This window comes from Coloeus monedula (genome assembly GCF_965178545.1).
Source record: "Coloeus monedula genome assembly, chromosome: 23".
Classification (NCBI taxonomy): domain Eukaryota; kingdom Metazoa; phylum Chordata; class Aves; order Passeriformes; family Corvidae; genus Coloeus; species Coloeus monedula.
Window position 1 is genome coordinate 4,413,176 of NC_138803.1, and position 67,481 is coordinate 4,480,656.

General features: G+C 52.6%; 5 protein-coding genes across 18 annotated transcripts; 3 read left to right on the forward strand and 2 right to left on the reverse strand.

Annotated features, from left to right (window-relative positions):
- The first annotated feature begins 2,795 nt into the window (after nt 1-2,795).
- On the forward strand, nt 2,796-8,249 carry TSPO2 (translocator protein 2). 2 transcript variants are annotated; one of them, XM_082296319.1, is made up of 4 exons: nt 2,796-2,978; nt 5,072-5,280; nt 5,920-6,058; nt 6,837-8,249. In XM_082296319.1, the coding sequence occupies exons 2-4, from the start codon at nt 5,108-5,110 to the stop codon at nt 7,017-7,019; spliced, it is 495 nt and encodes a 164-aa protein (XP_082152445.1). In that variant the 5' UTR covers nt 2,796-2,978; nt 5,072-5,107; the 3' UTR covers nt 7,020-8,249. The 2 variants fall into 2 exon arrangements, with proteins under 2 accessions (XP_082152445.1, XP_082152446.1); XM_082296320.1 differs by lacking the exon at nt 2,796-2,978 and adding an exon at nt 4,004-4,130.
- A 6,239-nt stretch (nt 8,250-14,488) lies between these two features.
- Nucleotides 14,489-20,469, forward strand: APOBEC2 (apolipoprotein B mRNA editing enzyme catalytic subunit 2). 3 transcript variants are annotated; one of them, XM_082296087.1, is made up of 4 exons: nt 14,498-14,588; nt 14,686-14,843; nt 18,174-18,721; nt 19,107-20,469. In XM_082296087.1, the coding sequence occupies exons 2-3, from the start codon at nt 14,719-14,721 to the stop codon at nt 18,712-18,714; spliced, it is 666 nt and encodes a 221-aa protein (XP_082152213.1). In that variant the 5' UTR covers nt 14,498-14,588; nt 14,686-14,718; the 3' UTR covers nt 18,715-18,721; nt 19,107-20,469. The 3 variants fall into 3 exon arrangements, with proteins under 3 accessions (XP_082152214.1, XP_082152215.1, XP_082152213.1); XM_082296088.1 differs by lacking the exon at nt 19,107-20,469 and adding an exon at nt 18,855-19,099 and having other exon boundaries at nt 14,489-14,843; XM_082296089.1 differs by lacking the exon at nt 19,107-20,469 and adding an exon at nt 18,868-19,099 and having other exon boundaries at nt 14,489-14,843.
- Nucleotides 20,470-20,607: 138 nt separating this feature from the next.
- On the reverse strand, nt 20,608-23,748 carry OARD1 (O-acyl-ADP-ribose deacylase 1). The gene is made up of 6 exons (XM_082296090.1): nt 23,648-23,748; nt 23,275-23,342; nt 22,467-22,611; nt 22,301-22,359; nt 21,506-21,618; nt 20,608-21,222 (listed from the first exon to the last, which is right to left on the reverse strand). The coding sequence occupies exons 1-6, from the start codon at nt 23,721-23,723 to the stop codon at nt 21,120-21,122; spliced, it is 564 nt and encodes a 187-aa protein (XP_082152216.1). The 5' UTR covers nt 23,724-23,748; the 3' UTR covers nt 20,608-21,119.
- A 478-nt stretch (nt 23,749-24,226) lies between these two features.
- On the forward strand, nt 24,227-39,728 carry NFYA (nuclear transcription factor Y subunit alpha). 11 transcript variants are annotated; one of them, XM_082296212.1, is made up of 10 exons: nt 24,227-24,342; nt 26,640-26,727; nt 28,263-28,346; nt 30,516-30,662; nt 31,969-32,100; nt 32,764-32,869; nt 33,291-33,457; nt 34,541-34,714; nt 35,600-35,701; nt 36,461-39,728. In XM_082296212.1, exons 2-10 carry the CDS (start codon nt 26,653-26,655, stop codon nt 36,512-36,514), a joined length of 1,041 nt encoding a protein of 346 aa, XP_082152338.1. In that variant the 5' UTR covers nt 24,227-24,342; nt 26,640-26,652; the 3' UTR covers nt 36,515-39,728. The 11 variants fall into 11 exon arrangements, with proteins under 11 accessions (XP_082152338.1, XP_082152346.1, XP_082152342.1 ...); XM_082296220.1 differs by having other exon boundaries at nt 33,309-33,457; XM_082296216.1 differs by having other exon boundaries at nt 28,263-28,343.
- Nucleotides 39,729-47,222: 7,494 nt separating this feature from the next.
- LOC309581419 (triggering receptor expressed on myeloid cells 2-like) lies at nt 47,223-50,404 on the reverse strand (the record flags this gene model as incomplete). Its single annotated transcript, XM_082296017.1, has 4 exons — nt 50,316-50,404; nt 47,907-48,248; nt 47,550-47,607; nt 47,223-47,436 (listed from the first exon to the last, which is right to left on the reverse strand). The coding sequence occupies exons 1-4, from the start codon at nt 50,353-50,355 to the stop codon at nt 47,223-47,225; spliced, it is 654 nt and encodes a 217-aa protein (XP_082152143.1). The 5' UTR covers nt 50,356-50,404.
- Between the last annotated feature and the right edge of the window lie 17,077 nt (nt 50,405-67,481).

The following is a 67,481-nucleotide window of genomic DNA, read 5'->3' on the forward strand; positions in this document are numbered from 1 at the left end:
TTCTGCCCTCTCCAGCCCCTTTCTTGTCCCTTTCTGTCCCCCTTCCAGCCCCCTCCAGCCAGCTCCATCCCCTTTCCATCCCCTTTCCCTCCCCTTTCCATCCTTTTTCCACCCCCCTTCCATCCCCTTTCCATCTCCCCCTTCCATCCCCCGTTCCATCCCCCTTTCTATCCCCCTTCCATCTGCTTTCCATCCCCCTTTCCATCCCATTTCCCTCCCCTTTCCACCCCTTTTCCATCCCCCTTTCCATCCCCCTTTCCATCCCATTTCCCTCCCCTTTCCATCCCTTTTCCATCCCCCTTCCATCCCCTTTCCATCTCCACCTTTCCATCCCCCTTTCCATCCCATTTCCATTCCCCTTTCCATCCCATTTCCATCCCCCTTCCCATCCCCCTTCCATCTCCCTTTCCATTTCCCTTCCAGCCTCCTCCAGCCCTTTCCAGCCCCCTGTGCACCCCACAGGCAGAGCTTCAGAACTCCTCAGAACTGGGCTTTCATCCCCAAACCAACCCGTTTAAAAAATTCCCTCTAGCAGGGAGAAGGTGGAAATCCAGCTCCCTGCTCATTCCACATCCAGTCTGAGGGGCTGGGGGCTCCAGCCCACCTCAGCCCACATGGAAAAAACCCCAACTGACCAGCTGGAAATTCCTGTATCCCTTCATATGATCCAGGATTTTCATGGCAGCATCACCAAAAAAACCATACAAATGTGGGGTTTTTTAAAATTAAAGATAAAAGTAGGGTGGTGCTTTGGGTTTGGTTTTTTTTCAGTCCAGCACAAGGAAATGTTCTGTGCCACAGTGTCGGGGCTGGCAGGTCCCAGGGATGGCCACGAGGGTCCTGCCTGTCCCCTGCCACGTCCTTGGCGGCAGCCAGGCGAGTCCCCATCCTGGCAGCCGATCCAGGCCGCCTTTATTGCCGATGTAAATCAGGGAAGCTCCGCCGGCTTCCAGGAGCTCTGCAGATTTATGCCAACAGCTGACCCGGCATCTCTATTTTCAAATCTAGGGCAGATTGAAATATGCTGCTTTTCAATAATATATTCAGGTTAACGGGGCCTTTCTATTTGAGCAATTAATCTTGCACGGAGCGAGCACCTCCGAGGACAACGTGCGGGGGTTGCTAAGGAGAGGAAAACAAACAGCGTTGTGTAACCGAGCTCTGCGTGTGCCACACTCTGCAGGGATGCGGCAGAGCCGGGGCTCCCAAATCCGGACTGTCCCGAGCCATGGGATGGACGTGGATCCGCTGCAGAGCGGCCTCAGCTCAGCCTGGGTTGCTGTGAAATGAGGCAAAGCAGAGATATCGAGGTGTAAATCTGTTGGAGCAGGGGAGAGGCAGGGCTGTGCTGGAGGAGCCTTTCCAGAGCATTCCCAGGGTTGTTCCCTGCTCCAGCACGTGCCCAGAGCAGGAGGGAGCCCGAGGGCACCACACTCGTCCCTGGGGGAGTCTGCATGGATTCGTGCCACAGGTAAATGGATCCTGCACTGCTGGTGCCACCAAGGAGTTCCCAAACCCGATCCTGCTCTTTCCCGAGCCGTGGGATGGACGTGGTTCCGCTGCAGAGCGGCCTCAGCTCAGCCTGGGTTACTGACAAATGATCCAACGCAGAGGTATCGAGGTGTAAATCCGTGGGAGCAAGGGGAGAGGCAGGGCTGTGCTGGAGGAGCCTTTCCAGAGCATTCCCAGGGTTGTTCCCTGCTCCAGCACGTGCCCGGAGCAGGAGGGAGCCCGGGGGCACCACACACATCCCCTGGGATGGATTCATCCCGTGTGCATGGATTCGTGCCACAGGTAAATCCAGCACTGCTGGTGCCACCAAAGGCTCTTCCCAAATCCGATCCTGCTCCTTCTGCCTCCCTCTCGCTGTCTCCTGCCAAATTTCAGCTTCATCGCCACCCAGTAAACACTGCAAGAGAGGCTCTTCCCGGCTCCAGGCCAGCCAGGTCCAACATCCTCATGCCCAGGAGGGAATGGGAGCCCACTGGCAGCCACCAGGGGCAAATCTCCTCCCATTTTTCCGTGCACCTCAGGTCTTCATGTGAATAAATCAGGAAGGAATTGTTCCCTGGGCGAGTGGGCAGGCCCTGGCACAGGGTGCCCAGAGCAGCTGTGGTTGCCCCTGGATCCCTGGCAGTGTCCAAGGCCAGGCTGGACGGGGCTTGGAGCAGCCTGGGATAGTGGAAGGTGTTCCTGCCCACGGCAGGGGTGGCACTGGGTGATCCTTAAGGTCCCTTCCCACCCAAACCATTCCGTGACTCCCTGATCCCTTTCTTTGCCCTAAAGTTCAGCAAAGACACAATTTGAAGGCCTGGAACTGCCCCTGTTAATTTTTCCTCTTCCCATTTTCTATTCCCCCATCACCAGCAGCATTCCCAGCATCCCAGATTCACCAGATCCTTGGGATTTGACCCTCAGCTCCTCATTCTTCCAGCACATTAAATTCCAAACCAGCCTGGGCACATTCCTACCAAGTCATCCTGTAACGTGGGACTGGGCTCGTGCCCAGGGGGAGGAAAATCTCCAGCTGAAAATTGTCCAATTTTGTGCTTTTTGCCAGAGCTGCCAGGGACTGGTGGAGGCAGCAGGGGCTGAGCTCTGCAGCACAGCAGGACCTGACTCCGACGGAAACCATTCGGGCTCTTCTGGGAGCTGCATCATTCCATGACACAAATTTCCAGTCGCAAATAGCAACAGGCTCCGGGAGGAGATGCAGGTGGCGGGGCTGTGATTAACGAGCACTGCATCTGTCACTGGAAGTGGGAATGCCACTGGACCAGCCCATGGCAGGGCAGGATTCAGGCCGGCTGAAAACCTGGCTTTTTACAGCATTTTTTTCCCCCTTTCTTTCTCTTCCCACAAAAAAAAATAATTTCCTTGGGAGCCCGGTAAAAGAGGAGATTTTCCTGGATCCTGTTGCAGCAGCAAAATCCCAGCGTGTGAGGAGCCAGCCCCACTCCTACCACCACGAAATCCAGGTAATGACCCAGAACTGCTGGGAATTAGCGTTTCATTCTCCCGGCCCTGGCAGAGAGCTCCCTGATGGAAATTGATTCCTGGCTTTTCCCTCTGCCATTTCACACGCCCGAACAGCTTCGTTTTACCCGCCAGGGAATTCCGGCCACAGGGCCGCACACAGATGGCCCCGGGAAGCACCTGGTTAATTAATGGGGTGTTAATGAGCGCCTAGGGCACGGCAGGGGCGGGACAGGCCAGGAGTGTGACAGGGACACCCCAGGAGTGTGGCAGGGACACCCTTTACATGCAGAAGGGACAGCCCTGAATGTGGAAGGGACAGCCCATGAGTGCGACAGTGACATCCCACAAACGTGGCAGGGACAGCCCATGAATGTGACAGGGACACCCCCTGAGTGTGACAGGGACCCCGAACAGCAGAGCAGCTCCTGTCCCGTGCCCACACCAGGGACACGCTCTGGGATGTGACCCGAGGTGTGGATCTGGGTCCATCCTGGCGGTGCCAGCCCCAAAGCCACCGTGCCCTTGCCGGGTTCCAGCACCCCAAACTCCCGGTGATTGTCCCCAGCGGGAGCTCCCCGGTTTAATCTGATCCAGCCCCACCCCACCGCCCAGTTTGGGGCTATTTGGGTAAAACCCCGCTGCCAACCGCGGCACACGGGGATTGCCGGCGGCGGGGACGGGCCAGTCCTGGATGTCTAAGCCCTTCCCTCAGCCAGGTGGAGCGAGGCACTGACCCAGGTAAGGCTCAGGCAGCTCCAGGGACGGCACTGCGAGGCAAAAGAAAGTTTTTCAACCCTCCTTCACCTCTGCAGCTGCAAAGGAATTGGGGGAAATCCGCTTTTCCCATATTCCGTTCCTGCGGTGTGTGTGGGAAGCAGAACTCGGCGGGGCTGGGTCACATTTAAAGCAGGACTGAGCTGGGATTTGTTTCCGTTTTCAGCCGTTTCCTGGTTCTGTGGCTAATTAAGAGTGCCTTAAATTGTCAGATGAAGGAATTAGTTGGTGCCTGGGGTGTTTGTTCCTCGGTGAGGTGGGAGTCGGCTCCCACCGCATTCCCAAACACGTTGTGGTGTGCTAACAACGAGAACAATTAGCTGAGGGTGCAGCCGGGTGTTAATTGCGAACTGAAATCCCACCCAGAGCCTGTTCAGGTCAGTCCCATCCTCTACTCCCTGTTTTCCTGAGCAGTGCTCCGGGCTCCGGGACATTTCCCTGGCTCAGGGACTGCTCCGTGCTCCTCTTGCATTCCTAAATCCCAAACCTTCCCAGGGGCATTTTGTGCTCGTGCTGACAGCACAGAACTGCGCTCCTGGCGGCCCCTGCGTGGCAGCCCTGACGAATGTTAATTGGGGTTTGATTCCGGGATGGATCCGGAGGGAAGGGGGTTTTGGGGAGGACGGAAGAGTGGCAGGTTCGGAGCTCTGCAGGGGAAGACAGGGGACAAGCACTGAATTCTGGATGTGTCCTGGTGTTACCCGGCGTTGGGTGGGAATGTTTTTATTGTTAAAGCAATTTTCCCTTAGTTTCATCCAAGAGGCAGCCTGTGAGCAAATCCAGAAACTCCCCCTGAGCCTCAGCTCACCCCTTGCACAGGTGGGAGTCCCCTCTGCTGTGGGTTCCTGGAGCACTTCAAGCCGCTGGAAGGATTTTTCTTTCATAGACCTCTTTCAAAAGAGAAATTAAAATAGAAATCCACCGTGAAAAATCATGGGCAAGTCTGAACGGAGTTTGGGTTTTCATCCTGAGGGCAGCAGAGGAGGGGGAGCAGCTCCAGGAGGCACCTCAGAGCCTGCCAGTCTCGGGAGCAGGGATGGGGACAGCCCCTGCAGCCCTGTGTGCTCACAGTCCTCCCACCTCGCAGGAATAGTGCAGGGAGCTGTGAAAGAGTGGGAAAATCAGGGGGGAAAACGTCCCAGACTGGAATAATCCCCATTTCAGAGAGGGGCAGAGGGGACTAAACACATTAAATCCTGTCCATCTGCCTTGGGGGCTGAAGTGGAACACGGGCTGAAGTGCAACACAGAATTAGAGGATGGAAGTAGGGAAAAAAATGTCCTTTAAAAGTGATGCTGGGATTTTGTTTTTAACTTAGAGCAGGAAAAAGGAGACGTTGAGCCCCTGAGGGAGGATGTGGGCTTACACCGTGGGCTTCACCGTCCTGCCCCACGTCGGAGGTTTCCTTGGCTGGTTCCTCAACCGGAAGGAAATCCCAGCGTGGTACGAGAAGCTGAAAAAGCCTTCCTGGTGCCCATCGCGCAGAGTGTTCCCTGTGGCCTGGACCGTGCTGTACACGGGCATGGGGTGAGTGCTGAGACCGCTGCCTCCCGCCCTGCTGCCCCTGGCACAGCCACAGCAGCCCTGCCAGGCTCTGCCCGGGGGTTTGGGGTATCCTGGACCAGCAGGGAATGTCAGGTGTGAGGCTGGTGCTGTGCTGGCGGGGGCACAGCCTGGGGGAGATGCCACAACCAGCCGTGGCACTGGGCAGGGGACAGGAGCCACTCAGGTGTGGGGCAGGGGAGGTTTGGGAGGAGCGAGGGACATGGAATCATAGAACGGAATCATGGAATAGCCCGAGCTGGAAGGGCATCATCCAGTCCAACCCCTGGCCCTGCACAGACACCCCAAAATCCCACCCTGGGCATCCCTGGCATCTCTGTCCAAACGCTCCTGGAGCTCTGGCAGCCTCGGGGCCGTGCCCATTCCCTGGGGAGCCTGGGCAGTGCCCAGCACCCTCTGGGGGAAGAACCTTTCCCTGATACCCAACCTAAACCTCCCCTGAGCTGTTCCCTGGGTCCTGTCCCTGCTCCCAGAGAGCAGCTCAGTGCCTGACGTGGATGCTGCTGTGCAAACACAGCTCTCCTGCAAACCCCCGGCGGGGAAAACGCTCCTCTGGCCCTCCCAAGGGTGGCTGCGGGCACTAACGAGTGTCCCTCCTCACAGCTACGCCTCCTACCTGGTGTGGAACGACCTGGGTGGCTGCAGCAGCAAGGCCATCGTCCCCCTGGGGCTCTACGGGGCTCAGCTGGCGCTGAACTGGGCATGGCCCCCCTTGTTCTTCGGTGCCCGCAACCTGAACATGGTAACTGGGGCTTTTCAGCCGGGTTTGGGGTGCTTTGGAGAGGTGCTGAGGAGAATTATGTGACCGTACAGGGAACTTTAGCCCAGCTCCAGCTGCCCGTGCCCCCGGACAATGGTATCAGCCCCCTCCAGCCTCGGCCCGCTCCGATAGCCAGGTGGGAGATGGGGCCGGGCAGTGCCAGGGCTGCACCCCCCAGTTAAGGGTCCGGGCTGGGAGATAAAGTCCTTTGGGGGGTCACACCCTGAGCGACAACAGCACTGTCGGCATCCCCGGCGGGGAGCAGCTGCCGGGGGCTTATCGGGCACAGCCAGGGCGGGGCTGGGGCACTGCCACACCCGGGCTGGGCCACCAGGCACTGCCTCAGGTGCCAGAGCCTGAAGTGACAGGGGCACAGATGGGGATTCGCGTTTCCACCTGGATGTTGCCACTCTGGGGGTGAAAGGTGGCATTGGAAAGTTGGTTCAGTGGCCACGGCCACCACCACGAGCGGGTTCTGTCGTCAGCAAAGGGGACGCGCGCCGTGAACAGGGTGCTAATCTGCGGGACTCGATAATGAGCAGAGAAGAGCACATTAATTAGTCTCAGCCCCCGCTGTGACACACTCAGATCCCTCTAATTGGAGCCCAGGGACGATGTCCTGGGGTTTGGGATCGCCCCAGCGCGAACACCCCCATCCCTGTCCCACCTCCCCACAACCTGGCCCGGGATATTTTGGCGGTGCCGGGCGGGGCTGTGCCGCTCTCCCGAGCCTGCAATCACCGAGTTCTCTCTGCCGCAGGCCCTGATCGATATCCTGCTCCTGGACGGGCTGGCCATAGGCACCGCGTGCTCCTGGTACCGCATCAACTCGGTGGCAGCGCTGCTGCTGCTGCCCTACCTGGGCTGGCTGGCCATGGCCACCTGCCTCACCATCCGCATCTGGAAGGACAACCCCGAGCAGAAGCCGGGCAAGGGCGACTAAACCGAGGCGTTTGGCATAACGAAACTGTCCTGAGGTGAACCAAGGTGTAAGAATTCGGGGGGTTCATTTTGGGGCTTGCCGCCTCCTCCTCCTCCTCCTCCTCCTCCTCTCAGCTCCACCGTGGCTCTGTGAGAGGTTTGCACCATTCCTTCCTTTAAGGGGTCTGGGCAGCCTGACGGGGTTTTCTCCAGCGGGTTTGGGGGCTACAGCTGCTCCCTGTCCTTAAAGCCACCAGGTCGAATTCCAGCAGCCAAATGATCTGGCATAATTCAGGCTGGGAACCCCGGGCACCTCTCACCACTGCCACCATCCCCCGAGAGCTGAGCTTGGTCACACACGTGGCAAATCCCATCTCCTCTGCTGGGACCAAACCAAAATGCCCTTCACCTCTGCACACCCATTTTTTAAGAACTTGATTTTATTTTTAATCTCTTTATTTTTTAAAAGAAATGACTTGATTTTTTAAAAAGAAATTGCTTGATTTTTTTTTTTAATGACTTGATTTTTTAAAGAAATTACTTGTTTGTTTTTTTTTTTTTTCAATTACTTGATTTTTTTAAAGAAATTACTTGGGGTTTTTTTAATTACTTGATTTTTTAAAGAAATTACTCCATTTTTTAAAATAAATTTCTCGATTTTTCACTCGTTGTGCCGTTGCTTCGTGTTCCTGTATCCCCTGGTTTGTGCTTCAGCTCTTTATCTGCCAGCAGGGATGGGGCTGGTTCTGCTGGTGGATGGAGATTGGGTTTTGCCTCCTGTTTGGGGAGCATCCCACTCCTTCCCCTCCCTGCTCCAGGATAAAGCAGCAGTGAGCAGCATGCAAATGCTTCTCCCAAGAGGAAATTCCTCTCTTCCACCTCAGCGTGCCATTCCTCATCAGAACTGAAAAACTCACACCAGTGCCTTTGAAGAAAACATTTCATTTTGTTCTTTTTCTCAAGTGCAGAGACACGAGAATCTGTAAAATTTGTGAGGCTGCTCCCACTGCCTGGAAGGCTGTAATTAATTATTTAATTGGCAAAAAGCCCCAATAAAGTCTGTCAGGTGCAGTGCAAGTGCCTCATCCCAGAGCATTTCCATTCCGTCATTAATCAGGAAAGGTTAAAATCCAAGGAATTCCAAAGGAATGGGATGGAATCAGACACAAGGGGTGCATGGACTCATCCTTGTCCATCCCTTACCCCGGCCTTTTGTAGAAATCTGAGCTCTGGGGTGTCCAGACAGAATTTATGTTATTTTGAATTGCTAAAAGCACGAAATGTGAAGAGAAGGGGCATGTGGATCATCTTCCTGGCACTGGCTGTAATTGGAGCTGTAATTGGGGGTGGGGGGTACCCCAAAGGGGGTGGGAGGGCTTTGCTGGGGCTGTAACATAAATTGTATTCGCTTTGAATAAAAAGAAGCCATTGGGGTTTTTTGGGAGAATAAAGACATAAATCCCAATTATTCTCACTGTATTGGTTCCAAAAGCTCACAGGATCAAGGGAAGGGGATTGGGAAGGCTCCACAGGTGGATTCATTCCTGGGGCAGGTTGGGAGTGCATGGCCCAGGTGGGTTTGGAACCCAAAAGTGCCCAAGGCCCCTCCTTGGGGACAGCAGGGCCACATTCCCTTGGGGCCATCTCCCTGAGGGGCTCCTCTGTCCTGTCACTCCAGCCCCGAGGTGAGCAGGACAATTCCTGGCTCTGAGCTCCTCCCTGCCTCACATCCAGCTGGATTTTGGGAGATGCTGGATCCAGCTCAGGCAGAGCTGGGGCCTCAGCACCACCGAGAATTGAACCCCAGGAGCTGAGAGCAGCTGGAATTTGTAGTTCCTCATAAAATGGGGTGATTCTGATCCATTCTTTTTCCCCCCTGGCTCGGGCTACCTTTCCCCAGGGCTGCTGCCAGCCCAGGGCTGTGCTCTCCCAAGGAAAAGCTGCAGGAAAAGGCCGTGGAGCAGCTGAGGCTGGGAGCAGGAGCAGCCCCACAAAGCTCTGCCAGCAGCACTGGAGACATCAAAAGCTGCTTTACAAAAAAAAAAAAGAAATAAAAAAGAAATCCTTTAACACTTCAGGGCTTTCTTTTCTGTGTTACCACTGCGCTTATTTACAGCTCCTGTGTCTCCCATGCCCAAGGACAGGTAAATGGGAATTATTTCTCCCTCCAATGAAGGCGGGGTCTGGCTGCACATTGGATTTGGGGGAGTCAAGGCTGATTTAGGCTCAGCCCATCCTGTCCTCAGGGAACAGGGATGAGCAGGGCCATCCAGAGAGGCCAGGAGGGATTAAATGAACCTTTATCTCCTTTTGGAAAGGGGAGAGAATTATTTAAATCACATTTAAATTGGTGGCTCTCGATCTGGCTCATACCTGCAACTCTTTAATAACATTTCCAATTAAATAGATGAATGCATATTTGATCAGCTTTCATAAATTGGGTCTATTTCCTCTTCCCACTTTTTTTTTCTGCAGGCAAAGGAAAATCTGAAATCAAGATTAATAGATTTTTTTCCCATGTTTGCCCTCCCCATTTTCCCAGCTGCTGGGACTGGCTGCCTTGTTCTTGTTTTCCTTCCAGTTTCTCCTCCTCTTCCCAGCCCACCTGTAAGAGCAGCAGGAGCTTTTCTTTGCCTCCTACCTCTTCTTACAGGCAGCAAAAATAGCAAATGATCCTCCCTGTGCTATCCAGAGCAGCTTGAAATCAATCGGGAAAATTAAATTCAGTGAGAAACCCTCCTGTATTAATATTTAAAGCATCATTTGGTGCATTTGCTGTTTAAACAGATACACTGAGCCCCCTTGCATGAAAATAATTTTAATGACATTTCAAAGTCATCTGGAGGGTTTCTTGCCCAGACTGAGCAGCACAGCCCCAAACCAGCCTTGGTTTCACAGAATCCTGGATTGGTTTGGGATGGAAGGCGACTTCAGGATCGTCCCATCCCACCCCCTGTCGTGGCAGGGACACCTCCCACTGTCCCAGGTTGCTCCAAGCCCCGTCCAAGCTCGTGTTTGTCCAGCCCCAACTGCAGACCAGCCCTTGGACAGGGCACAATGTCCCAGCCCAGGGATGTGCCATGGTCCCCGTGACTCCTGAGGGGCTCCCGGTGGCTCCCAAGGGCTGGTGGCACTCGGAGCCGCCTCTCTGGTGGCACCCCTCACTCCAGACTCCAGCCCCTCTCTCCAGGAGGAGGAATTTCCCATTAAACTGAGGGTGCCCCTCGGGCCCAGTGGTCGCTCCCTGGATGCTGCAGCCTCAGGATTTGTGCACAGCCAACCAACTCCTCCTGCCTTTCCTTTCCTTTCCTTTCCTTTCCTTTCCTTTCCTTTCCTTTCCTTTCCTTTCCTTTCCTTTCCTTTCCTTTCCTTTCCTTTCCTTTCCTTTCCTTTCCTTTCCTTTCCTTTCCTTTCCTTTCCTTTCCTTTCCTTTCTCCTTTCCTTTCCTTTCTCCTTTCCTTTCCTTTCTCCTTTCCTTTCTCCTTTCCTTTCTCCTTTCCTTTCCTTTCTCCTTTCCTTTCCTTTCTCCTTTCCTTTCCTTTCTCCTTTCCTTTCTCCTTTCCTTTCCTTTCTCCTTTCCTTTCCCCTTTCCTTTCCTTTCCCCTTTCCTTTCCTTTCTCCTTTCCTTTCTCCTTTCCTTTCTCCTTTCCTTTCTCCTTTCCTTTCTCCTTTCCTTTCTCCTTTCCTTTCTCCTTTCCTTTCCTTTCCTTTCCTTTCCTTTCCTTTCCTTTCCTTTCCTTTCCTTTCCTTTCCTTTCCTTTCCTTTCCTTTCCTTTCCTTTCCTTTCCTTTCCTTTCCTTTCCTTTCCTTTCTCCTTTCCTTTCTCCTTTCCTTTCCCCTTTCCTTTCCTTCCTTCCTCCTTTCCTTTCTCCTTTCCTTTCCTTCCCCTCCCCTTCCCTCACCCCATGATTCCCCAGCTGTCCCAGCACTCTGGCTGCAGCAGGACGGAGCTTTCCCTGAGTTGCCGCAGCCTGGAGCTGTGCTAGAGCACCCAGTGAGGTGCCAGCCAGGGTTTGGCACCTCCGTGCAGGTGACACAGCCACCCTGCCAGGCCCTGCCCCGGCTCTGGGTGCTGCAGGACCGAAATTCCTGTGCTCGGAGCAGCTCCAGCAGGGCTGGAGCTCTCTTTCCCCCAGAGCTGCTCCCAGGAAACGGCAGCAGGAGCTCGCATGCTGCTGGGAGCTGTCATTAACTCCCAGTTGGGCTTGGAATTAATTGGGGAGGCAGCAGCGCCTGCCAAGGCTCCTCATGTGCAGGGGTGTGAGGATTGAGCCAGGGAGGGTTTTGCTGGGAAGATAAGGCAGGTACAGAGGTGAGAGCATCCCTCAGCTGGGGCTCAGCCCAGCTGGAGCAGCTTACACCGGGATTTGGGCACTGCCCAGCTCAGCCTCGTGGGACAGGAGCGTTTCCAGCCCTTCCTTGAAACCTTTGTGGTGCTGAGGCAGGAGGAGAGGGACAGGTGAGAACCCTGAAGGGAGGGAGGAAGGAAGGGAAGCTGTCAGTGTTTATTTATTTATTTGTCCCGTGGTTACAGCTGGAAAAAGCAGGAGGGGGCTGGCTGCCAGACGATGTCTCTAGGGAGATGTTTTGTTAGTGCCACCAGCTGTCCCCTCGGCATGGAGAGCACGGCTGAGCCATGACTCACCCGGCCAGGCTCTTATTTCACTCTCACATCTATCCCGAAATGTTCCTCCAGCCCCAGAATGCCATAAAAGCGGCCTTTTCCTGGCACGGCCTGTGGCAGGCAGGTGTGGGAGATGGGGAAAGGGAACAGCCAGGTTAAATCCGGGAATTCCTGCTGCAAGGAGAGGGACAGCACACGACCTGCAGGGGACACAGGCCCAGGGATAAGCAGAGATCCCTGTTTAGGAGATAAAAGCCATCAGAGTACTCAGAGGTGCCTCTAAAGTCACTGGAGAAGCTGCTCTGGACTTGGATGGATGAAGGATCCTCAGTATCCATAAATCCAGCAAAGCCTGGAAGCTTCTCCCAGCACAGGCTGTCCCTTAGCCCTGTCCTGGGTGTCCCCTGTGGCTGAGCTGTGACCCCCCCGGGCAGGGCTCTGTCTGTGAGGGGCTGAGGGAGCTGGGAAAGGGGCTCCACCTGGAGAAAAGGGGGATCAGGAGGGACCTTGTGGCTCTGCACAGCTCCCTGACAAGGAGGGGGCAGCCGGGGGGATTTGGGATCTTCTCCCAGGGAACAGGGACAGGAGGAGAGGGAACGGCCTCAGGCTGGGCCAGGGAAGGCTCAGGGTGGACAGCAGCAGGAATTTCCTCATGGAAAGGCTTGGAAAGGGCTGCCCAGGGAGGTTTGGAGTGCCCATCCCTGGAGGTGCCACCTGGATGTGGCACTCAGTGCTCAGGGTGGGGATCGAGCACAGGAGGGACTCGATGATCTCGGAGGGATTTTCCAGCCTCGGTGATCCTGGGATTTTATGAACAAATTCAGAGCCAGCTGGAGAAAATATTAAATCAATGGGGACAGGGACAGGTGCAGGGGAACCTCAGTACAAACTCTGGCTGGCAGGTGCATGATTTGGGGTCCCCTGAGCGCTGCTGGGAGGCCCCTCTGTGAGCCCCTGGGGACACGTTTGGGGTCACAAACAGCCACCAGAGCCCTCACCCACCCCCAGCTCCAACACAGCAGCTCCGTGGTGCCCTTTTATATTTTTGGCTGCAGTGGGGGGAGGATCGTGGTTGTTCCAAGCGCTGCCCTAGAAGGAGCTGGGAAGCAGCTGGGAAGGGCTGGAGAGAGGGGGAGCCTCGGTGCCACATTCCCCAGATTAGATTAGAGCTCAGCCCCTGGAGGGGCCAGACTAAAGCTGCAGCAAAGCTGGGACCCCAGCCATGAAGAGCTTCCAAAAATAAAACAGAGTGGGTCAGAGGGACTGGAGAGGGGCTGAGATGCTGCTTGAAAATATCAGGATTAGGAGGAAATGAGCTGTCAGTCATTGGGAGAGGATTCCCACCCCAAAAGCAGCCCCTGAAATGTCAGAGGTGACAGCAATCGGCCAGGAGAGGTGGAACTTGAGCGTTGTCACCATGCAGGAGGCAAAACACCACCCCTGCCCTGCAGGAAAGTATTTTAAGCTTAAAAAGAAATAAAACCCTGCACCGTGGAAGATATATGTTCCATGGATAGGATGTCTTGGAATTAGTCAAATCCTTGGTGGGGCTGTCACCACAGAGCTCCAGGTGCCAGCTCTGTCACCTAAACAACACCAACTAAACAACAACTCCTCAAAGGGGTGCTCTGTCCCCAAAAACTGCATCCATGGTGGCACCGAGGAAAAGCTCCGAAGGATATCCAGCACGGCAAGGCAGGGTGATGGCAAGGGGGCTGGGAAGAACAGCCAGAACTAATTATCTGTGATAATTTATTATTCATTTTCTCTGGTAATAAATGACCTGCCCGATGGCATGGATTTATTTCACTTTGTGATGGTGCAGCCTCCTCACAAGGCTCCAGAGAGCTGAATTGAGCAGGATCACAAAGGCTGAGTTGGCTTCCCCAAAGCAGGTATTCCCACTGATTTGATTTTTATGGAATACCTCTTCTCCTTCTCAAATGAAGAGCAAGTTTTTCCACCGACACTGACTGAATACTCCATCAAACACAGCTGAATATTCCATCTTTACTCCAGGTTTGCTGGTGGTGCGTTCTGAGCTAAGTGCAGAGCCCACAGTTCTGCAGGTTTTGATTTCCAGTGTGCTCTGATTCCAAAATCCTGCACTGCCACACTTTTCCCTTTTCCTTTGCCCCGTGGCATGGCCAGGATTGGTCCCTGGGAGAACCTCACCCAGGTTTTTATTAAGCTTGGCTCAGGTGGGATTGATGCAAACTGTAAATGATTGAAATGGAGAGTGAGAAGCTCGGATAATTTCATACAATCCTGAAGGAAACACAAAAGAGAGGGAAAACCCCTCCAGCCCAGATATGTCCCAGTGAACTGGGAATTTATGGAACACTCAGAATTTATGGGACACTCAGAATTTATGGGGAGGAAAACCACAGAACAATGGGAGAAGCAGCACTGCTGCCCACTGGGAATTCCAGCTGGGCTTTCAAATATTTGGGACAAGGTTCTGGCTTGGATTTACAGCTCCAACGAGGAGATTTCCCCCTCAGAGTCCTGGATAAGCAGGGTGGGAGGAACCACGGGTCTCCTGCTGGGATGCTCCAGGTGATCCACGAAGCCAAACCGGCCAAACCCAGGGATTTTCCACCAAAACGGCCACGACCCCTTCCCCTCCTGCCTGAGCTAGGCCAGGCTGAGCTGGTCCTTCAAGGTCAGCGATGGAATCCACTGGCAGAGGAGGGAGAGGGCTGGGGGAGCAGGGAGGTGCCCCTTGCCAGCCGTCTGTCACCCCAAGGGATAAATACACGCTTGAGCTTCCAGGATTTTCCATCAGGGAAAATTATGGGCTCATCCCGCCCACTGCGAAGTTGTCACTTGGTTTGCAATTAAAAGGGGAGCAAGAGGGACTGCTGAAAGGAGCTGGAGAGAGCAGGGGAAGGAGGTGACACCTGAGAGCCCTGGGTCACCCAACCCCGTCCAGCCCCTGCCGCTGCCGCTTTGTTCCATATTTAGGTCCTGACAACTGTGCCTGGGGCAGGAACTCCCAGCCCTGTTTTCCCTCCTCCCTCGGCTCCCAGAGCTCTCAGAAATTGCTCTTTCTCTCTCCCAGTGGCCACGGCTCGGTCCCAGTGTCCTGGGGAAGATGGCAGAGAAGCAGGAGGAGCCCAGCAATGCCCAGAACGGGGAACCCGACAACGCCGAGGAGGGAGAGGGGAAGAAGAAGAAGGTGAAGAGGGAGGACCTGCCACCCTTTGAGATTGTGACAGGGTAAGAGATCGGGATTTAAATATGGAATTGGGGGTGTTCAGAGAGCTCTGCCTCAGCTTTTATGTGGGGCAACACAAGCAGCATCTTCTGGTGGTGCATTTCTGAAGAGCCTGAAATGGTTTGGATTCATTGTGGGGTTCTGTTCTAAGTTTTGCTGACTTTTAGAGGATGGACTCCCACCAGGCAGGCACAGAAATCCACTTGTTTTATAGGAACAGCTCTGTTTCTGCAGCGCTGGTTCCCTCCCAGCCCTGCTGGTGGGATGGGGACGGAGGTGTTGGCTTTAATGAGAGCTCGGTATTGATTTCTTGCTGTGATCAATGGCTCTTGTCTGAGAGTTTCTCCACCTGTGGATCAGGAAAAACACACCTTGATCAGGAAAATCACCCTATGGCTGCTTGACTTGATGGGCCTGAGGGCCAGATTTTTCAAGAGACCTAAAGGTTCCTATTTTCGAGCTCCACAGCCACAGCTGGAACCTGACTTTACTAAAGGAACCAAAAAGCCCAGCTAGCAGAAAGGCTCCAAAACAAGAGGCAGTTTTGAAGGCAGCAGGCAGCAGGGAGCCTGGCCTTTGGAAAAGCAGGATATCACAGGGAGCTGGTGGAAGCTGAACTCTCAGCCATAACTGACAGCTGCAAGTAGGAAAAGCCCTCAGTGTTTGCTCCCTCCGAGCGTTCCCAAATGCTCCCTGGAGGAGCAGCAGGATGAGTCCTTCTCCCCTCACATTCCCCTTATCAGTCACCAAAGGAGTGTCCCAGCAAATAAACCAAACCCAGGATTTCTTCCAGCTGCTTAAAAGTAAAGCTCAGACCTCCAAAATATCCCCTGGAATCCCTGTGACTGTGCCATGGGCTCTGGCAGGAAGGATTCTGCAGGTGAAATTTGGCTGCTTGTTCTGACCAGGTTGAGTGAGGCAGGACAGCACCTCTGTCACAAAACTGGGTTCCATTCCTGCCCAGGAGTGGAAAAATCTCCATTTTCTTCTCAAAATGTGACTGCTGTGAAAAAAAAAATCCCTTCTTGGGATGGTCTCTGCCACATACGACCATAGAAATAACAGTGATTAGCTGTGGCTTTTAAGGAAAGAACATCCTTCTGCTAGGAATGGAGCTAAGGCATCAACAGTTGTGGATATAAACCACTGGGAAAAGTTCTGAACACTTCAGACATGTCCTAAAATGAATTTTAATGAGGAAATTGGGTTTTCCAGCCTTGGAACATTCAACCTGCAGTTAGAAATGCTGAGGGACTGAGCAGGATGTCCAAACTTCCCTGCTAAACCCAAGGCCCTGCGCTCACCACAGCCGAAACACTTCCTCAGCACCATCCTGCAATTAAATCCTTTGTTGGAATGCCATGGGTATCCCAGGATTTGACAGGATTTTCCATCCTGGAAAGGGCAGAGTGAGGAAGCAAAGCAGAAATCCTAAAGGACCCCAAAAGAGGTCCTAAAACCCCAGGGTTTTTTTTACTTTCATTTTAGGAAGCACACTGAGAGTTCAGGCCAGGCCTTGGCCTGGGATCACCACGTGGATTTTTCCAATGATTTACAAATTCCCAGCCAATCAAGGCAGTTGTGTGAGTGCTGAGGAAACACAGCTGCAGCCAGGGAAGAAGCACTTAAACCCAATTATGTTGCATTTCAGCTTTAGCCCTCGGATTAGGGGCATCTCAGGACTGCCAGCCAAGTTCTCACTCTGCTGCTTATAGCTCCAGGAGGAGTCTGGCTTCCAGGAAACTCTGGGAAGCCAATTACTCTCTTTAAGAATATTATCCCATTTTTTTTTTTTGGCTGAACACAGAGCTGGATGCCTGTAATCCCAATCTGGGGACATTTCCTGACATATTTATTTCCACTTTCTCCAGGTGTAAATGAGGCTCCTTGTAGGAGTAGTTCCTTGGGCCTTGTTACTCTCTCCAATAATCCACATTTTAATTCCCTCATTAGAAGTTTTGCTTCCCTTCTGTCTGACAGTGCCAGGGTCACACTGGGCAGCTGCTCTTTCCTCCAGCCCACCTGGTTTCAGCAACTTCAATCCCAGACTGAGGATTCTGCCTCAAATTTTCCACTTTTTTTGGTCTCAGTGTGATCTAACACTTTGCTACCCAGGGAAAACTTTGATAAATTAGGTTGGAGCATTTAGAAATCGCTGAAAAAAAGCCATTTAATGATGCTTTTCAGAGCAGTTGGAGGAGGAAGGTTTCAATTTTGACCTTTCCTATCCTCAGGTGAGCTGTTCCACCCCAGCCTGGTGTCAGAGCAGGGGTTTATATTGAGAATAATGTGGGAATTCAGTGCCTGTGAACAGCTTTTAAATGATTTCCATACACATTTTCACTCTCCACAACCCCCTGACAGGAGATTGAAGCCAGGTGGGGATCAGCCTCTTCTCCCAGACACCAGGATGAGGGGAAACAGCCTCAAACTGTGCCAGGGGAGGTTCAGGTCGGACATCAGGGGGAATTTCTTCATGGAAAGGGTTGCCAGGCTTTGGAATGAGCTGCCTGAGTGTGGTTGATATTCCTGATTGGAACGTTATTAATTGAACTAATGCAGATTCCGTATTGCTGGGAGCAGAGATGGAGGTGAACATCCCAGCTAAGCTCAGGCACACGCCGAGATAAGCAATAAAATCCATCTGGAAGGGCTGGCTAAATCCAGCTCTCAGTCAATCCATCCTGAGTCAATCCATCCTGGAGCAGGTTGCTGCTGCTTCAGCTGTTCCATCAAAACCCAGAGCCAACCTCCTCACTGCTGTGACCCCTTTGCTGTCAGAGAGTTAAATCAGGGATGAAACTGCTGCCTCTGATATATTTAAAAACCTGATGTTATTGTGAAACAACTCATTGCAGACATGGCTCTGGAATGGGTGTCTCATGTCTGCCCTTCAAAAAATCATTAATTAAAGAATCATTATCCAAAGAGCCACAGGATACAAAGTAGGAAAGCACTGTTCTTGGAAGCACGTGCATTTTTTCCCACTCTTTTCCATCCCACTCCCTTCCCCTGTCTCCAGAGCCATCCTGTGAGATGTTCCATCACAAGGTGATCTCTCCTCACTTATCCGGAGCCACAGAAGGAAAGAGCTGGACAATAAATTAAAAGAGTAGGTGAAGTTTATCAGTAGGGACTCCAGCAGGAAATCCACCTTTTCACAGCAAAGTCGGATTTGATCCTGGGTATTTTACAACCTAAACCTTTGAACACAGAGAAATCAGGGGGGATGCAGTGATTTGTCCATGGTCCCACACCCACAGGGGTGACCCAGCGGTGTGACCCTTGCCTAAATCTGCCTCTGAGCCCCCTCTCTCCTCTCCTCTCCCCAGGGAACGCCTCCCAGCCATCTTCTTCAAATTCCAGTTCAGGAACGTGGAGTACAGCTCGGGCAGGAACAAAACCTTCCTGTGCTACGTGGTGGAGACGCAGGGCAAGGAGTCGGCGACGTGCCGGGGGTACCTGGAGGACGAGCACGCGGCCGCCCACGCCGAGATGGCCTTTTTCAACACCATCCTGCCCACGTGCCAGGCGGGTGCCCGCCACGATGTCACCTGGTACGTGTCCTCCAGCCCCTGCGTCACCTGCGCCGAGAGGATCTGCGAGGCCCTGCGCAAGGACAAGGGGCTGCGCCTCACCATCATGGTGGGCCGGCTCTTCATGTGGGAGGAACCCGAGATGCAGGCGGCTCTCAGGAGCATGAAGGAGGCCGGCTGCAAGCTGAGGATTATGAAGCCTCAAGACTTTGAGTATGTCTGGAAGAACTTTGTGGAGCAGGAGGAAGGGGAGGAGGCCAAGTCCTTCGTGCCCTGGGAGGATATTCAGGAGAATTTTCAGTACTACGAGGAGAAGCTGGCTGAGATCTTGCACTGAGGCTCAGGTGAGCGAGGGTTCCCAGGGGGGCACTCGTTAACTTTCCTCTCTTTAATTTGGGTTCTGATTTCTCTTACTGTCACTTTCCCCTTCCAGGGGTTCCCCCGCTGCAGATTCCCAAGGGATTTATTGCTTTTCAGTTTTCTCCTCCAGGAACAAAGAATGAAAAAGGTTCCAGGGCCACCAGAACACTTCCCTGTTCTCCACACGGATGATATTCAGCACAACAGGGAGAGGAATGGAGAGCAAAGGGGGTTTTACTCACACCCCCAAGTCTAACCCTAAAGAAACACCACTAAAGGAAATCCCGGTTGTTGCAGAATTCCCTTTTCTGTGGGGTCCTGAAGAGTCACCTCAGAGTCTCTAGGACGTGTTTCTTTTTCCCTCCCTAGGATCAGGAAGGATCCATGAAGAGATGTGACAGACCTGGACACCAGGGACAGTCCTGCTTCCCAAAGCTTTGATTCCAGCAGGATGGAGAGCCAGCCTCTGGAAGACAAGGCCCTGTGGGACTCCGAACACACACACACGACACAGAGCTCTGGTGTTTGGGATTTTTTGGGTGTATTTTGTTCCTCCCCCTCCCTGCCCCAACCAAACCTGTGCTGTGGTGAAAGGGATGGCAGTGACCCACAGGCAGGCTGTGGGATCACATTCTGGGAATATTTCATGGCAAAAGACCTTAGAACAAAGCTGCTGGTTAGATAAACGCATTAGAAAGGGGAAAAGAAAAGGATTTAAGGTGAAAAAGAAATTTTCTCCCTCTGTTCTCTTCAGTAATCAGAGCTGTGATTTAATTCAGGGCCAACAGCTCTCTTCCAAATCATGATGGAGCCCAAGAACTTATTATCAAACAATGATGTTTGGGATATAAAAGCAAAGTGAAATAAAATGGGAAGCCACTGCAAAAGCCAAAGCACTGTTTATTCCTTCTTCTCTACTTGCAAGAAGTCCTAAATTGAACCTGACATGTCCAAGTTCAAGGACATCCCGGGACAGCCACACAGGGAATATTTTGTAGCTGGGAAGGGAGAATTAAATGCCAAAACAATTTCCAGAGTCCATACAAGTGTTGGTGACCAGGATCATTGTCCATGTAAAACAAAGCTCAGGGGATGCCACCAGCAAGGAACCACAACTAAAACCCAGACACAACTAAGGGGAACTGAATCCATGAGCAGCCTCAGTGCCTGTTCTGGATCAGCTCATTGCTCCAAATTTCTCTTTGTCCAAGGTTATTTTTCCCAGCTACAGCAATTCCCCACCAAACAGGTTTACAAAACATGGGCAAGGAACAGGGAGAGTAAGAATAGGGAGATCCTAAAGACACAAACAGGATTTGCAGCAGCAAAAAACCCCCCAGAACTGACTAACCCAGTCCCTGCCCAAGGAAATCCAATCAGCAACCCTGTCATGCTACAAAATTCCCAACTCCTATGTCCCATTTTTATATTTATTCAACACACCCGGCACTTTTCTAGGCATTCAGAATGCGAGAAGACCAAAAGATTTGTAATTGTGGGAGGGTGGGAAACCAAACACGAAGGAAATGTCTGTGGTAGTTCCTCAGTTCAGGAACAAACTCTTCCAAATCAGGAGTTTTTCATGGATCTGAGGAACCAGGGGTGTTACTGATCTGCTTTTGTTCTGGGTAACAAACACCAACCTTTGTGTAACAGCTGGACTACAAATGCAGCAAACAAAGAAATGTAAAAATCCCACTTTAAACTCAATCCTGTGAGTTTTTAGAGCACATCAACCTGCTCGGATCCTCACCAAACCGAGCTGTGCAGACTATAAATGATACAGCTGCTGTATAAAACACACCCATCAGGTGTAATTACACCCCTCCCTGCAACCCCAGCCTGTCCCCAGAACAGCCACAGGGACCTGTCCAACAGCAGGGCACTATTTATTGAACACCACAGCATGATCCTGAGTGAGCATGATCTCAGCAAACCCAATTTATGGCCACAAGGGAGAAATTAAAGTGTTAACACCTGTGAGAACAGGCGAGTGACCCGAGTGCCGGGCAGGACATCGCAAACAGAACAAAGCCAGAGGTGCCAGGGCTGCCTGGGGCAGCTCACCAGCACCAACCCGAACAGAAACCCCGAGCGCCCAAGAGGCAGCGGCTCCGTTTCACTGCGTGGAGCCCCAGTGACACCTGGTGGCTGCAGGGACACACCGGGAGCTCCCGAGGGTTTCCACAGCGCCGCCGCCTCCTGCTAATTAACAGCCCAAATGAACTTCTCTGGAGCTTGTTGCTGCTGGAAGCCCCTGTCACTGTCACACAAGTGAGTGACACCCGAATGCAGAACGCGCTCCCCACGCAGGTTCCCCCTTGTCAGTTCACAGGTTCTGCTCCCAAAAGTGGGGGGAATGGAGCTTTTTGACTCTTCTGCTCACAGCGTGTAAACGGTGATCTTGATGTCAGTGTTCTCAAACACTTCCTCAAGGATGGCTGACACCTTTTCCCACTGCAGACCGTCGAGTCCACATCCAATCCTGGAAGACAAAGCACCAAAAGAGCTGTGGGGCCTCGTGCTGCGCCCACCCAGCCCTGGGAGCAGCTGCAGTTTGAGGTGGCCCTGCCTCAGCTCACAGGGAGAACAAGGAAACAACTCTAATGTGCTTTTCTATTATTGAAATGCACTGGGAAATGCAAATTAGATTAGCCCAACTGAACAGAGGAGTTGGATAGAGGTGGATACTTGAGTTCTTATTTCACAGCAGGGGATCATCCTGCAGACATCCTAGAAATCAAACACCCAGTTCCTGAGCCCCTCACCTGGGCATGGAGATGTCGGTGACTCCGTTGTTCAGGCAGTGAGCTTTCATGGCTTCCAAACTCTTCTGCATGCTCTCATAGGTGGGCTTGTGAGAAACCTTCTGCTTTGTGATCTACAGAAAACCAGCAAAGCTCAGCTGTGCCTCTGGCATGACCACTGCAAGCCACTGTCTGTTATAAATACTGCTACAAAACACACATATCCCAAAACTCCACACCCAGGCTTGCCTCTGTGGAAGGACTTGAACAAAGAACTACATTTCACAGCTTATAACACTCTAGTTTAGCAGCCAGCTCTGTCCAAGTAAAGGTGAAATGCAGATGCACAGAACAGCTTGGCAATGTTTGAGGACACATCTCACAGCTCTTGCTGAGAGGAGCATTCCAGAAATCCCTTCCAGTGCCTAAAGGGAGCCAACGAGATGGAGAGAGACTCTTTAAAAGGGCCTGGAGTGACAGGACAAGGGGAACTGCCAGAGGGCAGGGCTAGATGGGATACTGGGAAGGAATTGTTCCCTGGGAGGGTGGGCAGGCCCTGGCACAGGGTGCCCAGAGCAGCTGTGGCCACCCCTGGATCCCTGGAAGTGTCCAAGGCCAGGTTGGACGGGGCTTGGAGCAACCTGGGACAGTGGAAGGTGTCCCTGCCCAGGATGAGCTTTAAAGTCCCTTCCCACCTAAAGCGTTCTGTGATTCCATGATTCCATGAATATGACCAAAACCCCCACAGCTATTAATGCCTGGTATGTGATGCAGTTTAGCTCCAGGGAGCTGTCCCAGTGCCACCCCAGCCCTTACCAGGTAGTAAATGTACCGATCGTCCCTCCGCAGAACCGCCACTTCCCCCGTCTTCTTCTCTAAAGCACAAAAATCAAGGTGTTTTTAAAACAGCCACACTCCACAACCCCAAGCAGCTCCACACCCTCCCTGCTGGAAGCCAGGAGCTCCTTCAGGCGCCACTCACTTTGATCCAGGAGCTCCTGGACGCCTCCAAACTTCTTCTTGAAGAGCACGGCGATGCCGGCGCCCATGCGGCAATCCTCACTGATGCAGTGGGCCAGGGCGTCCGTGCCCGGGCACGAGAACAGGTCTCCCTTCACACACCTGATCTGCAGAGCAGGGGCAACAAAACCTCCTGAGAGAGCATACCTGGGCACACAGGGCTCTGGTGACTGGGAACTGGGCAGCAAGAGGGGGAGAGTTTGAGTTTGCTGTGCAGGGAGCAAGTGTTTGAGCTGACATGGGCTATAAACCCCACATGTGGAATTACAAGCCCCAGAGACAGAACTGCAAACCAAATTCACAAAACTACAAACCAAGCTCACAGAATGACAAACCCAATATAGAGAATTACGAACCCACTACAGAGAATTACAAACCCAATATAGAGAATTACACACCCCATACATAAAATTACAAACCCACTACACCTTCTCAACAAGATCATTTATAAGTATCATGCACCAGCTCAGCAGGTAATCTTACAAAATCAAACTTAAAAGGGTAATTATGGGACAGAGAGTACAGCTGGATCAGTGAAACCCCTCTAGCAGCACCAGTCCTGAGGTGTTCAGGCAGGCAGGCGAGCTCTGTGCTGCTGCACAGCATCTGCCACGCTGACACTACACACAAAAAGCACATGGAATTCAGCACTGGCAGCCACTTTGCTCCCAAAAGCTGCGGGATGCAGCCAGTGCCGTGCTGTCAGGGCTGTAGTAAGGGGAAGGGCTCTTTGTACACACAATATCCCATGTAACCCATTTCCTACGCACTCTCTCCTCCTGATCCTTGGAGAAGTGGGTGGCCATGGTAACGTGGGGTATGGAGAAGGCTCCTGCGGCTGGAAAGATGAGAGAAAAACAATTATTAGGAACCTCAAGCTAGGCAGTAAGAGTGTGTTAGAGGGGGCGAGGGTAAGCCTAATTGATCTGTGACAGCGGGACAAACATAACACCGCTGAAGATGCCGGTGCCCCTGACCCGGTCCCACTGCGCCCACAGCTCCGGCCCGGGAGGAGGCCCCAGCCCTGGGTCACCACACAAGGGGCACCCCCAGGCTGCCGCCCTCGTCCTCATCACCATCATAACCCTCCTCCTCCTCCTCCTCCTCCTCCTCCCACCCCTCAGGGCCCCTCGGCCGCCGCACCCGCGGGGCGCAGAGCGATCAACCGGGCCGGGCCCACGGCCTGCGCCACGCCGAGCCTGCCCAGCACCGCCCACATCGCTCCGGCCGCGCCGCAAGGACGGCCCCGCCTCACGGCCACACGGCCCCGCCTCAGCCGGCACGGCGGGTCCGCCTCAGCGGGACATTGGCGGTGCTGCCTCAGGGGCTCCGCCTGGCGGCGAAATGGCGGATCCGTCTCACGGGGATTTGGCGGATCCTCCTCAGCCCACACGGCGGTATCACCCCACACACCAAGGCGATATGGCCGCACACAACACGGCCGCCCAGCCCCACACAACACGGCAGTATCACCCCACGCACCAAGGCGATATGGCCGCACACAACATGGCGGCCGCGCCGCTCCGTCCGCGCGGGCGGACCCTCTCTATGGTCCCTGTCCAGAACATTCCGGGTCGGTGGGCGGAGCCTGAAGGACGGGGCTGGCGCGGGGCCCCTCCCGCGCGTGCGCGCCACCGCCCCCCGCGCAGGCGCAGCGGCGGCGGGCGGGGCGAGGCGCGCGGTTGGGCGGCCGCGGCCGGGCGGGGCCCCGCCCCTCGCCCCCTTTGTCCGCGGTTGGGCGCCATTTTGCGCGGCGGGCGAGTGCGGGCGCTGATTGGGCTTCGGGGCCCCGCGGCGGAGCCAATCAGCGCGGGGCGCGGACCGGGCAGCGCGGCACGGTGAGCGCGAGCGGCCAATATGGAGCCCCCGCGCGCCGGGATTGGCGGGGCCGCGGCCACTCAGGGGCTGAGGGGGGAACCGGGGCCGGGCCGGGCTCGGCCGCGCTGGGGCCGCGGGGGAACCGGGGGCGCGGGGCCGAGCAGCGCTGCGAGCAGCGAGCCGAGCGGGGTCGGGTGGTCCGGGGCTGGGCCGGGGGCGCGGGGCCGAGCGCCGCAGCGGAGCCCGGCCTCCTCCCCCGGCGGAGCCTGGAGCCCGCAGTGCCCCGCCCTCCCCGGGAGCCTCCCCGCTGGCCCGGGGGCCCAGGCTGCCCGTTCCGGTGCCGCCTCCCCAGATGTGCGGGCACGCGGTGCTCCGGCAGCAGGGCCGGCCCTTGGGGCAGCGAGGGGCTCGAGCGCACCGAGGGACCCCCGGGCCGGGGCTTCCCGCACTGAAACAACAGCCCCGGGTCATCGCTGGGCTCCACAAAGAGCCGGGAGCTAAACTTGTGCTCCACATGTGGTGCTCAGACCGCCCCCTCCGCGCCGCTCGTGTGAAATCCCGGCCTGGCGTGGGCGTGCGGCTCCGCGGTGTCCTTGGAGCGCTGGGATCCCACGGGAGCGTCACAGGCTCTGCCCTGGAAACTTCTGCCCGTTCAGGAGCTCTGCTCCGGGCTGTGACACGGTTAAAATGATGCTTTGGAGCTCTCGGACTGTTCGTGGCACTGGTTTGCTCTTGGTGTGGGTTGGTTGTTGAGGAAACGTCCTGGTGTAGCTTCCATGGACTCGTACATATATTTGTATATATTTCTTGGGGCTGGCAGAACCAGGAGTTTAATGATCTTTAACGCGTCCCTTACAACTCAGGATATTTGTTATATATATTATATATATATATGTATAGTCTATATGAATATCTGCTGCTGAAACTCGGACAGTCCCTCTTTACCAGAGCATTCCCCAGTGAGGAGGAGCTGCCCGTGAGCTCACTGGGGGAGGAGCTGCCGTTCTCTGCCACTGATTGATCCCTGATCTTTAATATTAAACTTGGATACTCTGTGTTTAATGAAAGGGATGAGATAATCCCTTGGAGGGTGAGGATCCAGCACTGGTAGAACCTTGTCCAGAACTTCAGGCAGCTGGTGCAGTGTTGGCATTACAGAACTGGTAATGTTTTAATTAAAGATTTTAGTTTAAGGCAGAAATGGAAGTATCCAGTGCAAAATTGAAGTGAAGCAGACAGCAGCATCTTCAGAAAAAATATTTATCTTCTTTTATTCTGGCTGTGAAAAAGTGTCAGTAAATGGGCAAAGGATGGCGCTCAAACGGCAGCAGTAACCACAGCAACTGGTACAGAGAGAGTCTGTGACTTCATCCTGTCAGCATTCCCTGAAAAATTGAGGGACCCTGAGGTTTCGTTGCTTTAGACTTGGAAAATTCAAGTTCCAGGCTGTGCTTTCTTTCACCAATGTGGCAGGAACTTGTTCAGTCGTGACATAAATCAAACACCTCACTGCAGCAGGAATTTTGCCCTTGTTGGGCCAGTGAGGAGAGAAGCCATGGCAGGGAAGAGGTGTTTTATTTCAGCACAGTGGTGTTGAAGTGTGCAGGGAAAGGGCCAAGGAATGAGAGAGAGGCAGCAAGAGGATGGAGGTGCTGGCAAATCTGTTGGTGGTTCCCAAAATACATGAAGGACATATTTGAGTGTATAAATACTTCTTTAAAGAAGAAATTTGTCCCTGTGAGGGTGGGGAAGCCCTGGCACAGGGTGCTCAGAGAAGCTGTGGCTGCCCCTGGATCCCTGGCAGTGTCCAAAGCCAGGTCAGACGGGGCTTGGAGCAGCCTGGGATAGTGGGAGGTGTCACTGGATGAGCTTTAATGTCCCTTCCCACCCAAACCATTCCATGAGAATAGGAGGAGAGGGAAGAAATACGAGGAGAGCATGGTGTGTAGTGGGGGAAGGAGAGAAGGCTTCACAGCTCTGCTGAATTCTTGAAGAGCTGTTTGGTTTCACACTTAAAGGTTGCATTTCCTGAGGTTTTCCAGCAGTGACACTCCCCTGTGTGGGCACCTGGCTGGAGCCCAGGATGTGCAAACTCAGAACTGGTGGAGTCCCTGAAGTGTGGGACAGAACTGAGATGGTTCTGCTGCTCACTGGGGTTGGATGTGGCACCTCTGTTCATTGCTGAGATGGAGCAGCTCTGGGAGAGATCTGTCCTGGGGGCAGCTCCTGCTTTGCTTGGCTTTGCAACTCCCAGGGGAGAACAGGAATTCCTGAATCTTGGGACAGTGATCACCTGAGTTTTGCCTTGTCTTGCCAGGGGCTGAGGCACCATGGAGCAGTACACAGCCAACAGCAGCAGCTCCACGGAGCAGATCGTGGTGCAGGCCGGGCAGATCCAGCAGCAGGTACGGAATGTGGGAATTTGGGAACACTTTGCACCTCTCAGAGGGGCACAGCAGCACTGAGGGGTTTCCTGATCCTTCCTGGGCACCTGTTCACCTGACTTCTGTCACCTGGGCACTGATGTCACCTGCCTGGAAGTCAGGGTAAATGTGGTTTTTTAAAATATACTTATTAGGAAATGAAATTGCAGGTGTGGAAGTGACCAAATTTCAGCGTAGCAGGGAGTTTGTAAACTGCTAGTGACATGGGGAAAGCAAAATATAAAAATATATAAGAATATATGAACACATCTCTGGAAATGGAGGAGACAGAATATTAACAGAAACCATCAATTGTCCACAAGAACAGTTCCCCCCAAATTAAAATAGGTTTTGTTCAAGCCCACAGATGTTTCCTCCAGCTTTCTCAAATGAACGTTTACTGAGATTCTTTGTTTCAGAACTACAGGTGGAGCAAAGCAAACACACAGAACAGGATTAACCAAGTAGCTTGGGGTGAATTCATCCTTCCCACAAAGAAGTTCTTGTTTCAGTGTGTGAAATATCAGGGCTGAGTTTTAAGAGCTGATTGCTTTTTACTGTTAAGCCTTCCGTATGCAGATTTAGGGATGTATTTTCAGCTGCTGCTGGATTTTTGCTGCATCTTCTGTTCTAGTTCAAGGCAAGAAGGGTTTGGTGGTTTGTCATGCAAAGGGCTGAGCCACTTTTCAGGGAGATCTGCTTTGCTTTGGCCTCAGCAGGGACCAGATCCTTCCACTGGGTTTAGCTGAAGTTGACTTTTTCAGCCAGAACAAGATTGCACTTGAGATTAAAACATTTTATATTAAGGATTACCCGAAATACCTGTTTGCAGCACATAACCAAAGATGTATTTGGTTTATTGACAATTTCTAGGTAAAAAGGAGACAAAACCATCCCTTGGCTTTGGTTTTCAGTACAGGCTCTTAAAGCCTGTGTGTGACATGAAACATTTTTCTAAAATAAGTTGTTTTACCAGGCTGTTGCAGCACTTGGGAGGGAGCTGTCCTTCATCTCCCCATGCTAACACAGTTACAGGGAGTATTTTGGGCCTCTTAGCAAAGAGGCTAAAGATAGAAAAGGCTTTTAGCTCTAACTGCTCCTGCAGCCTCTCCAGACTGTCCCTCAGGGTCACTGGTGGGCAGGCAGCGACACAGGAGCGGCAGAGATGAGCTCAGACTGTGCTGCAGGAAGGGCTTTGTCATGACAAACCAGAGGGACCAAAATTTGGAACCCTTCACAGTGACAAACCTGGGCAGTGAGCAGACTAAAACCCTGAAACTGAGCTTTAAATCCTGCAAAATGATCCCTCCTGTTCCCTGCGAGTTGGGATATTGAAGCCTTCCAGTGCCACATGCAGCTCCGGGGAACTCCATCCTTAGGGTTGCTAGAATTGCCATTCCTCGTGTTCTGGAGCAGTGTGGATGAACCCCAACCCCCCCTGTCCCAGCAGTGTGTTGTGTGGTGTCAGAGCTGTGCATTTCCATGTTTCAAGCTCTCCCTGTTCCTGTTCCCCGCAGCAGGGAGGTGTCACAGCTGTCCAGCTGCAGACTGAGGCCCAGGTGGCATCGGCCTCAGGCCAGCAAGTCCAGACCCTCCAGGTAGTGGTGACCTCTCTGATTGTGTTTCTGAGCACTGCATGACCCTCCCCAGCACCACATATCTAATGCTGTGTTTTTCCCAGGGTTTCCAAGAGGAGCAGGGGGATGTGGAGCAGGAATCTGTGCTGGGTGCTGGCTGTAGGGTTTGCCATGGGATTGGAGCTGTTCCTGAGGTCCCAGGTGCATGCCAGGAATTCTGGAAAGGAATTGTGGTTCAATGCGACTTCAAAGTTAAAAACACCAAAATGAGGAAGTAACTGTCAGGGTAAACCCCAAAGATTTCCTGTAATTCCAAGGAAATGAAGTTTCTGAGCTCCTTCCTGAGGAGGGCTCTGCCTTCACTGCATGAGACAGACAGAGGTGCTGGGGGAGCCTGAGCTTGAGCAGTGGAACCTTCTCACGTGTGACTAAAAGGGCACCTGGGGACAATATTGGCCTCTGTGGCACTGAGAGATCCAATTTCTTATTTACCTGTGAACAACACAGGGAAACCCAGGAGCCATGTGAATCCAGACAGCGAATACATCCCAGTTTGGAAGGAATTACTTGTTTCAGTGTGAGGTATTTCCTGTCTTGCAGCCTCCACTTAACTCAGCCAGGCTTTCCAGGAGCCCTTTTTTAGAGCAATTGACAGACCCTGGGCAACTGTAGCAGTTTTGCACTCAGTATTTTGGTTTTGTTTGGTTTGTAATTCCTCAGAGCAGGATGGTTCCAAGGGGCTGGAGTGGCCCTGCCAGGTGCAAAGTTAACACAGCATTTTTTATGTTGAGAGTTCAAATCTCAAACGCTGCCTGACTTGGATTGCTGGGCTCACTGGGGCCTCTGGTTGTTGTTATGTTGTCCCCACCTTTTTTTTTTTTTTTTTTTTTTCTATTTTGGCTTGCTCTAATTCATTAACAAAAATCCTGGAATGTCTTGTTTTCCTTTCTGCTTCTTGGATATTGTGCTGCTGCCTGTGCTTCTCTGTGCTGACCTGAGCATGCTCCTCCCTGTGTGATCCAGCCCAGGGGCTGAGGGCTTTGGATGGGAGATGGACAGGCTGAGGGACAGAGTGGTGACCCAGAAAGTCAAATTCCACGTGTTAACCACAGTTGGTTGCTCCCTGCAGGATTTGGTTCCTCACCCCATGGGGTGTGAAACCCAGGAACGCAGTGACTTTACCACCTTGTGTTGTACTTGTCCCTAAACAAATCAGATTTTGTGCTTCCCTAGTTCATGAGATCATTTTGCATTTAGGCCGTGGAGGCAGAGCATTTTACAAGATGCATTTGGGCAATTTGGGGACTTGGTAGGTGAGGGAGTTCAAACAGAGAGGTTTTCCCTTTGTTTTTCTTTTCATGGGCCTTTTTCCCAGTGACCAGAGAGATGAAGAACTCTTGGGTCCAAGAGTCTGGAGACTCTCAAACCAAAGTTACCACAGAATCCCAGACTGGTTTGGGTGGGAAGGGAGCTTAAACCTCATGCAGTTCCAACCCCAACACCTTTCACTATCCCAGGTTGCTCCAAGCCCTGTGCAGCTTGGCCTTGAACACTTCCAGGGATGGGACAGCCACAGCTTCTCTGGGAAACCTGTGCCAGGGCCTCACCACCCTCACACATAGATTTTAGATTTTAGATTTAGATGTTATAAATCCACTCTATGCCTTTTTGGGCCCAGAAGTGGCTGCTGCTCATCCACTTTCACTTTTCCTCCCTGAACTCCATTTTGTGTTGCTCCAGTTACAGTTTCCCTCAATAATCATGGAGAGTTTCTCTCAGCACATCTCATGCTCTGTGTCAGATAGAAAATGGAAACGCTGTAGGCATGAAACTGGGGAGAGCTGAAGCCACCTCAGAACCTCCCTGTCAGAACAGAGCTCTCTCAGTAGGAACCCCAGTTAAAAATCAGTAATTGTGAGGTGAATAATGAAGTTTTTTATTCCACTTTGCTCGTGGGCTGTGCATGAAGGTAGTTCTTGTGGCTGGAAAATGCGGTTTTCATGCTTTGTAACAGCTCGACTGCAAGAAAAGCAGATCACTTACTAAATCCATAGCACGTCCTGGAACCCAGAGCTGGTTTGAAGCAGCTCAGTGCCTGTTTCTCAGTTCCTCTGCCCCCACAGGAGCACAGGTGAGCACTGGGGCTGCTCTGGCGGGGTTTTCATTGTTGCCTTGTTGTTCCCTCGTTCGCAGGTGCAGGGGCAGCCGCTGATGGTGCAGGTGAGCGGGGGCCAGCTCATCACCTCCACGGGCCAGCCCATCATGGTGCAGGCCGTGCCTGGGGGCCAGGGCCAGACCATCATGCAGGTCCCGGTGTCCGGCACGCAGGGGCTGCAGCAGGTGAGACACCCCGGGGGCACTGCACAGCCTGGGGACACTCTGGGATGCTCCCACTGCCACACAGGCTCTGCTCAGCACCCTAAAACCAGGCTGAGGTGGTGCTTTGTGGCTCTGGCCTGGTGGGAATGAGTGAAAGTCCTTTATGAACTCAGTTTTTATGTTCTGTGGCCTGGTGCAAACTTTTTGGATTAAAACCACTAAAACACAGCTGGGTTGGTTTGGGGGTTTTCATCATGGAATGGTTTGGGTTGGATGAGATCGAAAAGCTCATCCAGTTGGCACCCCCCTGCCACAGGCAGGATACCTTCCCCTAGACCAGGATTTTTGTTGGTTGGGATATTTTATCTGGCCCTTGCAGTGTAGTAGGGGATCTGGTGCCTGTTCAACCTATGGCTCAGAAAGAGGATTTTAAAAAAAATTATTTAAGGAAGTTTCGTGAAAATAATTTGTGCTTGAGCCTGTCTAATATGTGATAGCTGAAGGGGAATTTAAACATTCCTGTTGCACAGAAGGCAATAGTGAAGGAGGTACAGAAGATGGGTTTTTTGGGAAGTAATTATCTGTTTAAAAGACAGTTGGTAAATTTAAGGAGGTGGTCAAAGAGTTCCTCAAAAGCAAAGGGAAGAACTGTAACCATGGCATAATGAAAGTGTCCTGGTGATTTAGGATGGGATTTAGGAACCCAGCACAGTCCAGGAAGGCAAATGATGTCTTGGTGTTTTGAGAGGTTTATTTAAAATTTCCGTTGTTGAAAACCACTGTATTTTTATGAGGTTCTTCTCAGTCTGGTTGTTGGAGGAAAACCCATAACTGTGTTTTTAAACACAAACTCCAAACCATATTCCAGCTCTTCTTTTTTTAATCTAAGAACATTCCACAGTGGTGGAAAGACTCTGCAAAGCTGAGGACAACTTTATATATCCCAGCACTACTTCTGAGTGCTGGATAATTAACACCCCACAGATGTCTTAAATCTTAGTCCTCCTCTTCTTCCACCTGACTATTGGTTCCCAGTGCCATGTGAATAATTGATTTCTCCTGAGTGATTTATTGTGTAAGCAGTGCAGAGCTGCTGGAGCACAGTGACACAGCACGTTGGTCCCTCTGCCCTGCGTGGCTGGGCTGCTGTGTCACAGGGAGCAATCCATTAAAACTCCTCATTTTCAACTGGAAAAAGAGAAGACTCGCTGCTTTCTTTTTCTGTGCAACAGTAAATCACCCTCAGAGATGACTTGGTCATGCTGAGGCCGAGGAGGGAGAAATCAGAGGCATAGTTAATGTTCCTTTCTGACTCTTTCTTCCACAGATTCAGTTGGTCCAGCCAGGTCAGATTCAGATTCAAGGTGGGCAGGCTGTGCAGGTACAGGGGCAGCAGGGCCAGACCCAGCAGATCATTATACAGCAGCCCCAGACTGCAGTTACTGCTGGCCAGACACAGGTAACTGCACCAGCATGAAAGGCTTTTCTGCAGAGGAACAGGAAGAGAAACTTGGCAAATGACTTAAGATGTGGTTAAGTAAAAAAAAAAAAAAAAGGCCAAAAAAAAAAAAAAAAGAGGAATTATTAATATTGAGGAGAACTTGAGAATGAGTGTCATGTTTTTGTAGTGTTTCATACATGACTCTGGGGCAGAATAATTAGATTGCATGTTTTTCTCCATCGTGTTTCTGTATTTTATTGGTTCGTGGTTGTTTTTGTCTCTTTGTTGAATTTTGAAAACATGAAGCATTGCTAATTCCATACTTGGGCCATCGTGTGCAGTAGTCCAGTCACACCTGGGGTTTCTGCTGATGCTTTTGGTTAGGGCCAAAATTAAATTTCTGAGCAGAATAGTTCCTCCTTTCACATCTTCATAGTGAGACAGGAAACCTAGAATTTGTTTTTTTCGTTATTGAACTGTTAGAAAAAGCATCTTACATGTGCTTCAGGTGTTTGATCTCCAGTTATTTGGTCTGTGCTCCAGCCTATTTCTTACTGCTGCTAATGAGGCAACAGAAATAGACACCTGGAACACCTCAAGCACCATGTGTTCATTCAGGAATTGTAAACACTGGAAAAAAGAAGCAATTTGTAACGTTCTTGTGCTCTTTGTTTTGTTCAGACCCAGCAGCAGATAGCAGTGCAAGGCCAGCAGGTTGCCCAGGCTGCTGAGGGCCAGACCATCGTGTACCAGCCCGTGAATGCTGATGGCACCATCCTGCAGCAAGGTAGGAGGGCTGGGAGGAGCCAGGATACCTCTTTGAGAAGGCTTTTGATTTATTTAGGTGTTTGTGTTCTGCAGCAATTCACTCTGGGGTTCTTCCCCCAGAAACAGAAAGTCTCCTTGTCTCTGGCAAGGGCTGGTAGAATAGAAACCCTTATTTTTGCTTTTCCACCTCAGGAGTGCATGGTTACTCACAGTGAGGTTACAAATGCAAAAACCAGGAGTTCTGATGGAATTTAATCCCTCACTTGAACGCTTTTCCTCCCTCTGTGCATGTTCTGGAAGGATGAATGAGTAAAACACAGAAGTGGGACTAATGCCGTTCCCTTCTTTTTGTGTGCGTGTTTTTGTTTCGTTTGGTTTTTTTTTTCGTTCTTTTCTTTTTTTTCTTTTTTTTTTTCCTTTTGTGTTCTCCTTCCTTAAAGTTACAGTCCCTGTTACAGGCATGATCACCATTCCAGCAGCCAGCCTGGCTGGAGCCCAGATTGTCCAAACTGGAGCCAACACCAACACCACCAGCAGTGGCCAGGGGACGGTCACGGTGACACTGCCGGTGGCTGGGAACGTGGTCAATTCAGGGGGAATGGTCATGGTAGGTGTGAAATTCCCACTGCTGCCTTTGGAGGCTGAGCTTTAGGGTGTCTGTACTCAAATCTAGCAGGGTTTTCACAAGGGTAGGGATAGGACAGTGGGGAGTGGCTTTAAGTTGATGGAAGGCAGGGTTAGGTGGGATATTGGGAAGGAATTTCTCCTTGGAGGATGGGGAGGGGCTGGCACAGAGTGCCCAGAGAAGCTGTGGCTGCCCCTGGATCCCTGGAAGTGTCCAAGGCCAGGTTGGAGCACCTGGGATGGTGGAAAGTGTCTCTGCCCATGGCAGAAGGTTGGAACTGGGTGATCCTTAAGATCCTTCCAACCCAAACCATCCTGTGATTCCCTGATTCTCTGATAAACTCTTGTCTGAGATTCAGGTCACCTTAATATGCTCAGTCTTTTCTGTAAGTTCCATTAGTTTAAAGTTTAAAAATTACAAATTTTCAGCTTCAAAGACCTGGATCCTGCTGTGATCTGTGTGTTCTGTACTTCCTCTCTCCCACAGCAGCTCAGAAATCTAAAAACCGAAATTCAAACTGAGCTGTGAACTGATGAGCAAAGGTTTAAATAGATTGAGTCACTACTGGTTTTCTTGAGGATCCCTTAGGATTTGTTTCCATCACTTACAGAGGTTTTTCTTGCCAATTCCTATTTCTTTGTAGTGTGAGGACTGGAATGTTGTTGGTCCCCACTAGATGTCAGCAGCTCTGTGATGTTGGCTTAGAAATGCTCTGAAACGAAAGAATTGAAGTAAGAGATAACCCAAAAAAAAGGGAAGCACTAGCCATGTCCTGTTTGTTTAATTGTCTAAGAAGCAGCAACACAGTCATGGAATTGTATTGAAATTTTACCTTTATCAGAAAAACCCAGCAGGACTGACAAGGAATTGATTTGTTTAAATTGGCTCTGCAGTTTGAGAACAGCTTTATTGCTCCTCTTCATTTAAGTGGTTGCATTACCTGAGCAAAACCCACTTTCCATTTTAATATTTAGGTTTTTAATGGCATTTTTGTGTTCAGTTTGTGTGCTGAGCTGCAGGGACTAAACCCACCTTCTCTGAACTAAACCTTCCTTCTCCATACAGATGGTGCCTGGAGCTGGCTCAGTCCCAGCCATCCAGAGGATCCCTTTGCCTGGAGCAGAGATGCTGGAAGAGGAGCCCCTCTATGTCAATGCCAAGCAGTACCACCGCATCCTGAAGAGGAGGCAGGCACGGGCAAAGCTGGAAGCAGAGGGAAAAATCCCCAAAGAGAGAAGGGTGAGAATAAAACTCAGGTCTAACACAGGGTTGCTCTGTGAGAAAGGCACAGAATCCCACCTGGGCTGGAAAATGAGGATTAGAATCAGGGTGTTCCTCAGTTTTATGATGCTTTTGTTGTTCATGAGCTACATCAGAGTAAATTTTTAAAGTCCCTTGGGGACAGTTCTTCTTCCTTTGGGTGTTTTTGGGAGTGTCTGGAGCTGTGTGTGAGCCTGCATTGACTGTCAGCACGACAGGTGTCTGTGGGGCAGGGAGGGATGGATGGGGACTGGGAATTGCCCCAGGGAAGCAGTGACTGGAGGGAGTGGGGCAGGGAGAGATGGATGGGGACTGGGAATTGCCCCAGGGAAGCAGTGACTGGAGGGAGTGGGGCAGGGGGATGGATGGGACTGGGAATTGCCCCTGGGAAGCAGTGACTGGAGGGAGTGGGGCAGGGGGATGGATGGGACTGGGAATTGCCCCTGGGAAGCAGTGACTGGAGGGAGTGGGGCAGGGAGAGATGGATGGGGACTGGGAATTGCCCCAGGGAAGCAGTGACTGGAGGGAGTGGGGCAGGGGGATGGATGGGACTGGGAATTGCCCCAGGGAAGCAGTGACTGGAGGGAGTGGGGCAGGGGGATGGATGGGGACTGGGAATTGCCCCAGGGAAGCAGTGACTGGAGGGAGTGGGGCAGGGGGATGGATGGGACTGGGAATTGCCCCAGGGAAGCAGTGACTGGAGGGAGTGGGGCAGGGAGAGATGGATGGGGACTGGGAATTGCCCCAGGGAAGCAGTGACTGGAGGGAGTGGGGCAGGGGGATGGATGGGACTGGGAATTGCCCCAGGGAAGCAGTGACTGGAGGGAGTGGCTGCTCCCTCACCTGCTCCTTCCCTCGCTGCAGAAATACCTGCACGAGTCCCGGCACCGGCACGCCATGGCCAGGAAACGGGGAGAGGGGGGCCGCTTCTTCTCCCCCAAGGAAAAGGACAGCCCTCACATGCAGGTGAGTGGGGTTTGGGGTCAATTTCAGCCCTTCAGGACACACATCAGAGGTGTCTGTGCTGCTTTGGTTGGGTTTTTGGGCTTGGCTGCTGACCCTTGGTCCTCCCTGCCTTTAAATTTATTCCAAGTGTTGGAAAAAAAACCCCTCCTGTTGCTGCTTGTGGAGAGCAAGGGATGTTTGCCCTGAGGAATTAAATGACAATAATGTGGAGAGAAGTGTGTTCACTTTGTGGTTCCTAGGATAAATGCACACAAACATTCTTTGTTAAAACAACCTTTCTGGTTGGGTTGTGGTGTGTTCTTTCAGGACATGAATGAAAGGTAGAGACACCTTATCTTTACATCTGATGGGAATTAAAAGATGGGAATATCTGATTCTTAGCTGCATATTGATTTGCATAAAAAGTGCAAGGCATTTTTCAAAGGAAGAGACACAATGGAGTAGAATGAACGGGTTCTGTTGTTGCTCAGTGCTTTAGAGCAGTTCTGTGCCTTCAGGGAGTATTTCTTAACTTTGAGCTAAAGTCATTCCTAAGTGTCAGACCAGTCCTAGGTCTTCCTAAATACCTGAAACAACACATTCCTGGGAAGTATTAGGATTTTTGTGTCTCAGTCTCTTACACTGGCCTGTAAAACCCAGAAAAATAGGACATTTTTGGAGATCAAGGGAAGGGCAGGAGTGTCTCCTCCCTCCATTGTTGTGTGTGGTTCTCTCTGCTTCATGGAAAAATGTGGAATTTCCAACATTTTGTGTCTGCAGGATCCAACTCAAACCAACGAAGAAGCGATGACACAGATGATCAGGGTCTCCTAACCCCTGCTTCCAGGGAAAAACCCCTGAAGGGAATTCCCGTCCCTCCTGCCAGCCTGTCCTGCCTGCCCAGAGTGTCCAGTGAATCCTGGAGTGGGACAATCTCCATGTCACAGCCTGTCCTTTTCCACAGAGCAAGCACCACGTGTTGAGGAGGTGCTTGAGGTTTCAATTCTACAAACAGAACCTTCCAGACTCCTTGGTGCCCTCTCCTGATCCAGCACAGGGAATTCGGAGTCTGAACACTCATCCCTTTGGTTTTCCTTCATTTTCTCGCCTCAATCCCTGTGGCTGGTGCAGCACAGCCCTGTCCAGGGACAGATTCCAGCTGCTCCAACCAGCACTGAGTGGCTGCACCACAGGCCTGTGTTTGGCCAGCAGAGATTTGTTATTCCATCCACTCTTCACCCCTCTGGACTTCATTTTCCCTGAGCTGGGCCCTGCTGTTGCACTTCCAGCCCTGGCAGAAACTCAAGGGGATTCTTTTCAATTCCACCTTGTAAATGTGTAAAGAAGCTCTTCTCTGGGAAAGGTTCAGCCATCCAATCAATGCTAGAAATAGTCAAGATTATTGCAGGACTTGATGTTTTGTGTCTCTGTTGCCAGTGGGGTGGGACAGGGTGATGTGGGGGGGATTGGATCAGTAAATCAGTTTCTGGGTGGTTTTGTATGTTCATTGCCAGTACTTGTTGCTTTGGAAGAAAGATGGATGTGAGTATAAAAAGGATTGAAACTTTTAAGTGAATCTCTTCCAAAGGATTTTTTTTTTGTTTGTTTTGTTTTTAAATCTTCTTTCTCACCTGCCAGTGAAGTCCATGGTTCCTCCAGGAGATGTGGAATCCTCAGTCCCAGAGTGGGACTTGACCATTGTTGGGATGATGTTTTTGATGCCTAAATCAGTCCTACAGTTCAGAGTGATGGATGACTCAGGACAGCAGCAGCTGGGGCAGCTCAGCCTGAGGTACCTGAAGGACTCTTTAACAAATGAAGGCAGATACCAATGAACCTTTCATGTTTTTTATAAATTATCCTCTTAAAAACAAAACAAAAGTGGCACTTAGTGAACGAGCAGTACTTACATAATAAAAAAAAAGGATTTTTCCATGACCTAGAGCTGGCTTTGGGCTGAGCATCTCCACAGAACAGATCTTTAATTTAGATTCTAAGCCTGCCCTATTCTTATGATTTGAATTTTGGTGATGGGAGCAGTAGTTAAAAGCATTTAACAGGTGATTTCTCACCATTCCATTCCTGTTCCCCTCTCCCACCTTAATGAGTTACCCAGCTGCTCTCTGGTTCATCTGCCTGTTGGAAGTCCCAGATTTTCCAATTTTTGTGTTCTGTAGTTCAAACTGGATCACAGCAGTGAAGTTTGGAGTTGGGAATGTTGCCAGGTGAATGTGAACCTGGCCAGGTGAAGCTGCAGAGGGAGGAGTTTTTGAGGAAAGCAGCCAGGGATGGGTGAGACTGGGTTAAATTCAGTGAATGCCGATTTCAAGTGCAGCCTGAAAATTACATTTCCTCCCTCCCGTGTTTTCCCATTTACTGGAAGCTCCTGACTAAAGACAAGGTGAAGGACAAATCAGCAAGTTGTGGAAGACTGGGAGGATACAAAAGAACAGAGCCTGGAAAATTCTGTTTCCTTTGGATGCAAGAAAAATACTAAACCTGAGAGTGTGAGAAGGAGAAGAGGGAGGAGAAATGTTGGATCCTTGTGAGCAGGCAATCCTGGAGGAAGAGGGAGCTTGTCCCAGGTGTTGTAAGGATGACCTGTGGAGGCAGTGAAAGGACAAGGAGGAACTGCAGAGGGGGTTTGGAATTGGCAGCTGGATCTCTAAGTGCAGCTCAGCTCCTGCTTGGGAGTTGCTGGTTCTGTGTCCGAGCCCTCCCCACAGCTGGAGCTGGGAAGGAAACTCGGCCGTGGGGACACCTGCAGCTGCAGGAGGAGCTGGCCCACTTCCTGGCAGGCAAAGAAATCTTCCTTCTTTCAATTTTTGTCCTGAGTTAAACCAGTAATCTGACACTCTGCTCACAACTCTTAATTAGGGTTTATTTCTAATGATTTCAAGGGTATTTTTAACATCGATGGCATCATCAGGGCCTCTGGTTGCTTCTGCCTTAAATCCTTGCCCACTTCCAGGCCGGTGCTGATTTTCCTCAGTTGGCACCTGAGACCCTCACGCAGCATTTCCTGGGATCTCCCCCATTTTGGGAACGTGCAGCTCTCCTTAAGGAATTTTAGTTGGATTTGCAGCATTACTGTAAATATTTTTTTGGAGCACCTGTACATTTTGTTGGTGGAATATTTGTGTGCTGGAGTAAGAGCCTCTCCATGCTGGTTTTTTGCTCTTTAGTTGATGGTAAATCTCTGTCCTGAGGGACCCCCTCTGACAGCTGGAAGTTTGGGAAGCAAGATTATTCCTCTGACATAGATTTTGTTTTGTTTTTTCTTTAATGAGTAATTACTTTTCTTAAAGAACTTGTAAACTTTTTCTAGCCAGCTAGAACTTGTTGCCCAATATCCCTTCATATTCAGGTTCTCTGATCCGCTGTTGTAGGTTGTGTGTGAAGAAATACAGATTTGTGTTCTACAAAGTCTTATTGTTAATACTTTAAATAGTGATGTGAAAGCCCGAGTGCTCCTGTCATGTTTTTATTTGTTTTGTGTTCTGTGTATCACTGCTGAAAGTTGTGTTTAATTTGGTGAGGTTGGAGCCAGCAGTTAACACCATGGTACCAAAAATGTCTGCTTGCTTTTTCAGGGAAATCTGTTAAATTGGAGACATGCCCAGTCCAAACATCCCTATAGGAATTAAATGAGAATTCTTTGTAGATTGGCTACACTTGAGCAAAAACTCCACTTTGGGAGTGAGTAAAAGAGCGGGTGAGGATGAAAGAAGAGGCTTGGGGAGAAATGTGTTTGATTGACCCAGAGCAGTGAAGCATCAAACCCATCAAAACCCAGATTTGTAGGAGTGTAAAGAACAGGATTTGGGAAAAAATGATCCTCAAGTGATGCTAAGTGGCTTGAAGGCCCTACATGTTAAAAAGAGGGGGAAAATAAACTTTTGTGAATGGGTGTGGGAGGGTCCTGAGCTTAACATAATGTCAGGCAAAGTTTGTACATAGTTCAAAGTTTTTAATTTTTTTTTATATGATGCATTTTTTCAAGTGTATTTTGGTCTTTAATAGATGCAATTGTAAGTACTGTGTACACTCTCCAGCTAATAAAATTTATAAACTGAGCAGCTTTTACTCTGTGTTGGGATCTTGTGATGGGGTGTCGGGAGGGCAAAGGGGGGCTTTGGGGTGGCTGGATAGCCCTGACCCGGGGATGGCCGGACAGCCCCTGCTCCCTGCCCCAGGGATGGCCGGACAGCCCCAGCCCTGCCCTGCCCCAGGGATGGCCGGGCAGCCCAGCCCTGCCCTGCCCCAGGGATGGCCGGGCAGCCCCTGCTCCCTGCCCCAGGGATGGCCAGACAGTCCTGCCCTGCCCTGCCCCAGGGATGGCCGGACAGCCCCTGCTCCCTGCCCCAGGGATGGCCGGACAGCCCAGCCCTGCCCTGCCCCAGGGATGGCCGGGCAGCCCCTGCTCCCTGCCCCAGGGATGGCCGGACAGCCCCTGCTCCCCGCCCCAGGGATGGCCGGACAGCCCCAGCCCTGCCCTGCCCCAGGGATGGCCGGACAGCCCCAGCCCTGCCCCAGGGATGGCCGGACAGCCCCAGCCCTGACCCTCTGTCCTGACCTGGTGTAGCCGTGCACTCCCTGCCCTCAACCAGCATGACCGGACAGCCCTGTCCTGACCTGGTGTGGCCAAACAAAACCCCTGCACCCCCATAGCCCAAAAGAGGCCAAACAGCACCTGCCCTCACCCCCTGCCCTCACCCAGCATGGCTGGACAGCCCCTGCCCTGTTCCAAGGTGGCCGGAGAGCTCCTGCCCTCCCCCTGGGCCCTGTGGGGCCAGCACGGCCATCTTGGCCCCCATCTCCCCTCAGCCCCATCCTGCCATATTGCTGCCTGTGGGTGCTGCTCCTGCAGCCCCAGGCCTGGGCTGTGGGTGCTGAGGGGACTGAGGGACACCGGGGTGTTCCCCCAGAGGTGCTCCTGGTGCGAGGGCTCTCTGGGAGCGGGACCCTCCATCCCGGCCTGCGGTTCTGTCTTAGGGATGAGGCGGCGCCTCAAGATGGCGGCATGTGGGGAAAGGAGAGGGCTCTGCCTCAGGCCTGAGCAGGGCCCTCCAAGAGCTGGGGGAGGAAGAAAGAAAGACAAAAAGAAAGAAAGACAGAAAGATAGGAAGGAAGGAAGGAAGGCTGGCTTTGAGCTGGCCATTATTGCTTCGTGTGGCCCTCAAGTGTGGGGAAAACACGTGCTGGGTGCAGGCTGTGTTGGAAGAGGCTGTGCCACCATTCCTGCCTGGAAGGGGCAGGGAAATGTGAAATGTGCCGGGCAGTGGCTCCATGTCCTGGCAGGGTTGTGGGCACAGTACTCAGGTGCCTTGGATGTAGCGGTTTGGTCCAAAATACTCATTACTGTTTATCTGCTGTGAGATAAGAATTAGGCGAAATGCAAAGCAGGCACCAAACTTGAAAGAATATAAAGTTTATTAACAGACCTAAAAGAGGGAAGGAAAAAAATTATACCACCTTCAGAACTCTCCTCCTCCCCCCACCTTCCTCCCTTCTCCCACTGACAATGTGAAAAAACAACCCTTAAGATGTTCAGTCTGTTTACCACTTCCATAATAACCTTGTTCAGTCCATTTAGAAAGAGAAGTCTCTTCTTGCTCATGCTATGAAAACATTATCACAACGAGACAGCCGCCCACTTCCAAATATTGTTCAGTCCATTTAGGAAGAGGAGTCTCTCTGCCTGCGTGTGAGTCCTTTCCCCCGACTTGCAGCTTTTCCCGCAACTGCTTTCGAGGGTCCACTCTTGAAGTTTCTTGGGGTACAATTTTAAGGTTGAGCTGTTCAGAAACAAAAACAGAGGCCCTTCTCCTTCCCTGGGAGCAAAGGGTCTTCATCATCTTCATCGTTAAGACTATATCTCTGGAAGCATCTCTAGGTACTGAGGTTTTCTCCTTTCCCGTTTGGAGCAAAAGTCCTCATCTGGTTCATCTCTAGGGACTGAGGTTTTCTCCTTTCCCGTTTAGAGCAAAAGTCCTCATCTGGTCCATCTCTCCCTGTCCAAACTTCTCATGAAATTACAGCTGCATCAGCATCTGCCTATCTCGGCGCAGGTGCTTTTGCTTACGAGTTGAACACTCCACCCCCCATATCTTCCTGAAATTACAATGGGATACTCTGATATATCATAGCTTCACAACAGAATTTCAGCTTTAAGCATCTCCTCTCTCTCTTCCCTCAGGTTTTCAGATCTTCACAGCAGTAAAAGGGTTAATCTCACCTCGGCCTTGCAGCTTTGCAGCTGGAATGTTGAATTTTTCTCATCACAGTGGAGAGGGGGGAGAGCCGAGCCGCTCCGGCTGCCCACGGCAAGGCAGTGGGGGGGGGTTCCATGGCTGGAACAGGTCCATCGGCTCCAGGATGGCCATGGCCTGGCCCAGCCTGGCCCAAGCAGGGCCTGGCCGGGCCCGCTGGCCCCCACACAGGCCCTGCAGCCACCTGTGCCAGCGCCGGAAACAAGAGAGAGCTTGGAGGGGGAGTTTGTCTATTCTTAAATGTGGATCACAGAGGTGTTCACAACTTTAAGTGGCTTAGAGATTTGTCCATATTCAAACTGGCCAGCTGATAGGTTCTATCAGTTCCCAGAGGAAACTGTAAGCACCCCTTAGCAAGGACGTCCCTTCCGGGACTATGCTTGCTAACCTATGACATTGGAGATGCTCCATTCCTTGCTGCAGGATTCTGTGCATTCTGTAATTATCCCTAAAGTCGCCTGGAAGCTGCGCCGGAGCCTGGGGAGTGTCCATGGAAGCAGCAATGGGATCTGTACCTGTCCCACTCCATCCTCACGTGCCCCACTGCCCTCCTCTCCAAGATTTAATTCTCTTATATTCCAGGAAGGTGATTCCTCCTCGTCCCCAATTCCCAGGTATCCTGTCATTATCTTTTTTAGCCCAAACACAGCTAAATGAAGACCCTTAGAACGAGCTTATTTCTGTGTTTTGGCACAAAAAGAGTTGTCCTCTTAGGAGGATTGGGTGGGCTTTGAAAGCTTTAAGAGATGCTGAATTTCTGAGTCTCCTGTAATCCCTCTGGCCATGCTGCTCATCCCCAGGATTGGAGCTGCACGCTCCCTGCAATATGAGAAATAGTTAATGGTACGAACTCCACACCAACATTTCGTCATCTCAAAATCCCCCAGAACACAAGGGTGTCAGTCAGGAATTGGTCAATACAGTGATGATCACAAAAAAAAACCCAAACCAAACAAACAAAAAGAAAGAAAGGAAATGACAGTATGTAAAAACAGACAGTGGGAAGCTGGGACAGGAAATGAGAACAATCATGCAAGCCTGTTTAGGAAGTCAGAAATCATTTTCTTTAGCTATTATGATGTAATTTTCTAGCTTTATTTTCAGACAATTTGAAGTAGAATAATCAAATCATCTCAGATATAATGGTAAAAAACCTGGTATCATGTAGTCACATCAGAGCAGTCAACAGAATTTACTTTTCTCTCTCTCCCTCACCTTCAGAATTGCACAAGACTCACAGGCAGAGCAGAGCTTATCTAATCCATGGATGTATTCCCTGCCTTTCCACCTTCCTTCCCTCCCCTGCCACCCCATATCCAGAGTCTTTCTGCAATCTTGATATCCAAAAATTAAACCCATTTTTGTGTCCTGTTCAGCATCCTCGGTCTCCTGCTCACAGAATTAAGAGGAAAATCTCAGATGAATCTGGGGATTTATCCATAATCCCTGAGGGATGTTTGCTCATACCACCACGATAACAGGGTTCTGTAGTTGGATCAACAGGGGTGTAATCTGTAATAAAGTCAAGCTAGATTTATCCTGGAGCACGGGTGTGTGTTAATAAACAACAGGGAAATACAGAGTTATTTCTTTGTAAAACAAATCAATACCTTGGAGTGTAAATTCCACCCCAGGAGCTCAAGCTGATGACAGTTCATACTATAAAGCAGACAAATATTTTCCAAGAAGCCCCTTGTTTATTAAAACACATCAAGTGCATTGCTCGTCTCTCTGAAGCCCAGGAAAAAGCTCATGGCTTCAAAATAAAGCAGATTTTCACCACTTTGCTGGGTTTTATCAGATTGAGCAGTAATTAACGCTTTATTTGTGAGTATTTAAGTGCAGAGGAAGCAGCTCACTTGGCCTGGCTGTGGTGCTGTATCAGCTGCTGCCAGACACAACCAATTTCCTGTATTTGGGTTTACAACTCCCTGCCATTTCAAAACAGAGCAGTTTGGAAAAGCAAATGCAGCACAGCTTCCCTCGGAGTTTGCCCACCAAGCTGCTGTGCTGTTGGAAAAGTGCAGTCATTTTCCAGGGAAATGGTGCATCCAGGTGTGTCCTTCCCCTCACCCCATCACCCACCCTCAGCAGCTGGGTACAAACCGAGTTGGGCGGTTTTTGCTTCAAAAGATCAGCCTTGGCTCATCTACAGCTGCAAATATTTCCTCCTTGACTTGTGAAATGGGGGAAGAGCAGAGGGGATGTGTGGCAAAAGGGAATGTGAGCTCAGAGAAGTTGAGGAAACTCGCTCAAACTGCACTTCCTAAGGTTTAAGGGACTGGGCAGAGTCAGCACACGGAATATTTGGAGTGATCGCAAGTAGCAAAGTTTTCCTTTGATGAAGATGTGATGTTGCTCCTGCAGATTCAAGGCCAATTAATGATCAAAATTGTGTATTTTTGTTATTACCACCAGCAAAAAGAAGCAGAAGGGCTGGGACTTCCTCAAATCAATGAAGTGGTTTTTGTCTGCCTTGCAAGAAGGTGTCAGACAACCAACAGATCCAGGGGGCTTTAGCCTGGGAGCTCGAGGAGGTGCCTCACACCCTCTGGGGGTGGATGGAACTGTTGGATAATCCCCTGGAGTGGTGTAAAGCACCAGGGATTTCTGACTGGGGTCTGCCAAAGTCCATCCCTTTTCCTGCCATAAGGGACAGAAACCCTTTTGAGTATAAAACTGGACCTTTCGCTGCTCATTTTAAACCTGACTCCCACTCCCAGCTCATCCCTGCCTCCCTGGACAAGGGTTGCTGTGAACATCCCGGGTTTCTGGGATCACAAGGGCTTCATCTGCCCTTTTCTTTCTGATGGAGGTGGTGAGGACGAGGAGGAGAACAGCAGCACCCGGATCAGTGGTGGACAGGCAGGAACTCGGCACCACGAGGGCACAGAGACTGCAGGGGAAACCAGGATCTCTCCAGTCCTATTTACAGGAGATGAGGTTAATTTGGGAGGGGACTTGGTGTGTTTTACACTGGATTATGTTTCCAGGATAAAAATTCCAGCACACCAGCCCCGCTGTTTCTGTAACAAGGGTGGTTCTGTGAGGTCAGCACTGATCCACAGCTGGGGGGATCCATGCCAGCAGCGTTTTCCTTGGTACTTGGCGAGCCTGGGGAAGGCTCAGGAGCTTGGATTCCCTTCCTGCAGTGCCACAAGGGTTCAAGGACATCCCTCACTGGGATGCAGTGATCCCTCTCAGGGTCTGTCTTTGATCTTCCCCCTGGAAAACAACAACAACAACAACAGCAACAAAGAGCAGGTGATGTTCCCACATCGATCCATCCCTGGGGACTTTTTCTACAACTAAAAAATCTGACTTTTCCTCCTGCAAAGATTCAGATTGCTCAGAGCCTGTTCCATCTGCTGGTGTAAATAGAAAGTGTCATTTATCAGTGAAGCCAAGTCAGCCACCCCCCCTCCACCAGTTGGCTCCAATTTATTTATCCCATTAGCATGTATCAAAAATCTTAAAAAAAAGAAATTCAGGAATTATCTGTGTCTCAGGAAATTTCCAGGCTCCGATGAGAGCTCTTTAGCACTGACCTGTAATCTTTCTTGTCAAGTAGTAAGAAATTGCTGACTTTTAGAAGATCATTAATCCTTTGATTAACTCACCCCAAACTTCCAGCTTGATGCTGTTCCTTAGTTTGTTTCTCCCCTGGAAATGGCTCCTGAGATGATCTTCTCCCAAGTCATTAAGCTGGAGCTTTCTCAGCTGCACTCTAATCATATTCCATGAGAACTCATTCATCATTCCAGTCCCTCCTGCTTTAATGAGGCTTTGATCAGAGTTACCTTGAATTTGGGACAGCATTTTGCACCAAACACAGGGGTGGAGTCTCCTGTTGGCTCTCACAGGATGGGAGCGCTGAGGGATGGGGAGTTCCCTTTTTTTTTTTTGCAACAGCCCCAAAAGTGCTGAAGAACCTTGAGCTGTGATTCATCGATGGGGAGAAAGGAAACAACAACCCCCATGAAGTGTCCAGGTCAGCCAGCACAGGGACAGAGCCAATGTCAGCACAGAGGGAACGGGAGCAAGGGAAGGACAGAACCAGCCCCAGAAATATTTCTGTCCCAACCCCATTTGGTTTTGATTAATACAATCCTACCAAACTACATTCATTATTTTTGATGGTAATCAGTAAAATATTGGTTATTTCCTTTTTGTTTCCTTGGAAATATATTATTTCAGATGGCAAATTCCTCTCTGTGGATGCAGTCATACAGCAGGTCACCTGTCTGTACCAGCAGAGAGCAACAAACACATTTTCTTCCCCAAAAGTTGCTGATTTCAGACTGAGAACCTCACCGTGGTGGGAGGGAGAAGCCTCAGAAGGACAAAGGTTGCCAGATGAGATTCCTCATTTCTAATTTCCATGAAGTTCAATTTCTGGACAAAACACAGAACTACTCTAAAAGGGAGAACCCAAACCCTTGTTTAATTAAAATAAGTAAATTTCAGCCATTGCTCCTCTGGGCAATGAGAGGTTGGGCTCTGAGCTGCCGCTCCTGCATGGAGCTGGCTCTGGATGTTCCAGCCTGTCCCGCTGGCTCTGAGTGTTCCTGGATGTTCTAAACACACCAGGGTGTTCCAAGCATCACCCCTGCTCTGGGACATCACTGTGACCCGGTGTCCTGCAGCTCCTTACCAGGAATCCACACCAAGCCAGGGAATCAGCCGGATTTTATTCAGCTTTGCAGGGAAAAGAAATGGGAGTGCCCGTGGGTTTGGAGCCCGGGAGAGCTGAGTGCAGCTTCACTGTGGGGAGGGATGAACAACCATCACATGGGAGAGGAAATACCAGGAGAACGACAGAGAGAGACAGCTCCTGTGTTCACAAAGTCCCTTCAGAGAGGAGGACGCCGGCTCAGAGCTGCAAGGAGACCACATCCCTTCCTGATAAATCCTGCAGATCCTTACCCCTCTCCTCAGGGATTTTCTCCAAGCATCCCCACTGTCCAAAGCAGCTTTTGGGAGCTGCTCTTCCTCACCTTGGAAAGACAGAATCTGTCAGCTGGCTCTGCCCTGAGGTGACAGGGAGTTGATGGGTGTCAGTTCCAACCGTGATGGGATGGTCCTGGCAATGATATTTGGAATAACTGCCTGGGGATGTGGTGCCAGGGGGAAGAGGTGATGAAGAAGATGGTGACATTCCCTCTCCAGAGTGACAGGCTCTTCCAGACCTGTGTTTAGGAGCGATCCTTTTCTTACAGCAGGTGGCAAACGCTTGATTTTCCTTTTCCATGGATTCCCTTTGGCTTGGCTCACGCAGAGCTCTCCCAGGAGAGGCCGATTCCACCGTGTCTGAGGTCAGCAGGGAACGGGAGCACCTGCTGCTCTCCCAGGCCTGGGTTCTGCCCTCTTTCCCTGTTCTTCCTGCTGTGGCCAATGACACAGAGCAGCACAGCCACCACGAACTTGGCCACCAGGAATCCAGCGAGGATGTAGAAAACAGTGAAATCCACTTTGGGATGGGACCTGTGGGGAACCAGAAATGCAACCATGAGGGGATGGTTCCACCTCTACAGAAACACTTGTACTGCTGCCTTAGTCCTAGGAAGACAAGAGATCCCAAGGAATTTCAGGCTCACCTGGAGATGCTCTGCACAGCTCTGGGCTCCTCTGGCACGTGGGTCACCAGGCTGGCTGCTGATGGAAACACAACAGTTTAGTCTGCAGATGTTTCTGGGTGATGTTCAGCTGGGCAGGTAGCCCAGGTGAGACGGGGCACTGGGAACAATGTGGGCACCAATGAGGTGTAAGTCAGGAATAAAAAGAGGAAGTGAAACACAGAACCTCCTTAGAGTGAGACAAAAGTAGATATTGCCTCAAGCGGGCCTTTGGCAGCTGCGGACACCCATGAAATTCCAAAAAGGAACCCGTGAAATTCCAATACCAACCCATGAAATTCCAGTAGAGACTCTCCAACTCCGAGCCCCAGGACGTACCTGCCAGCACTTCCACCTGCACCTTCCTCAGGCTCCTGGTGTCCCCCAGGAAATCCGTTTTGCACTGGTACAGCCCCGCGTCCTCCTTCCGCAGGCGCCTCATGGTGACGGTCAGGAGCCCAGCACGGGCGTTGTCCCTGATGGAGGTGGTGCCTCTCCTGTTCCTGGGGAAGGGCAGCCACAGGGTCGGGGCGCTCACCACGTGCTGGCACCGGCTCTCGTCCAGCTGCCGGCACCAGCTCTTCTCCCGCCACCACTGCCGGGGGTCGTAGGAGCAGTTGACAGAAATGGTGTCGCCCTCCATGGCGGCCACCACGGTGACGTTCTCTGCAGCACAGGATGCTATGAGGGACAGAGGGACAGAGGGACAGAGGAGTGAGCCAAGGCTCTCCCAGGTCTGTCCCTCACTGTAGGAGTGCTGAATGTCATTTTCATCTTCTAGTGATGGCAGCTGTCACCCATAGGGCTGTCACCTGTAGGGCTGTCACTCGTAGGGTGTCACCTGTAGGGCTGTCACTCGTAGGGTGTCACCTGTAGGACTGTTACTTATGGGGCTGTCACCCGTAGGGCTGTCACCTCTAGGGCTGTCACCTCTAGGGCTGTCACTCGTAGGGTGTCACCTGTAGGACTGTTACTTATGGGGCTGTCACCCACAGGGCTGTCACCTGTAGGACTGTCACTCATAGGGTGTCACCTGTAGGGCTGTTACTCATGGGGCTCTCACCCATAGGGCTGTCACCTGCAGGGCTGTCACTCATAGGGTGTCACCTGTAGGGCTGTCACTCATAGGGTGTCACCTGTAGGGCTGTCACTCATGGGGCTCTCACCCATAGGGGCTGTCACCTGTAGGGTTGTCACCTCTAGGGCTGTCCCTCATAGGATGTCACCTGTAGGACTGTCGCCCATGAGGCTGTCACCCATAGGGGTGTCACTGTAGGACTGTCACCTATAGAGCTGTCACCCATAGGGGCTGTCGCCTGTAGGGTGTCACCTGTCTGCTTCCCCCATGACCAACCCAGTGTGCTCAGATCTTGGCTCAGATATTTGGAATTTGTCGCAGTGACACCTCCAAACCCATCCTGCTCACTGGTTCCTTCTGAATCCCACCCCTGGTTTGCAAATCCAGTTTAACAATTTTTCCACCCTACTTTTAATATCTTACTAATTTTAACCATGTTGATAACTGGGTTTTGTCTGCTTTTTTTTTTTATTGTCTTGATTCCTCATTTCTAATTTCCATTCCTCTTTGTGACAGGCAGAGGCAGAGGGGACAGTCTGAGCTATTAATACTTCCAGAGAGAAGTGCAGTGTGGTATTTGTGGAAATCTCTATTTCTAGTGAAGAAAAGTCACAGGCAAATGCTTCTGTGAAACCATAAGTAATGATAAAACAGAAGTAAATTTAAAAATAGGTTCTTGTAAGGACTTTGTGCTGGCTGAGCCTTTTGATAACACTTCTTACAATAATTTCAACAATTGTAAGTGAATTGTAAACTAGAAAATCTGAAGTTCTTTCAGTTTGACTGGAAGACCTAAAATGGATCTGTGCTCTTCAAGTATCCAATACCTACAGAGCTTTATCCTGATGTTTCTCCACTCGGTTGTTCCAGTCAGGGTTTACCTCATGGAATATCCAATCCAGTCCTGTTCAATCCCTCCAAAACTCTTTAACTGCTTCTCCTGTTTTCCCTTCCTTCCTCCAGCTCTGGTCCTTCAGCCCCAGAATTCCCAGAGCACTGCAAAACATTTCTCAAACAGAATCATTGAAAGATTCCCCGATGTCCCTCTGGAAAATGTTGTGTCATCCTCTTTTGAACCAATTCTGCTGGCAGATCATAAACTTTTGGTGTTCCTCCTCCCTTCCTGGGTGCTACTCGGAAAAGTACTGTGAATTTTTCCCAAACTCATTCCAATTTTTGGGACAGGTTCCTGTGCTCCCACAGCCTGAGTCTGTTGCCTTTCCCTGCAACAGGATCTGGGATTCTCAAAGTGCTGCAGAGAGCCCCAGCTGGGCTCTGTACCTTGGTTCCCATGTCAGATGGACATTCCTTTCCAGGCTGGAAATACCCAGGAGCTTGGGATTGCAGAGCTGTGCCCTTCGCTGGGTTTCATGTCCCTCCCCTTGAGCCCTGCCTGTGGTCATTTGCTTCTATGTAAATCCCCTTTGCAAATGCAAGCACCCAGGATTTTGCAATTCCACCTTGCATGCAGGACTTCTCTCATCAGTGCTTCCTGTTCTGACCCAAAACGATCCCTGTGAGGAAACCTGGGAGCACTGGGATCACCACTGGCCTTTTGGTAAAGAAAGGGAGAAGGGAAAACTCTGAGGATGGAGCCTTCACATAGAGGCCAAACTTTGCCCCAATCCTTCACCCTTTACCTGAACCCCAAAGCCACGTACGGTTCTTACCTGACAGGAAAACCAAGGTGAGGTGCAGGAGCTTCTCCATGGAGCTGAGCAGAGAAGGGGCAGGAGAGGAGCCTGGAGCAGAGCGACACTGGCTCTGCCTATGGGCAGCTCCTCTCCCCCTCCCCGCTCTGCCGGAAGGAAGGAGCACAGGGAACTTGGCATCTTTTTCATCCTGCACATTGAGCAATTCTCCAGGGATGGGCATTGCCCTCGTGAGCTGAAAATTCAGGCATCAGCATTGCCCAGTCCCAACCACAGCTCAGCTTAGACAGCCTGGGAGGGAGCAGCACGTGGTGGCCTGAAGCCACAGGCCTGGGTGTCTGCTCCCATTGGAGCAGGATTTCATGGAATCACAGAATGGTTTAGGTTGGAGGGACCTTAAAGATCATCCAGTCCCACCCCCTGCCATGGGCAGGGACACCTCTCACTATCCCAGATTGCTCCAAGCCCCATCCAACCTGGCCTTGGACACTTCCAGGGATGGGGCAGCCACAGCTTCTCTGGGCACCCTGTGCCAGGGCCTCCCCACCCTCACAGGGAAGAATTTCTTCCCAATATCCCAGTGGCAGTGGGAAGCCATTCCCCTTGTCCTGGCACTCCAAGTGTGATGGTGATAAACCACAATAAATGATTTACAGGAGCTGTGCATGGGGGCAGTTTCTGGAAAGCCAAAAGGGAAAGGGAGGCTCTCATGGTAGCTCTGGCAGCATCCCAAGGGTGAAGGAGGGCAAAGACATCATCTCCTGGGTTTTCAGGAGGAAGAAGAGCCTGTGCATGGATCCTTGTCTGGAATCCAACAGACAGCAGGGCAGGGGCACTGGGAGAAGCTGTGGGTGCTTTGAACAAGCCCAGCACCCACCTTTGTTCCATAGCTGGCACAAAGGACACAGGATCTGTGCTGGGGACACTGATTCTGAGCCAGCCAACGCCACAGCGCTGGAGGGGCTCAGGAATGCAGTCATGGAACCCCCAGAGCATCAGCAAACTGGGAGGCTGGGGGTGGGCTGCTGGTTTTTCATTTTTGAAGGGGTTTATTTACTTCCTTGCAAGTACAAATAGACCCTGGCTTCGAAACTGGTGTGGTGCTAAACCTGCAGGCCTGGCCCTTCCTAAATGTGCCTTTTCTCGAGTTAGTGGTTAAGAAAATGGTCCCTCACAGTGACCAGAAATTCTCTGTGAGGTGACTGATTGCAGTTTTTGTTCCTTCTTGTTCCAGTGAGCACATATCTGGATTCTCTTTGAGAATCTCGCAGAAAATGCCTCTCTTCCACTCCACTGTTTTTTGCTATTACTCTTCCACAGCTTGACCCAGTGCAGCTGCACGAAGAGCAAATCATTAGGGGAACGTTGGGCTGAATGAACCATTTCCAGAACCATTTTCTTTTTCTTTCTGTCAGGTTAACTCTGAAAATCTCAAAGAATTTCCATCAGCCTCCCTGCTGCAGCCCTGGCAAGAGAAGCCTGTTGGATGTGACTGGCCTGGGAATGAGGGCTGGTTCAGGCCACGTCGGTCTGTCACCTCCAGCAGGGCTTGGGGCAAGGAAATCAGGAGCCAGAGCTGCTGGTGAAATGGAACTGAGCCCCACAAACTCACTTCATGTTGCTCCCCACATGACTGGTAAATAAAATGCGTCATTTGGAGCGTTTCCAGCAGAGACAGGGAAGTGCAGGAGCTGGCTCTGCTCATTCTTAGGATCCGGCACTCGCATCCCCAACCCGTTCCATGAAAAAGGAACCCAGCCACAGCAAAGTTTGAGTTCGATGCCTGCAGCACTGGAATGAGTTTGCTTGGCTGCAGCAGCTGGATCCCTGGGATTGGGGCAGGATTTGTACCAGGACACAGCTGGAATACCCCACCCAGCCATGTCCAGACTGCTCCTTTCCACAAGGCCAGGCCTCCACAGCTGCCTCTCCAAGACTCTGCACTTTAATGGAACTGGAAAAGCAGATGTACAAGAGATCCTGGGAATTCCCCCACAGCTCTGTCTGACCCCAGACAATCTGCCACAAAAGTGGCAAAACCTCTGCTCGGCCCTAACAGGAGGGAGGGCTGAAAATGCACAGGCAAACCCCACACAGGGCAGCAAAACTCAGCTCGTCCCCCCGTGTCCATCCACACACCTCCTACTCCTCATTCCCACTCCGTATTCCAGTTCCTTTCTCCCATTTCTGGGTTGTTGGGGCATTCTGTACTTCATTCCCTGCCGTTCCTTGGGGCCTGGTTGAAGGCGATGATGGCGTATTCCACATTTTGGGGGTTCCTGTGGGCCTGACTTGGTTCCACATTGCTGTAAATCGGATCCTCAGGGCTGGGGTAGGACTGAATGTCCATGTTGATGTATGCTGGCCCTTTGCTGTCATCCTGAGAACTTTCCCTCCTTCCAGTGCTGCCAAGCTAGGAAAAGAAAGGGAAAACACTCATGAGTCAGTGCCAGGCCACAGCTGCTGCCAGGAGAATGAGATTTTTCCACAAAGAGAAGAAAAGCTGTGTCAAAATTTACCTTTGGTCATGACAGAGGTGAAAGAGCAGAGAACTCTGTTCTTCACCACCTCTCCTGGATACAGGTGACAACCTCGTGCTCTGACCCTGCTTGCTACTCCTCGACTCCTTTCTCAGGGGTTACTAGAATTTGCTCCACTGGGTTTGTTCCTACTGGAGGTTCCTTGCATTAATTACCCCCCTCTCTCTCCAGCTAGGAATGTTCCTTTCTCTGCTGATGTTAAATACCATTTCTCTCCTGTTTATAACCAAACTGAGCTCCTCACCAGGAGGGTCGGACAGCTCCTCCCAGACTGTTGGTCAGGGATTTGGCACTGTGTGGGAAATGTTTCATTTTCCTTACCTGTGCTGTGCCCTCTGCTCCGTCACTGGTGTCCTCTGCTTCTCTGATACCTTCAGAACGAGACAAAATCAGTGGGTTTAGATGCAGAGAAATCCATGAAAAGCTCTGCCTGAGGAGGTTTGGGAAGGCCGTGGGATTGCCTGGTGATGGGAGCAGTGCCTCTGCCCTGAGCCTGGGAACACTTTACTCTCACTTTCCTCCTCCTCTAAGGTGTTTGCACCCCTGTGCAGGGTCTGGAGAAACCTGGGTTTGATTTATTGTGAGGGGAGGCAGCGGGGAGCCTTGAGACCTCCCAGCCTGACCTTCTCAGGGCACTGGGAATGAGCTCAGCTGGAGCACAGTGATGGCAGGGAAGGCCCTGCCTTGGGACAATCCCAGCTCCACGTACCTGTTCTCCCCAGGAGCTTGGAGTACCTGACACACAGAATTATGGAGGCGATGAGGGCCAGGATGAGCAGGATGAGCAGCACCACGGACAGGATGAGGAAGGCGTTCCCATCACAGCTGGAGGAGAGGAAGGGAGTTACCAGTGTGGGATGGTTTCAGAGCCCATCACCAAACAGGGACCAAAAGATGGACTGGGACAGGTTTTATGTGCTCAGTTCAAGAACTTGGAAGGAGGGTCTAGTTCTCCTGCAGGATCCTCCATCTATGAGGATGGGCAAGTCCCTGCTGATCCAGAAGGGAACCTCCCCTGGTTCATGGTTCTTGATTTTCCCACCTGGCTGTGCCTTCTGAGCTTCTCCTAGACTTTTCTCCTGGCTGTCTCCAGAAACAAGCCACTGTTCAAAGCTCCGAGCACAATTCCAGGCTCTCTGGAGCAGGGATGATTCTTGGGTTCTGGGTGCTGCTGTAGCATTGATGTCAGCAGATGTCCAAAGGGGAAAAAATCCTTCACATTTAACAGGTAGATGGATTAAAGAGCAGCCAAGGACTGTCCCATTGTTAAATACTCAGACAGGAGTGAGCAAAGTCGAGGCTCAGGGCAGACTCTGGGGGTTTGGTTCATGTGAAGTGCAGAGCCCAAAGGGAGAAGGATAAAGAAGTAGAGAAGCACCTACAGAAGGCTGTGACATGATTTTACCAATCTGCCTCTTCCTTTGGAATTAGGGTTAGGGCAGGAGCTGGAGGAGGAGAGGCCACCTTTGGTGAGGATCCTGTCCTATCCAGTTCCTCTGCAGGCAGGAGTGCCCAGGGCCTGCCTGCCCAGGTGTACAACGTGAAGAATTTGTGTGTGCTCAGGCTCAGAGACTCTTTCTAGGCCTTACCTGGGTTCTGGGCTGTCGCCCAAAAGAGTTTCTTGACCTTTGTTTTCAGGTTCTGCAAATCCTCCTGGAGGCAACGCTGCAATCACAGACATGAGGAGAGCAATGGTCACTGTGGGGCTGCTCTGCATTCAGCAGAAACCCTCAGGCCACTGCTGTTCCTGTGCCCAGGGCCCTGATCCCGTGAGTTTATCCAGAGCATCCCAATGTCCCCTCCCATTGCCTGCACTGCCTGCTCCTTCAGTCCTGTGAGAGCCAGGCTGCAGCCTGGGGCTGCTCTGCCATGACCAGGGGCCTCAGCGCCAGCCCTTACTGTTGAAACATCATCTGAATGAGAAACCAGAAGTCATAGATTATAAAATCTGAGTCTAAAGTTGTTCCCTTGACAACCCAATGGGAAGGCCTTTGAAAGCCAAAGGATGAGTCACTCTGAAGGGGCTATAAAGTCACTATAAAGAACTGATATCAGACACTGAGGGACAGAAACCCCTCTCAGGACAGCTGAAGCTGCTCCCAGGTTAAGGAGGAGCAGCACAGCACCGATGTGGATCTGCTCCCATCCCTGCTGCTATTCCACAGGGTCGTGGCCATGAGAAGGTCCAAAGCTGTAGGGTGTGGGCAGGCAAACATAGGCAAGGTGGGAGGTGGGGTAAGCTGGGCAGTGCAGAGGGAGAGAGCAGGGAAAGGAGTCTGGAATCTCTGACTGTGTCCTGACAGATCCATACCCACCCTTGGAAACGCTGAGCGTGACCTCCTCCATGCGGGACAGACTGGAGCTCTCCTGGAGCGCGCACCAGTACACGCCCGAGTCCTGCACCTGCAGCTGCTCCATGGTGATGGTGACAATGCCCTGCTGGGTGTCATCCTGGATCCTGACACTGCCTTCCCGAGCCGTGCTCTGTCCCCCTGGGGGCTCTGAGTTGGTGGTGACCAGCACCTTACACATTTCCTCCTCTTCCTTTTTGCACCAGGCTTTGTTGACAGCCCTGTAGTCTACGATCTTGTAGTGACACCGGACAGTGACGTTGCCTGACTCCTCAGCTGTGAAATTCTGGGTCCCTGGAAAACACCCGGCATGTGTGCTGAGACCCCAAAGTGGGATCTGACAGCGGCACCTCCTCCCCAGCACCGGAATACCCCAGAACTGCATCCACCTCCACACACGTGGAGCAGAAAGGGACTGGACCCAGAGTCCCTATGCAGAGGTTTGGGGGTCCTGTCCCCCTCCTCTGGTTCCCCCAGGGTGGGACACTCAGCCCATAGGGTCTGGGAGGGTTGGTGGCTGTGGGGCCAAGGCAAGAGCAATGCCAGGCATGGGGGAGGGTCCCAGCAGTGCCCAGTGGGAACCAGTGCTGGAGCCACTGGTCTGGCCCTGTGGGAAGCAGTTGGGATGAGCAGCCACATTTGTGGGACTCACAGGAACCTCCTCTGAGTCTCTGCTGGGAGCAGACAGAGCACAAAGGGCCTGGCCTGAGCTTTGGCTTGAAGGTGCCAGGGATCAGCTGGCACCGTGTGTGCTGGAGGCATGGGCAGGGGGAGAGAGAGGTGTCATCTGGGCTGAGAGCTGCCACATCCACACCGGGCTGCCAGGACGGGCTCACTCTTGGGCAGTGAGAGTGCAGTAGGAACCCACCCTTGCACACAGAGCACAGCAGGTACTCACTCTTAAACACAGAGAGCACGACCTCTCTTATCCAGAGGTGACCAGGGCCCAGTGCACACCAGTACACACCAGTGTCCCAGGTCTGCAGCTTCCTCTTGGTGACGGTGAGAGTGCCTTCCTGAATGCTGTACTCGATCTGTGCTCTGTCTTGTGGGAATTTCCTTCCACTCTGTCTTGAACTTCTTTGTACCAGGATGGTGCAGTCTGTCTGCTCTCTGCGGCACCAAGCCACATCATACCCGATCGGGCACTGCACTGACAGGGTGTCCAACTCCCACTTGAGCAGCTCTGTGAAACACCAAAGGTGGTCACTGCCTGGTCACTTCTGGGCACACAGGCACCTGGGACAGACCATGCCCTCGGGCAGCTCCCTCAGGAGAGCCTCTTGTCAGGGCAGGGGTGAGGTGGGGCAGGACACGAGGGAGCCAGGAGGCAGCAGGACCAGCCAGGTCTCCCAGTGTGGGAGGGAAAGCAGGGAGCGAGGCTGGGAATGGGGCTGGGGGGATCAGGGGAAGCTGCTCAGCTGTGGGGGAGAGGGGGGAAGAGCGGGGAAGGAATGATGTTGCTTCCTGACAACACTTGGCTTTGGGTGGGACTACAGGTACTCACCCTTGAAAACATTCAGTGAGATTTTCTTTAGTACATGTCCGGAATAGTAAGTACAGGAATATGTGCCTGAGTCCTCTGACTGGAGGTCAGTCATGGTGACGGACACAGTCCTACTAGTGCTGTCATCCTTCATTTTAACTCTCCTGTCCTTGGATTCTTGCCTGTATCCGTATATCCACGCTAATTCTTGACATCTTCTGTTTATCTCAAGGCACCAGTATTTTGTGCCCAAATCTTCAGTCTGTGCTTTATAAGGACACTCGACATTCAGAGTGCCCCCTTCCCGACGTCTCTCAGCTTCAGGGGTTTGGCCCTGGAGAGCTGGAAGGATCAGATGTGTGAGAGCTGATCACAGAATCGCAGTCACAGAATCACAGAACCACAGAATCCACGAGGTTGGAAAAGACTTTTGAGATCAACCTATGCCTTAACACCACCCTGTCACCCGGACCTTGGCACCAAGTGCCACACCCAGTCTTGTCTTTAACACCTCCAGGGACAGTGACTCCACCACCTCCCTGGGCAGCCCCTTCCAATGCCCAATCGCTGTTTCTGTGAAGATGCAGGGCTGCCCACAGCCTCCCGAGGGAAACTCTGCCTCTCACCTTCTCCAAAACCCCAAATCCCTTCCCCGTGCTGAATTCATCTGCTTGGAGATGGGACGGGCAGTGTTGAGATTTGAGCTGGGGCCACAGCTGTGGTTTAAAGCCCACAGACAAGCACAGGCTGCTCCAGGGGCTGGGCCATGAGTGGTGCAGTGTCTGGAGCTGTCCCAGCAAACCAGCCCCTTGGCACTGCTCCTCCCTGCAGGCAAATGGGGACCACCCCCTGCCCACACAGCGCCCTGGGGGCTGGGGCTCAGTTTGGGACGGTGGGAAGGGGCAGAGGGAAGGAGCTGGGGCAGGATGTGCAGCCCGCAGCTCCCCCGTGCCACATCCCCAGCGATGCCAGCGGCTCCTGGCTGTGAGGCTGTGCTGGGTGCAGCTTCATTCCCCAGCCCACCACATTCTGGGAGCTTTGTGCTCTCTGCAGGGCTGGTGAGGTGCAGGTGGTGCCCTGGGCACTGTCCTGACCCAGGACTGTTACCAGAGGAGCCGAGCGGGGCCAGCGTGGTGGGAAAGCTCGGTGCTCCCAGGGCGGATCATCCCGGCAGCCTGCAGCAGCCAGGGGTGTGTGGTGGGAATTGGGGCTGCCTTTCCCTCCCACCCCTGCAGCAGTTGCCCAGATCAGAGCCCCGGTGGTGTTGGAGGAGCTCCCCGGGCAGCAGGAAGTGGGCAAGGGTGTCCCCGTGCCCAGGGACACACCGAGCCCTTCTCTTACCTGGGAAGCAGAGTGGCAGCAGCAACAGGGCTCTCAGCTCCATGGCCATCCTCAGGCCCAGGGAAGGGACATCGCTGGGGGCTGCCCAGTGTGTCCTGTGCCAGTGTGGGTGCCCTGTGACCCCTCCTGCCCAGCAGTGACACAGCTGGGGGAAGTGCCGAGCTCTTGCCCCAGGCAGAAACACTTCCCCGTGTTTTGTTACAACATTAATATGAAGATAATCTCAGGGTGCTTTTGGGGAAGTGGCTGAGCCCAGAGCACAACAGCCTGTCCTGGTGCCAAACGCTGTTGCTGCTCTTGCCTGGCTGGTGGCATTTGTTTTTTCACCCTCCTGGCCCCCTCAGCCTGTGGTGAGGGCAACCCACCTGCTTCATCTTCCTTCCTGTCTGGTAGGAGAGAAATGTTCCAGGTTTTGGTGTCACATAAACTTCCCTGTAGCTGATTCTGCACCCAAGTACTTTGCAGGCCTGGGCTCAACCAGGGCTGACAGAGGGAATGGGGAATGGCTTCTGTTGCTTTTTCCCTCCTTTCCCTTGGCCTTGCTGAGGAACTCTGCCTCCTGGAAATCCACACGAAGCCAGCGCTCCTCAAAGTGATCAAAGCCACCGGTGGAATCCTCCAGGTCACCCCTGGAGGTGCCATGTGGGCATCCCCCCGCCAAAATCCCCTTGGGTGACAGCTGTCCCAGCTCTGCGGGGACTCCCTCATGACCTTCCACACCTGGCTCTGTCCCAAACAGCTGCTTTGGGAAGCAGGAGCAGTGTCAGGCCTTATCTGCCTCGAGGCCAAGCTTCCCTGGCCTTTCTCTCTCTGGGTGTTGTGAGGATGCTGGAGAAGGCCTGTTCTTCACTCTGCTCCCAGACACCCTGTGCTTCCCACACTGGGAGTCCTGTCCCTCATCAGCAAGACTTGGCTGAGCCCCTTCTGCCTCCCCGTGTCCTTCCCTGCCCTTGAAGGCAGCCAGAGCAGAGCAGGGAGCTCCTGTGCCAGCACAGCGTCCCCTGGGCTGGTACCTGCCCCGCTCCAGCAGAGCGGCACACACAGACTCCACTGACACCCTGGCTGCAAATAATTTCCAATTATATGAATAAGCAGCTTATTAACAATACATTCTGGCTAATCATTTTGTGCTAGATATCTCCGCATTGTCTTGTCCCCAAATCCCTCTCTCATCAGGCTCTTGATGCGCAGTAACGAGAAGGGGGAACACGCTCGGGCTCCGGCAAACAAATCCCAGGAGCCTGCAATTAGTTCAGTTTCTGCAACTGGTTGCCTCCAAACTGAGCCAAGAGCTGTTCCTCAGCCCTTCCCAAGGTGTTTGCTGCATCCATGGGAGGTCCTGTCCGAGGGGAGAGGCTCTGTGGGGCAGGACAGGCGGTGAGGAGATGCCTGTCCAGGGCCTGGCACCTTGGAGCAGCAGGAACGTAATGAAGTTGGTCCTTTGGCTGCGTCTCTGACAGAGGATCAATATGATTTTAATTATAGAATCACAGGAAAGAAGATGAATGTTATCTCAGGAGGTCACTTAATCCAGCCCGGTGACACAGCAGGATCAGGTCTGCCCATGTAATTTCTAAAGATCTCTTTAAGCAGTCGAGGTTGCAGCGTTCTCCTGTTCCAGCGCTGTCTGAGCACTCCTCCCAGCTCTGCCTCTCCCTGCTCTTTGATGCCTTGCTCCACTTTAATTCCCCTGTACCCACTGCGACCTCGGAGATCAGATCATTCCCCTTCTGATGCATGCAGGGACCTCCACTCCTCCCCTCGGTCCTTCCACTCCACACAGCTGCATCCCAAATATGTTAATTTTCCCTCCTCGGCTGTGTTCCTGAAAGCTTGGATCTTCCTCTCTCTTATCAATTCACCTCCTCCCTGACTGTCTCCTTGGATTCCCCAAAGTTCCTTTGGCGCTTAACGATGGAGCCATCCCCTTCCTGCTGCCTTCCAAGGAAAGCCTGGAGCTGCAGATTGCAGTTGACTGACTCTGGTTGCTGTCGCATCCGCAGAAGCCTCTCTGGGTCAGAAAACATCGGGGGTTTGGGGGGGGTTCGGGGAGCCCCGGGTGGGGGTGGCGGGGGGGGCTGCAGTGGCGGAGCGAAGCCGCCAGGGGGCGGGGGAGGCTCAGGAATGAACCCGGTGACACCCGCGAGTCCCCCCCGGGCCCTGGGACGGGACCGCAGCGGGGACCCAGAGCCACCCCTGGCATGGCAGGGACACCTCCCACAGCCCGGGCACCCAGAGCCACCCCTGGCATGGCAGGGACACCTCCCACAGCCCGGGCACCCAGAGCCACCCCTGGCATGGCAGGGACACCTCCCACAGCCCGGGCACCCAGAGCCACCCCTGGCATGGCAGGGACACCTCCCACAGCCCGGGAACCCAGAGCCACCCCTGGCATGGCAGGGACACCTCCCACAGCCCGGGCACCCAGTGCCACCCCTGCCGTGGCAGGGACACCTCCCACAGCCCGTTCCGTGTGACACTCGCGACATTCCCGAGTTCCACCTGGAACCAGCGGCGCCGCTCAGGGACCGTCGCTGTCCCCTGCGCGCTGCAGGCGGGTCCCCAAACGCGGCACTTTGCCCTCCCGAGCCCAGCTTATCCACGCTGCAAAGTCTGGAGAGGAGGTGGGTGGATATTCCTGTGAGACACCAGAGCAGCTGTGGCTGCCCCTGGATCCCTGGAAGTGTCCAAGGCCAGGCTGGACGGGGCTTGGAGCAACCTGTGATGGTGGAAGGTGTCCCTGCCCGTGGCACGGGGTGGGAATGGATGGGATTTAAGGTCCCTTCCAACACAAACCATTCCACAATTCAATGCTATTCTTGCCTCACCTGCAGTGGGCTTTAAAAGAATGTTTCTTCCCAAAACTCTGAGCGGGCTGCACACTCAACACCCGACTGCTCCGCTGGTGGAGCCCACCAGGCCCTCCCTGGGCCATAACCACGAGCTGCATCCTCAGCACATGCACACAGAGCAGCCCCTCACCCTCACCCAGGCTCTGCAGGGACGTGAGGCTGTGGGGAATGGATCCTAAACAATCCTGAGAAAGGGGGACACTGGGATGAGGAACAAGGTGGGGACTCTCAGAATAACGAGGTAAAAGATGGCTCAGGAAAGAGCAGGAGCAGTGAGGGGGAGGGAAGCAGGGCTGGGGGGGCAGGCAGGGCCGGGACCCCACGTGGGTGTGGAGGGGCTGCCGGACACGCCGGACCCTCGCTCGGAGAGCCGGACACGGGCTGTGGGCTCGGCTCTGGAGGAGAAGAGGCCCCACAGCAGCAGCTTAGCGAGGGGCCTGGTGTTTGGTCTGTTCCACATCAATGGGGCGTCCAGCTGTGGCTGAGGATGAAAGCAAGCGAGAGAGAGAGGATTAAAGGCTCCCAGGGTCTCCTCTAACCCGCCTAAGACTCGCCAAGAGGGCAGTGTGCGGCTTCAGGAAGGCTTCTTCATATGGAAAATATTATGGGAGGGAGAGAAAGAGGAGGGGGAAGGGAGCAGGGAGAGAGGGAGACTCTGTCCAGAGACTGCTGGGGGAGGACTGACCACTGAAAGGCTTTTGGAGGCTGGGCCTGAGCCCCAGGAGAAAGCGCTGAGCGCTGCCGGTGGGGCACAGGTGAGATGAGTTTGGGAGGTCTGGAGATGGGAGAGACACGGCAGCAGAAAAAGAAAGGGATGAGAGCAGAGGGAAAGTGGAGAATGGGAGCGAGGAGGCTGGCAAAGGGAGGAGAGAGGGGAGACATGGCAGGGGAGGCGGCGGTGAAAGGCGGGCGGAGGGCCGGGAGGGGAGCGGGAGGTGGTGACAGGCGGCTCTCTGCTCCCTGCTGGGGCCGCCAGGTGGGAGCCCCCGCCCGCCTCCCTGCTCCCAGGAATGCCGGCGATGGGAGCAGATCTGCAGCGAGTTTCCAGGGAAAGGCTTCCTGTCAGCAGGGCCTGCGGTGTGCAGCCCTCCTGCCTCTGGGGCGGGATAATCCCGGGAGTTAACACCCAGCCCTGCTTATGGCCGGGATGAGGGACCTTTCCTGCCTCCTGTTCTGGCTGCCACCGTTTCCCTGCTCCAATTCCCGGGATTTTCTGCTTCCCTCACGTGTGGCATTCCCGGTCTCGTATGAGCCCTTCCTCCCCCCGCCGCCTCCCACCGCTGAGATCTCCCTGGCATCCACAGGCTCCCACTCCACTTCCACCCTTGATTTATCCTGAATGACCTTCCTCGCCCTCATTTCCAGAGCACACCGGGCACTGGGGGAGGGCAGGTTTGTCCTTCTCTCGCTGCCCTGCTCGTGGTCACACCGGGCTGGGTGTCCAGCACCCGGATCTGCAGCACTTCCCTGCACCCAGGGTCAGGGATGTGGGAGATTTGGGCTGAAAAACACGGCTTTTCCAGTTCCAACCCCATGCCAGGGACACTTTCCACCATCCCAGGTGGCTCCAGCCTGGCCTTGGGCACTTCCAGGGATCCAGGGGCAGCCACAGCTTCTCTGGGCACCCTGTGCCAGGGCCTGCCCACCCTCACGGGGAGGAATTTCCAACCTGGCCTGGGTTGCCGTGTTCTTGGCCATCACTGCAGCAGCTGAGGACATTCCAGATGGTCCAGAAATTCAAACTGCAGAGCTGGGAGATGTGCCCTGACTCCCTAGTATGGACACACCTGCCAGGTGTGGGAATTCCTATGACCACAAATGTCCTGGTGCCTTGTGACACCTCATGGAATGAGTGGATTTTGACAGGAGAGAGATGACTTCTCCCTCCTCCCTCATCACCGAGTATCTGCTCCAGGGTCTGAGGAATTTCAGACAAAAGTCTCAAGGTCTGAAGTGTCAGAGGAGCAGCCACCCCAAAGGTGCTGCTGGGTTTGGGGACAGCAGCTCAGCTCTGATCCCGTTGGGGCACTCGGCTGGACCCCACCCCGGCTCCCCCGACATCCCAAAGCTGAGTCTCTTCCACACTTTTCCTAAATATTTGGCAAAGCGTTTTGCCCCCTTCCCTCGCCCAGCAGGGCACAAATCCCTTTGCCCCCAGTCTGGAACTCTGCCTTCCTGTCCCTCCCTTCCCGGCCTTCCTGGGAAGCCAGCATGGATGCGGTGCTGCCGGCTTGCCTGTCTGAGCTGCTTAGTTAAGAATAATAAACAAATTCCTAAATGGAAGGATATTCTTTAAACCTGCCTTGTGCTGCCTGCCAGGGAATGCAGAGCCCACCTCCTGTCCCCCTGCAGCCGCGGCTCCAGGCTCTCCTGAAACCTGAGCTGCTTCGCTGTGGAGCTGCACCGTGGCCTCTGCGTGCACCTTCCCCCCTGACCCCGTCTGGATTCTCCTGTCCTTTTCCTGACACGCTCCCAGCGAGCTCCCGGCTCGCACAGACCCCACCGAGGGGCTGGCGGTGCCACCGCCACGGCGGCGCTCGGAGCTCGCCGTGCCCACCCCACAGCTGGGCACACGGGGGGGTTACACAGGGAATCGTGGAATGGTTTGGGTTGGAGGGACCTTAAAGATCACCCAGTGCCACCCCTGCCATGGCAGGGACACCTTCCACCATGCCAGGGTGCTCCAAGCCCCGTCCAGCTGGGCCTTGGACACTGCCAGGGATCCAGGGGCAGCCACAGCTGCTCTGAGAATTCTGTCCCAGCCCCTCCCCACCCTTACAGGGAACAATTCTTTCCCAATATCCCATCTGACCCTGCCCTTTGTCCCGTTGTCCCGTTGTCCCATTGTCCTTTCCACTTGTCAGAATCCCTTTGGAAGCACAGCCCTTCCTGTTCTCCCCTGTGCTGCTTCCCCACTCCACTCTCCGCAGCTCCTCTGATAGAGGGATGTCTTTCCCTGCCTCCCCATGTTGCTCCTGCACCTTTTATTGAGGCACACAGGGATCTTTTCCGACCTTGTCCTGCTCCTTCCCCCCTCCCAGCTCTCGCAGCTTCCCAGCTTCCCTTCTCGGTGGCCCATTTTCCTCATCCCGGCGCTCCCAGCCTGCAGGAAGCCGATGTCAGTTGGAGGCTGAGCAGTCCCTGGGACCCTCTGGCCCTGCCACACTTTTCAACCCACTTCTCATTTTTCTTCTTCTCCTCCTGTAATTTATTGTTTCAGCTCTCCTCCTCCTCAGTTGCTGCTGAAGGGAACTCATCCCCTGCCTCTTCCCCGTGTTTTCATCTCGAGAAACAGGGAAAAACCCATTTTGCTCTTTCCCCAGCTCCAATTCCCCTTCCACCCCCAAAACCCTCCCACCTCCCTTCCCAGCCCTGAAACCTTTCCCTGGTAGTGTTGCTGTAACTGTTCAATTAAAGGAGCAATTACAAAATCAATCAAAGCAAAGCAGAGCCGTGTGCCGAGGGGGGACCAGCTGGGGACGGGGACGGGGATGGGGACGGAGCCCGGCCCAGCCCGAGGCAGCTCCGCTCCCGTTGTGGGGACACTGAGGACAGGGTGGCACTGGCACCAGCAGCCTCACACCCCCTGTGGAATTCCCCTCCTGAGAAATTCCTTGGCAGAGCTGCTGGTGTTACCCACGGTTTGGATCGGCCATTCCATGATTTTAGCAGGATAAATCCACACGTGGATGGGTTTATCTGCGATTTCCTGGGGTTTCTCCTGCTGGTTCCCTCTCCCCTTTGGATGGGTGTTCCTGCAGTCACTGTGTCCCCTTTGGCACACGCTGTTCTCTCACCAGGTGACACTCGCAGTGTCCCACTCCCCACTGTCCCTGTCTCCTCGGAGCTACATCCATGACTTTCACTGCTGGAATTCCCTTCCACCACCTGCAGCCCTCTTGGTGCTGTCCCAGCCAGCCTGGCCCTGCCAGAGAGGGACAAATCCTTCCAAACTCATCCCAGGCAAGGAAAGATGAGCTGGAGAATGGGTTGGATGAAGAGGAAGTTGTGCAGAGCAGATGAGTTTGGGTTCATCTGTGGGCAGAACCCTGGCAGCTTTCCAGTGGCACGAGGAATTCAGCTTTAGCTTGGATTTTTCCAAGGAGACCCAGATCCTGCTCCTGGTTTCACCAGGGAAGCCCCCATCACCACCTCATCCCTGGACAGGCCAAGGCAAACTGAGGAGAATTGGGGATGGAAAGGATGGGAAAGGCTTTCTCGTCTTCTTAGGAAGACATCCATGGAAGGAACAGCTCCTGGGAGCCCTTTCCCTTGGGATGACCCATCAGGAGCACACCTTGGTCTGGCTGCTGCATTCTGGGCCTGCTCTTCAAGGAAGACCCCTCTGGATGGAAGGGAAGCGGGGTTGGAGCCATTTCATGAGGAGCTCTCATCCCAGACTCACCCCTGATTGTGCCCAGTCAGAGAAGCAGCATCCCAAAGGCTTTTATCATTCCTTTCCGAGCAGGAATCTGGCAGCATTCCTGGGGCAGGAGTCCAGTTTGCCTTTCATTTTCAGTGAGTAATCCTGAAACGCCGGTCACCCTGCAGGTCCCGTGGACTCAGGGCTGTGCTGACCTTTCCCAGTGTGGCAGGAGGGACAAATCCATTTGCCAGGATGCTTTAAGGAGATCCCCATCCCTGTTTTTTTATTAGTTTGGTCATTCCCAGCTCTCCAGAGTTTGATATCTATAAAATATTGAAGATAAGCACACAACTTCCCCCTGTTCCCAAGCTCCCATGTCTCACATCCAGTGCTGCTGCAAAGCTCCTCCATTTCCCCACCCACCTGGAAACACAGGATGGAGAGGGCTGGAAAGGCAGGAGTTGGGCACAGGGCTGAGGTGATTTTCTTGCCACTGGTGCCAGGTTATCTTGGGCTGTGCTGGTACCACTCAGGGTGCATTTACTGGGTGTGCCCATGGCCTTGGCATTTGTATAAATCCAAGGAAATCTGGGGCTGTTTCCAAGCACTTTAAAGCCTGAAGCATCAGCCCAGCTGTGCAGCCCCTGTGCAGGTGATCCAAGTCTGCAGGTGCTGCTGGATTGGGACTCTTGGATCGTCAATAATTCGGGAAAATCCCCAAGGTTGTGTCCTTTGGCTCGCAGTCCTAAATAGATTTTAGCTGGTGCCTTTCAGATGGGTCCCCTCCCCAGCAGCCTTTGGTTGGAAGGATCAGCCGAGAGCCTGGAGGAGATTCCCATTTTTCCTGGTGGGTTTGGGACCCAAGTGCCTGGGAGAGGGATCATTATGGGAAAGATCTCCAATGCCAGGTGGGGCAGGGAGGGATGTTGTTTCCCAAGACTTTTGTCCCAAAGTCACAAATCTGTCACCCACCCCTGGCTGTGCAGGACCATCCATCGAGGCACGGCTGGGAAGGAGCAGATCCCAGTTTAGGAGGGAGGAAAACCCACCTGGCTCCTTGGGCGAGCGGCAGATAAAGACTCCAAATACTCTGCTGGGCTGAGAGCCCTCCCAGTTCCAGTTCCCAGTTTGCTGTGGTGGGATGGAGGTGGATAATGGACCTGAACTCGCTCCCGCTTGGTTTCCACCAGGTGGGAGAATGTTGTCTCCAGGGAATTGACTCATGATTTGGGGGGGTCTTGCTCCTGACTTGCAGCAGGACGAATAATGGGAATTTTTTTACAGGCACAGGCTGTCCATGGAAGCTGTGGCTGCCCCTGGATCCCTGCAAGCGTCCAAGGCCAGGTTGGATGGGGCTTAGAGCACCCTGGGACGGTGGAAGTGTCCCTGCCCGTGGCAGGGGTGGGATGAGATCTTCAAGATCCCCCAACCCAACCCATCCTGTGATCCCATAAACACCCAAATCCTGTGCCAACAGATCCCAGCCTGGTATTCCTGCAGCTCCCAGGCTTTGCTCCCAGCCCCTGTGTCCCTGTGGAGTGGCAGGGGGTGTGTGGGGACACGGCCACGTGCCCGGGTGGTGGCACCACGGGTGAGCCTCTGGCCGTGTCCAGCTGCCCGTTTGCCATCTATATTTGGTCAAAAAATGACTGGGAATTGTTTGTTTGTGGCTCCTTGGAAACCCCCCTGTGGAAATGGCTCCTTTTGTTTGGTTACTTGGGGAAAAATATTTTCCTCTCCTTCTTTCACTATTTTGAAACACGAAAAAAGCCAAGGTTTAAAGAGCCCAGGAATATCCTGGAGTGTCACCAGGCTCCGGCTCTGCCCGTGGCTCCGTGGGCTCCGTCTCTCGCTGACATTCTGCTCCACCTTCCTGCACACCCTGACAATGGAAACACCATTAAATGTCCTCCAAGTTTCTCTTCCCATTGAAAGAGGGGATTTATTCCCCTTTTTTTTTTTTTTTTGTAATCAGAATTAATGTGATTCTAATGTGTTCCTTTTGATCTTCAGGGGATTTTTTACACTGATGATCCCTAATTTTGAATTTTTTTTTCTCCCTCTCTCTCCTTTTTTTTTTTTTTGTTTTAATTGTTTTAAAAAGCTTTAGCGAAAAGAGGGGAGGAAAAAAAAAAACCACCCATCCTCCTTCTTTGGCACATCTTTAACCTTTAAGTACCTCTGGAAAAAAATGTTTAAAATATATTATACATTTTTAAAGAGGGTGCGTTTGACAGGTCAGTCTCAA

Coding starts and splice junctions, on each gene's coding strand:
- TSPO2 (XM_082296319.1), top strand. CDS start 5,108: ATGTGGGCTTACACCGTGGGCTTCACCGTCCTGCCCCACGTCGGAGGT. Junction 5,281..5,919: donor GTGCTGTACACGGGCATGGG/GTGAGTGCTGAG, acceptor CCCTCCTCACAG/CTACGCCTCCTACCTGGTGT. Junction 6,059..6,836: donor GTGCCCGCAACCTGAACATG/GTAACTGGGGCT, acceptor TCTCTGCCGCAG/GCCCTGATCGATATCCTGCT.
- NFYA (XM_082296212.1), top strand. CDS start 26,653: ATGGAGCAGTACACAGCCAACAGCAGCAGCTCCACGGAGCAGATCGTG. Junction 30,663..31,968: donor GCACGCAGGGGCTGCAGCAG/GTGAGACACCCC, acceptor TTTCTTCCACAG/ATTCAGTTGGTCCAGCCAGG. Junction 32,870..33,290: donor TGGCACCATCCTGCAGCAAG/GTAGGAGGGCTG, acceptor CCTTCCTTAAAG/TTACAGTCCCTGTTACAGGC.
- OARD1 (XM_082296090.1), bottom strand. CDS start 23,723: ATGTGGGCGGTGCTGGGCAGGCTCGGCGTGGCGCAGGCCGTGGGCCCG. Junction 22,360..22,466: donor CCAGGAGCTCCTGGATCAAA/GTGAGTGGCGCC, acceptor TTTGTGCTTTAG/AGAAGAAGACGGGGGAAGTG. Junction 21,619..22,300: donor ATCGGTACATTTACTACCTG/GTAAGGGCTGGG, acceptor GGTTTTCTGTAG/ATCACAAAGCAGAAGGTTTC.
- APOBEC2 (XM_082296088.1), top strand. CDS start 14,719: ATGGCAGAGAAGCAGGAGGAGCCCAGCAATGCCCAGAACGGGGAACCC. Junction 14,844..18,173: donor CCCTTTGAGATTGTGACAGG/GTAAGAGATCGG, acceptor TCCTCTCCCCAG/GGAACGCCTCCCAGCCATCT.